The 72,089-nt window shown below is 41.2% G+C and overlaps 1 protein-coding gene across 3 annotated transcripts; it reads left to right on the plus strand.

The window, feature by feature from the left end:
* The first annotated feature begins 384 nt into the window (after positions 1-384).
* Positions 385-41,496, plus strand: LOC131243259 (LRR receptor kinase BAK1-like). Of its 3 annotated transcripts, XM_058242457.1 has the most exons (7): positions 385-543; positions 25,988-26,120; positions 26,564-26,635; positions 29,636-29,779; positions 39,824-39,895; positions 40,370-40,441; positions 41,202-41,496. In XM_058242457.1, exons 1-7 carry the CDS (start codon positions 411-413, stop codon positions 41,317-41,319), a joined length of 744 nt encoding a protein of 247 aa, XP_058098440.1. In that variant the 5' UTR covers positions 385-410; the 3' UTR covers positions 41,320-41,496. The 3 variants fall into 3 exon arrangements, with proteins under 3 accessions (XP_058098440.1, XP_058098441.1, XP_058098442.1); XM_058242458.1 differs by lacking the exon at positions 39,824-39,895; XM_058242459.1 differs by lacking the exon at positions 29,636-29,779.
* The last annotated feature ends 30,593 nt before the right edge of the window (positions 41,497-72,089 follow it).

Consider the following 72,089-nt stretch of genomic DNA (forward strand, 5'->3'; position numbering starts at 1 on the left):
CATGTTGTATATTTGAAATCCATTCTATCCATCGCGTGCATCTTCGGTTAAAAATCAGCCCAAATTAAGGTGGGGCCACCATGGCGTACATCTGCCATAAAAAATCATCCTCATCCAAAACAAACATGGGCCACAACGACAAGTGAATTTACATGTTTTATGCACAATTTTTCATCATTTCCATTGGTGTGGCCCATATGAGTCTTTTATTAGGCTGAAATTTTATGTAATAGGATTAAAATAAGGGTTATCGCCTGATGGACGTAGTCGATTTCACATATAAAAGCACGGTGGCCCCCAAAGAGCTGGGGTTTTTCAAGCGCTGCGTAGAACGGACTCGGGTCTGCTGCCACCACTATCACGGTCAGTGGGCAGCTGCGACCTTTGAACGCCGCCTCGCCTCACTTTAAATGAGATTTAATGAGGAGATTGATGAAGCAGGGGTGTTTCGAACCTGGTTAGAAATGGAGAGGGAAACCAAAGCTTCCGTTCTCGTCTTGTTGTTCATGGTCCTGTTTTCTCATATTCACGGGAACCTGGAGGGTATGCTTGCTTTTCATTCTTCTTCTTTCATTTTTTTTAGAGGATTCTTTAATTTAAATTGAGGTCGCTTGGTGGAAGAAATTATGTACGTGACTGATCATTCCATTTGGTGAAGTTAGGCTTGTTGTGGGGATATTTTTCAGAGCGCTAATGACTTGGGGTTTGTTAATTTGCTAACGCAACCGGAAGATAATTGTGATGGCCTGTAATTTAAAAATATAAGTTACTCCTAGGTGTAACACTTAAGTTTAACAATATGTCTAAAAATTAGTTCATCTCATTTCTTATTTTTATTAATAGTAATTATGTATTAGAGATATTCATCTCTAACCCATAATGATAAATCATGTATTAGAAACCAATTACATCATTATGTATTAGAGGTCAGTATGTATTAGTGTCTGCCAAACAGGGCCTAAAGGTGTTTCAGAATACTTCTTTATGATAATCATTTTTCCTTTGCGACCAAAAACTAACTTGAATTTCTTAGGGGTAGAGCGGGCATCAAGTTGAGTCAGACCGAGTTAGGGCTGACCAGACTCGATCCGGTTTTGAAATAGACCTAACTTGAACTCGACCCAACTCGATACCGAGTCCAACATGCGCAACCCGATCCAAGTCCGGGTCTAGCCTGGACTTATCTGGACGAAGTTCGACCCTTTCACAATTACCGAGTCAAGTCGAATTGGCACCAAGTGAGGTCAGGTGCAGCTGGTATCCACAGGCTAAAATCACAACTCAAAAGCACTTGCCAGAATCGCAGCCTTTCCATCAGCTACACAACATCTCAAATTTGAAATGCCAAATCTAAATTTATATGTGTGAGTGTATGAGTTGAGTCGACATCGAGTTTGATTTCGTGTTGAGTTGAGTCAAGTTACTGGGTAACCCGGACACAAGTCGGCTTGAGTTCAGATTGGATGAAGTCTACTTGGTTTGGACCGACTCACCCACTCAGTACGGATCGACTTGGGTATGAACGAGTAGGACAAGTCAAAGTCATCCTATGCCTAGCTCTAGTTGGGGGACCTATTTTTCTTGAGAGATAACTCTCTCTCTCTCTCTCTCTCTCTCTCCCCCATATATATATATATATATATATATATGGCCCACATCATGAATAGTCCAAATCTATATGGGCCATACCTTTGATCAATAACAATTTTGGGCTCACAAGATTGTTCAATTCATACAATACAAAAGATGAATTGTTCAATTAGACTTATATCGATGATTAACGGTCCCAATTCGTCTAAAACTAAAGAACAGTGGTCTTATTAGATTAATATTGAATATTAATGGTTCAATTGGGCTAATATTAAAAATCAATGGCTTGATTTTATTGATGGTACTAAAGATGAATAGTTTGATTGGTTATTAAAGATGAATGATCTGATTAGTTCAAAATTGAATATCAATTATCAAATTAGATTGATATTGAAGATGAATGGTCTAATTATGATGAAATTAGAGATGAATGGTTTGACTGGGTCAATGTTGAAAATCAGAGGTTAGATTTGGCTGATGTTTAGTTTGATTGGTATGATTTGACTGATACCAAATATAAATGATCCAATTGGACTAATATTAAAGATGAAATGTCTAATTAGCCCAAAATTGAAGACAATGGTTTGATTACACCAATATTATAGGTTACGGTCCATTAGTATTGAAATTAGAGACTAATAGTCCAATCGGGAGACAGATTGGACTAATGTTGAATCCAGATTATTTGCCTCAAACATGCGAAAGATAAGCAATCTAATCAAATTGATATTAGTCCAAAATTAAAGATCAATGGTCTGCTTGAATAAATGTTGAAGATGAACAATCTGATTGGGTGGATATTAAAAACCAATGATCTACTTCGATCAAAATATCAATGTAGAGCAATCTAATTGGGCGAAAATTAGAGACAAATGGTTTGATTGGTTTGCTATTGAAAATCAATGATCCAGTTATGTTTATAATGAAGATTAACAATTACATTGGATTGATATGAAAGACAAACAATTTGATTTGGATGAAGTTAGAGGTGAATGATCTGATTGGGTAGATGATTAAGGGTTTGATTGGCTAATATATATGACTAGCTGTCATGTATTGAAGATGAGTTGGATCTAATTGAACCATCCCTCAATATCAAACTATTTGATCATCAATATAATTGACCAAACCATACAGTTCATATCTAATATCTATCTAATATGACCAATCATCTTAAATATCAACCCAATTAGACTATTGATCACAATTATTGACCCAATTGGACTATAATTCATAATTAATATTGATCGAATTTGATCACTAATCTTTAGTATTGTTCTAATTAGACTTTTGTCATCAACATTAGTCCAATCAAGTCATTCATTTTTAATACTAGCCAATTTGAGCCAATTATCCCCAATTGCAGAACAATCAAACTATTCATCTTCTATACCGATCTTATCGTAACGTTTATCTTTAATTTTAGACTAATTGAACTATTCATCTTTGATGTAATTCTAATTCAACTATTCATCTTTAATATCCATTGAATTAAATCATGTGTTTTTAACATTAGTCCAATTAGGTCATTAGTTTTCAATATTAACACAATTAGACCATTATCTCCAATCTAAGCACAATTAGACCCTTCATCTTCAATATTGGTCCAATTGGACAATAGATCTTCAATTTTAGCTTCATTGGATAATTCATCTTCGATATTGATTTAATAAATGTTCATCTTTAATATTGTTCTAATCAGACCATTCAATTTCATATTGATTTAATCAACCTTTTGACTTTCTATATCAGCCCCAATATTAGACCAATTAATGAGAAAGACTAAAGCAACCATCTTATGGGACTACCTATGATTGTAGAGAAAATGTGCAACCTAAATGAAGTTGGACTATCCATCATATGGGCCCAACAATTATCTATTTGACAAACAAAGAGAATAATTGTTTGACTGACAAAGAGAGATACAAAGAGAGGTTGAGAGAAAGAGAAAGAAGCAAGCCTTAAAAACTATTCTTGAGTATTTACATACAAGCGTGATACTTTCTAAGTTATTATCTTTTATTAAAGGATGATTATAAGAGGATTGATTTATATATAATGCTTTCTGCCATGAAATGTTTACCAAATGTACCCTTACTTTCTGAATGATTTATATTGATGATGACTATTAGAGCTTGGAATAAGAATATATAGGAGTTAAGATTTTAAAGGGATGCACCGATTATGGTGCTCCTTATTCCTATAGACTTTAATATACCCTATATCATTAAAGACCTGTAATCTTGGCTATCAGTGTACTAAATTGATCAAATCTCTCCACCATTAATGGCATTCATCCTTGGCCAATAAATTTCATGTAGGCTTAAGAGATGAATGATGTTGGTAAATTTCAAAAGAAATGAAAAACTAAATGTTTTTGAAAATCCAAATTATAAAATTTTACAATCAAATTTCAAAACCATATGAACCAAAGTTGGAGATCTCACGTTGAATTCATGTCCTACTAGCCACGTGATGAAAGTTAATCTTGATTTCTAATGTAGGAGATCTATCATTGATCTATCCCAACAAATAGATAAGAAAAACAAGAGCAAACATACACTCTACTATAGGACTATGGCGGCATAATTGAGAGCCATCATAGGATGGACCCTACATGTCACATGTGTGATGAAAAGAGTATGGAGATAATGTCTTTTTCTTCTCTCAATTCTTCTCTTACTTTTTGTTTTCCCTTTTTTCTTTCTTCTCTCTGAACATTGTAAAGGCTTAGTTATCCAAGCTCTCTCTTTCTCCCATGATAAGATCTATTTATAAAGAGTCAAGATTCCATAACGATGCGCATGTTACGGTACTCCTCACTCTTATAAACTTCATATGCCCTATATCATTAAAAGTTTATAATCTTACCTAACCATATACTCAAATTAATAAAAATCCATCCCCTACTAATTATATATATCCATCTTTTGAAAGTTTACATGTGGTGTAATAGGATTACCATAGCTGCACTGCGGAAGCTATGTGGGGCTACGAAATGAAGGTTATGTCCTAGAGGGGGGGTGATTAGGACCAATTAAAATTTATGTCTTTTAAACCTAATTGCCTAGTTAAGCTAATATGAAAATTAAGCTAAGAAAGGTAATTAACTCTAAGGTTTCTAAGCCAATTGAGGGTCCAATCACATAGAATATAAATGATAGGTTAATTAACTAGTTTATAAACATGATAGTGTACATGTGTTTGTGGAATGTGCTACCTATAAACTCCTAGCATTCATCTAATCATGCATGCATATAATTAAACATTCATCAGATAAGTATAATTAAACAAGTGCTCAAATACAATCCTAAAAACAAACATATATATTGGTCTGGTTTCCCTACTTCACTCCCGGTGAAGACATTCAACTCATGAGTGTACGGATTTCACTAGAGGATGTTTTAAATCAGGTGCACCTCTAACCTTTACAATCCTATACAAGGACTGTCTCCCACAAGAGACTTTCTATGGTTTTTTATAGGCTCATCATGAACCTCGGTCCTCTGCAAGAACCTACTGACGTACACTCCCATCGGAGGCTTCTACAAGAGACTTTAGTTGGTTTTCTTTAGGCTAACCAACGACCTCGATCCTAATTTAAGGATCTAGTTTTACTCCCACCGAAAGCTCCCACAGAGACTAATACAAAAGTACCCGTGGCCGGTGACCTACACAAGGACTTTGATTTAGGCCCTACACAAGATCCGAGGTCCTACACAATAGCCAGCATTTATTCCCTATATAAGAGCTAACGTGTAACACACCAGTTCTCCACATGTGTGTGTGTGTATTCTTTTGTTTATCAGAGTTAAAAGTTTAACGGAATAGAAACAAATGAAGCATAAAAGGAAGCCCGAATATACATAACGTAATATCTGAGTGGCTACCTGAAGACTTATACAAACCAATGTCATAAGTCTTTACTATACATAAAAATAAAAATTCAACATAAATGAAATCTATACTCTATAGTCATAAGGTCATCTAAAACCTCATATTGCACATGAATACTAGCATGCGTATCATTTGTGTCTCCTACAAATTGAATATAGTTTGATAGCATCAACAGCTATCGCAGTGAGGTATAACCCTCAAGATTTATTGAAGCATTAAGAAATTAAGCATAGTTTATCAGGAACAGTATATAATGAATATTTCACAATAACCATCATAATTATTTCATAATAACCATCATAATAATGAGACAGAGTCCATTAGATACGCAAACATAAAATAAATTTCACAATGGTATTTTTGGTTAAATACATGGATGTATGCACATGCTCACAGACCTAAGGATGTCATCCAGATGGCAAAAGATCGCCCAAGGAGAACTAGTCACCCAAAAAGTACTCAAGGTATGTTTAAGGGGCACTAGTTATCTGAAAAAGAACATGCAAAGAGGACAACTAAGGTGACCTAGCTTTCTAGAAGAGTACTTTATGATACGCCTAAGGTAGTCGAATGCACGCGCTGAAAGCCTAGGATCACGAGGTAAAATACTCTACAATACAGCCTGTGGTGACCCAAGAAAACCCCCCGGCTTGTATCGATCACCCAATAAAGTCCACATGCAATAAGATGCATGATTAGCCCATATAGTCAATTTATAAAAACTTAAAGGCCACTATAAGGGCTTATTACCCAACATAGGCCAACAACTCGGCATAATATCCCATATCACCATTTTCAACTCAAGGGAATCTAACAAATATGATGTTTTAAAGGTGATCACTTTAACTTGTGGCCAATAGTTGTTCAATAATTAGAACTTACCATCGCATGGTTGTACGAATAAAATCCATCAAAGCCACATTGGGCGATTATTCCATAAAAGCCACAACGGCCAAATATTCAATTCAAGGATGCGATAGAAATAGATTTTTCCCTAAAAGCCACATAGGTACAAAGGTTCCACAAGATGGTAAGTCCACAACAAGAATTCTCATTTAATCAAATAGACAAAATGGCCACTAGTTCGAAGACCTCCAAAAACACCATCAAGCATCACATGTAATAAAACAAGCCATGTACATTCTCAATCGCACTTACACATAAAATCTTCATCTTAACCTAAAACAGAGGTATTTGAGATCCATAACATGCTCAGATATTTGAATTTAAGTCTAATTATCATTCATTTATAAAGAATTATTCAATTAGAGACTAACAATTATCATCATTTCCACATAATACTATATTAAGAAATTAATTAAGATAAATGAACAAAGATAAATGACAAGGCTAACTATTATGATGTGATAAAGCTTAAAGGGTGATCCTCACCTTGAAGTGTGGATTCTCTTCTTGCTAGACTAGAGGTTACCAAGGAGTTCAAGGCAATCAATCTAACCTAAAATATCACACGTGGATGGTTAGGATTGAATAGATTCAAATGTACCCAATCGATTACAGATCCAAATAAGAAAAATTGGGGGAAAAAACTAATTTCCTATACTCCTATCTACAAATCAACATTAATTGCCTCATGTTAAGTTCAAAAGAATGGATTAAGAGATCAATTTACCTCACTAGCTTGAATTAACTCAATTTAACTCTTAATTGGGTCCATACTTGGGCTGGCTCAACACACTGAACTTAGATAAGAGATGATTTCAGTTTCTACCATAAGACTAAAAATGATATAATAATAATTTGATAAAACCCAAACAAAGATTTTAAAACCAACTTACTTGAACATGTCACGATACTACTTGATTTAGACTTGATGGACTCCACTCGGCCCGATTTGACCTGATCAACAGGAGAATCAAGTGAGTCGACCCATGTGGCATCACTCTCACTTCTCTCTCTTCTCCTCTTGCTTATCTCTTCCTTTCTTTCCCATTTCTTTCCAGCTTTCACGACCGAACAAGGTTTGGAATTGACCGGATCCGCACCCAACTTGGACTGAACTCGGTCTAGACTCGATGGGATGATAGTCGAGCTAACTCGCTAATGCCTTCTTCTCTCTTCTTCTTCCTTCTTTCTCGCTACTCTTCATTTCTTCGTCTTTTCCTTCCTTCTTCCTACTGGTGAACATCCAAAAATTCATCCAACAAGGTCTGCATAGACCAGGCCCTAAATCAGCCCTGACTCGGTAGCGACCACTCTGCTCCTTCTTCTTTCTTCTTTCCTTCCTTCTATCCTATTCTTTGGCTCCCTCTCTCTCTCTATCTCTCAACCTTTGCAAGATTTGGACTCAGTCCATACTCGGACCGTGAGTCGAACCAAGTTAAGGCAGTCAGACTCGGCAACAGCCCAACCCAACTCAACCTCTCTCTCTCTCTCATTCTCTTTCTTTCTCCCTTTGTTGCAATGCATCTCCTATGACCATATGTTACTGTGAACTTGATTTGATCTCGCAGCAATGAACTGAGTTGACTCGACTCGAGGCGGCACTGAACGACATGCTTTCTCTATCTCTCTCTATTTTTCTCTTTTCTCCCTTTTTGAGTCGATTACCCTAAAAGGAAAGAGGGTTAATTATACCCTCTTACACATTTAGAAGGACCGACAACTAATCATGAATTAGTTTCTGAGGTTATGAGTTAATCCAAGATACTCGAAGATTTTTTTTTTCACAAAACTATTGGTCCTGGCCATCATCTTTTGTATGGTTGTAATTCAAACATGTGGGTGGTAATATATTATCAAGATCTACCTTTTGAACATCTCAGATAAGCTGAGTAAGGCTACGATAGATAGTGGGTTCTGCCCACCAAACGAAGAAGATGATGCATCCTCTCATGGAAAATCAAACTAGGCCCTTTATTTCCTGAGTAAGGCTACGATAGATAGTGGGCTAAGGAGACATAGTGAGAGCCACCATTCGAGCGGTTTCTTGGTGAGTTTCGAGTATCCAAGTTGTGGTGGTTCTTTTCATTGCAATGAAAGTCCTAAAGTTGGCTTGGATTGTTAGGTGGAGATCCACTGAGGTGGAGGGCTAAGATTTAAGGAGGATTCCACATGCAGATAGCCAGTTCATTAGCTGACGGTTTCTATTTTCAAAATTTCTCTTCCACGCACTCCTTTTCACCCGAGATTGTGCACGTGTACATGCTTAGCCACATGCGAGAATAATAAGGGTTTGGTCTAAATTTTAGCCTGATCATGATGGACGGTTTGGATCATCCAAACATGATTGGATGGCGGATCCTGATTCGACCCAAAACGGAACAGTCCCTTTAAATCCTTTTTACGCGGGAAACAGAGAAAAGAGAGGGAATTTTCTCCTTTTCCAGTAAAACATGGGTCAACGCTTGTTTGACAGGTGCTGAGGTCCTGTAGGCCGTAGGTGTACCCTTTTCAATGTACATGCATAATGAACGTGGGGCCCATGGTGGAGCTTCGTGAAATCCACTTTGTACATTGACCCCTAGTTCTACTAATAGGGCATCTGCCCAATTGTGAGGCATATTTATGGCTCAGGTGGGCCACATGAAGTGATTTCTTATTTAGTTTGCTAGTTCATATTGATCCAGCGGTCAAATTGATTCAAGCCTGAACTTCAATAGTTTTAGAGATTGTTCAGGTGATCAGGATGCTTCTTGGTCCACAACAGACGGTTAGATGGTCAATTTCATGGTAAATAGGTTTATCATCTAAACTAATACCTGATCTCAAGATTTAATGGATGATTTTAAAGTCCAACGACTGACTTGTTTTAAGTTGTCAATTAATGTCCTTAAATAGTTTCACAAAATGAATGATTTGATGATCTATCTTGAAACCAACGGATGGATCATTTTATTTAAGGATGGAGATCTCTTCCAATGGTCCTAAGGGTCCTAGAGTCTTCTTGGATGAAAAATCAATAGTTGGATTGGTAGTATGATGGTCTAGATGAATAGATTGAGGACCACTGGATGATGATGTGTAAGGCAAATCATGTGTGTTCCCATGCAGGTGTGAATTAATTTAGATCTTCATGGTAACACACGAGTACTAAAAGTACAGGTTGTTACATAAGGTCATACACAAGAACATATTCAAGTTTGACAATTTAAACTATACACTCAATCCTATGAAAGGAAGGAGTGTATCCGGATTCTTACAATTGGCAACTTGTCGAATTAAGCCCCTTTTGTAGCGACGTCTTGGGTTACTTGATTGATGTTCTCCCATTCTTCAATTAACTTCTCTTTGTTCCCCCGATCATGATGGAGATGCTTTGTCAATGCTTCGACAATGCTTCAACTCCAAGATCAATCACCTTATATGTGATGCTCCTTTGAGGTGACCAAGGTAATTGAAGGATGGTAGAATCTCCTACAACTAATGGAAAGTTGTAATTCCTAAGAAATTCACCTACATGTGTCATTTAGAGGATTTATACAAGAGTATACCTATAGAAGTTAAGTCTAATATCTAGAAAATAGTAGAGTTCAAGCTCATCCTCATGGTGGAGGTTAGAATCCTCATTAAAGTGTTAATATTAAGGAAGATGACTTAGAATTCGTTTATTTAGAGGCTTGGGATAAGGGATATGAATATGAACCAAAATGTGCCAGGGGTTGATCATCGAAGCCAGGGCAATAACGATAAAGGAATTTAAGCGCAATCACCTAAGCTTTTATTGCGCCAAAAACCCATACAAATGCCCAAGAACCGAATGCCTTTTATAAGAAGTTCGAGTTCCAATGGTAAAAAAAGGGTAAATCACAACTCTTTTAAGGGGATTGAGTAGGGTTTCGATGGTAACAAAGAAATTGAATTTCTAACAAAATTGTTTCTCGACCGTTTACACACTGTTATCTGATGTCATCAAGTGGTCTTCAATCGGTCATGGATTTCCTTTAATGTCATTGAAGGTTCCTTGATACCATCGAGAAACTCAAATAATTAGCTTGACATATCTGAGTTACCTACTCGAATCCATTAAAGACCCCTCGAGGTCTACTCGATGGGATCGAGCAACACTCGAAATCTACTATTTTAGGCGTATAATTTCATAGTAGCTTTGCACTTTTTTTAGCTTTACTTATCATGTTCCAATTAGGTTTTTAAGGCTAATTGATGGTCGACATGGTTTACCTATTAAGCCAAGATCATCTAGAGGTTCAATGGTTATTTTGGATCAAGGGTTAGGGTCACCAAGGCACCTCATTTGCATGTTCTTTACTCCTTGATGCTCTTGTTCTCTTGTGTTTTCGTTCTTCAGCTTCTAGAGAGTCAACCAACTATATGACATAAGGACTCGACTAATTGACAAACAAGATGCACAAATCAGTGCACTAACATCTTTTACGTTAAATCCCATGTGGGCTTAAAATATGGATATTAAGATCTTAACCATTGAATATCCATCAAATCCAATAAAACCATACTTAAGGGTGGATTTAAAAGATTAACGGTTAAATTTTTTTTAAATAAAATCTAAAAGTTTTAAGTATTGGGCCCAACTAGGAAATAACATGATTGACGATACAATTATCAAAATTTAACCCACTAAAGTGTTCCTGGGTGAGCTAGTGGAATATCCCATGTTGGAACATTTAGTACTCATGTACATACTAATGCATGAGCCGAACCATATCAACATGTGGACCTTTATTGTGGGAGTTGGGCTTCAATCTAGGTTTGTATTAAGGGTTGTTAATGGGCCAAGCCCTGCCCATGAAAATGGGAAATTTCAAATAAGCATGGCCTTAAATCATTGATTATTTCAATTTTCTTAATTCTTTATCCTTGTCTTTTGATAAATAAATAAATAAATTTTAAAAAAAAAAATCAATGATATTCGAAAAAAAAAAAAAAGGAGGTGGTTCATTGAGTTAGCATATACAAAATTGCCTTGTCGCCAATTCGTTAATACATCAATAGACTTAGCCCAACTGACAACTTTCCTCTTGGATTCAATAAATACCACATCTGTTAGGCTCAATTTATTATGAAATGTTCTATTCTTATACTCATACACATCAAGCAAAGTCTAGCAGGTAATGCTAGCCTCCACAATACCTTCCTTTTATAAGTCTTTGACCACTGCAACCTAATGCCATGCTTCGAAAGTAATACTAGATCACGACATCATCCATTCAACATTGAAATGGTTAGTGAACATCCAACGAACATATAATAAGAACTTGTATTGCATAAATAGGTGGCCCATTGACTTCACATCCCAAAGGCACAAGATGTGCATATGAAAAAGGTCCGGTGACTCAGGTAGGTGGGAAATACGTTTAAAAGTGTTATATCATACAAATATGCAATTTACAATGTAGGTTGGTACACTACGTATTGATCTCATAATAGTGTTAGGATTTGGAAAGTGATCAACAGGGTCTAAAAGTTCCTTAAGAAGGAAGATATACTTTTTATATAAGGGACAACTCTTGTATTCACTTTTTGGAGGATATGCAGTGTGGTGATAGACCACTTCTTTATACAGGGGGCTCTTAAGAGGGATGATATGATCTCTTAGTGATAACATTCCATGATTATTTATGCTTATGCATGTTTGTATAAGATACTATTGACGTTTTAAAAGAAACCTCTTTGATATGCTATTTTAGTGGACTTTCATTATTTTTTTGATTGATGAATATGAAGAGAAGTTGTTTGGAATTCCATTAATGAAAAAAAAAAGAAGCTCCCATTCACTTCATTGGGCGAACTGGTGGTACTTCTTGTTGGGTTTTAGATTGTGGAATTACACAGAGAAGGATCTAGGATAGCAATCCAAGAGCACCAAGTAAACACAAGAGAACATAAAGATTTAACGTGGAAAACCCTTTTGGGAAAAAAACCATGACACGAAGCAACATATCTTTAACTATGAAAGTAAAAATTACAAAGAGGAAGGACTTACCAGACTTTAGCAATCCTTAAATCTCTCCCTTGCTCCACCCATTTAAAATCCCTAGAACCCTTTTAGAAAGCCTTAGAATCCCTTAAAATACCTCCCAATCCCATTTACACCTATATCTATAGTTTTACAAAGAATCCCAAACAAAATCGGAAAGAATCATAAATGAAATCGGAAACAAATCCCGCACTTTCGTAGTTAGGTGAAAAATCTGCATAGAATTTGATTAGATTTAAGACATCAAATACAAAAATCTCCACCATATCTTCAATCTTCAAACATGTAGCTCTTTGTCCTCCTCTCTTATTTCTGCCCAATATCATAGCTTCATCAATGCTTCTTATGCATACTTCATCTTCCTTTTACGCCATTGTCGAGCCCAGAGAAGTTACACAAAACTTGAACTTCTCTGTAGGAACAACCTTGTGAGCATGTCCTGTCACGCCCCAAACTCGGAAACCGATCTTACAAAATTTTCGATCGCCGAATCTGGCACTGACAGCCTCCGTAGTACCCCATTCTCGGCTTCCGGCGCCCATACACCAGATTCTGATCTTCGGATCCTACAAGAAGGATTTTCAACGTGAATTTGTTCCATAATAAGCATAACCATAAGTGTACCCAAATCACAAAGGCAACATCATCATCACATATCCACTAATATCAAAATCTTGAATACAATACATGAAGGGGAAATATAAGATAAATGTTAAGAGCTTCGTAAGCTCTGCCGCACGGTCTTGTCTCAGCTTAACTGCATCCTATCGCCACCTGTACGCATTTATCTTGCATAAGCTTATAGAAAGCTTAGAAGGTGGTGTATGTGTGTGCGGAAGATAAGTGCTAAGCACACAAATATTAGCATAAGTGGAATACTGGCAAGGCTATAAGTCATTCAATATCAGAGTATGCGATGCAGATCGGCTATGCAATGTGGAGTCATAATGAGCCAAATATCAGATACCAAGGATGCAATACAATATGCAATTTTAAAGAGCCATTAATATTATCAGTCTCATCTAGGCCATATAAATGCAAAAACATAACAACCCAAATACCAAATGCCATTGATGTAATGCGATATGCAGTGTTTAAGAAATGACCAAACTGGAGTATGAAGTTAGGACGATAGCACGTAGTATCGCAAGCTGTGGGGTTCATCACAAGAGACTTCTATCCAAACCAGTCCTATACCTAAATTTAGATAGCTAGACTCAATATAGTAAACTCTTGATCTCAGGTTGGTCATGCACCCAACCAAAATCATGGTAATTGCGAAGGTACACATAACAAATTAGTTACGCACCACTAGCCCAAGTGAATAGTGAATGAATGAATGAATGAATAAGTAAAATGCTGAGTATGCAACTCCTGCTCAATAAGTTTACATATGAGTACCATACATCTATGGGATTATCACCGGGGTCTAGTACACTATGCCAGCTTACCATCCCTATCCAAGCGCCTAACTGGGTAAGTGGAAGAGACCTCACTATCTGCCTACCAATATCAGGCCCGGCTCATTGATAGCGGACCCATTTATGAGCTGGTCAAATTTAGCATAACATTGCCTACTCTCTCAGGTGGGTAAGGCCATACCCCCTCCCAACCAACCACGACACAGTAGGAGATGCAGCCTACTAGTATACAGCCCTCATGTGCTCATATATATCCACTTGGTCCAAACGTTGGGGTGTCCCCTGGCCTCGGGGGTTTAGGGATTTTCACAAAGGGACATCTATCACACCCGTATGCTAGAACCAAACATTTTTGGTGTCTCATCTAGCCATCCACGACATGCCTGTAGAGGTCACGGGCCTGATGTCGCTAGGGCGTATGGTAGTCATATCATAAAATGCGAGATACATGAGTCATACCATCCATTCATACATCAAACATGTGCGTATTGCGCGCTCATGCGGGCAACTCCGTCTCTCAGGGAGTCCCATAATAATCCGCCCAATGGCATATGCAATAGTCAACCACATCTTATATCAAATATGCAGATGATGCGTATGGGCATGTAACATGATGTTATGCATGACTATCTCACACAACAATGATCGATCTCACACAATCACAATGGGCCCCACACATCACAATGGGCCTCATCCAGTCACAATAGGCCTCATACAATCACAATGACCCTCAACAATGGGTCCCATACATCACAATAGGCCTCATACCATCACAATGTGCCTCATATAATCACGATGGACTTCATATAATTGCAATGGGCCTCATATAATCACAATGGACCTCACATGGTCACGATGGGCCTCATATAATCGCAATGGGCCTCATATAATCACAATGAGCCTCACATGGTCACGATGGGCCTCATATAATCGCAATAGGCTTCATATAATCACAATAGGCCTCACATGGTCACGATGGGCCTCATATAATCGTAATGGGCCTCAAATAATCACAATAGGCCTCACATATCGCAATAGGCCTCATACCATCACAATGTGCCTCATATAATCACGATGGACATCACATGGTCACAGTGGGCATCATATAATTACAATGGGCCTCTCATAGTTACAATGGGCCTCACATATCACAATGGGCCTCATACAATCACAACGTTACGCTATCTCATACTCAGTGTGTGTACTAAGTTAATCGTATTCAATAATCAGCCTATATATATGGCGGGGTCCATAGAAGGACAGCAGATCTAATACATAATATGAGGATCGGTCCTCGATGGTGAATATACCAAATCAGTTAGCACGAATTCCTCCATCTACAGTGATGTTATACTCTCCTCAAATCAAGGTTGGGCCTAGGTAGCCAACCTATATTCCTAAGGATCCGAAATGGGCTTCTTTCCCCATACTATCATATGTCCCGCTAGATGCCCTATGGGGCCCAAATAAGTCCAAGATGGATTCCAAGATAAAAATAATAATCCTACTAACAAACAATGGGGACCCAAAATATTGGGTTAGCCTAATGAGAATAGAAGGATCATACAAATGGCCCCAATGATTACGGTCAACCCACTTAGAGAATGATGAGAATGGGCCTAACAACAGCCTACGGGAAGGTCACAATGTGGACATTTAACCATCATTGCCCATCAATGTGGACATTTAACTAACATTGCTCCCTAGGAGTGGCCCACAAAGAGCTTAACTATAGTGGGCCCATGGCCTTACACAAGAGCCTCATACACAACATAATGGGCCTCACACAGAGGGCCCAATATACATCATGATGGGCCTCACTCGAGGGTCTCATGTACATCACAATGGGCCTCATCACATGGCCATCATAAAACAGCCCATGGCCCACACAATAGCTAAAAAGTAAATGGGCAACACTCATAGTATCTCATTCATCATGTTGGGCTTCAAGAAACGGCCCATGGTCCACATGCATCAAGGTGGGCTACTTGGGACAGCCCGTAGCCTAAAAATACAATGGCCAAGGAAACATACAATACATGCATCATGGTGGACCTCATGGGCATCCCATATACAACACATATATCATAATGGGCCTCATGGGACAACCCATATAATCTAACAAAATAGATGGGCAGCGTATGCAACACATACATCATAACAAGCCCTCATGGGGTAGCCTATGGCCCAGAAAATAGATAAGCAGGGTACATACTTCATAATGGGCCTTACAAATCAGCCCATGACCCAAAAAATGGGCAAATAGTATGTTTGTAACACATACATCATGGTGGGCCTTATAGGACTACCCCAATAGTGGACATATAATCCATAAATCAGGGTGGGCCCCTCGAGGCAATGGGTCCCACGACTTTAAAGAAATGGATGAACGGTGAGTATCTAACACATGCAACAAAGTGGGCCTCATAAGGCAACACATGGTGGTTACTCCACCACCACTATCCATAGTGTGGTCCACTTGGGATTGGACCTGTTTCTCAATGGGGCCCACGACCCTGAGAGAAGGAATGGACATCATGTATATAACACATACAACAAGGAGGGCCTCATCAGGCAGCCTCAAGGTGAGACGCCCCAGCCCAACACATATCATGGTGGGTGTCCACCTGAGATTCTGGATCTTCTACATAATGGGGGTGGGCCGCACATGGCAATGGGGCCCACAGCCCTGGAAAAATGGATGAACAGTGTGCATTTAATGCTTATATCATGGTGGGCCGCACAAGGCAATGGGGCCCACAAAGGGACGGCCTAGCCCAACATTACGGGTGTTCACCCACCTAGTATTGGATCTACTACATTCTAATATGGGCCCCTACTATAAAGTGGGCCTGGGAAAATCTGATAGAGGGTGTGGGAGCCCAACACATCACTAACGGGCCCCACAATGGATGGACAACATGAATATACAGCACATATAGAAAGGTCAACCGTCTAGTGGATAGTTAGCCCACCAGTGCTACTTGCCCATGATGGGGCATCCAAACCAATAAACAACCTGGATAAATACATATACATGGTGTAGGGGGGCCCACACAATCACTAATGGGCCTCACATAGATGGTCAGGGTGGATATAAAACATTCAACAAAGTGGGCCAACTGCTAGACGGTCAGTCCAGCAGCGCCCCTAGCACTGCTAAGTGCCAAACGGATGGATGGCTTGGATGGGACACATACATACATGTGGTGGGTCCCCATACATCACAAGTGGGCCCCAAAATGAGTGGTCCACATGAATAAAACACAAATCATGATGGGGCAGCTACTGGACAGTCAGCCCAGCAGCATTCCCTGCTCATACTAGGCATCCACATGGCTGGACGGTTGGATAAAATAGTATCACAGTGGGTCCCACTTAGGTGTGGGTCACCCAGGAAGTGTTGGGCCTCCCTCAAACATCACAGTGGGCCTGAGAAGGATCCCATAGTAGCACTAGTCCCAACCGTTTCTTACAATGAGGTCTGATTGGGCTTGGGATCTTTTCATTGATGATGGGCCCATGGCCTAAATGATAGGGAAATCTGGATGTATGGTGTGGACATAACACGCATCAAGGTGGGTCCCACTACCCTCAGGTGGAGTGGCAAATAGAATTTCAGTGGGCCTGAAAAGTGCAGAAGCACTATTATCGTTGTTGTTATTGATAAGGTGCGTCCCATATAAACATCTAGATCTGATTGACTTAAAATGGATGGTGTGGATTACAGTGCACATACATTAAGGTGGATTCCACAGCCGCTGGACTGCGTCGGACACAACACATACATCAGTGAGCCCCACCATCCCATGCTGGATGGTGGCAGAAAAACTTACATCAGGTAGGTCCCACCGTCCCATGCACTGGACAGTGGAGATACAATGCATAAATCAAGGTGGCTCCGCGCGTGTGGCCCACCAGCTGGGAATCCAGCTGCTATTTGTGTTTACCCTTTCGTTCAGGTCTGTCCACAACGGGCAGCCAAGACGGTACAGATACAACATATGTGTCAGGGTGGGATCCACAAGTGTGGCCCACCAGAATTTTTGAATCAAGCTGGTATTTGCATTTTATCAACGTCAAGGCCTGCTGGATGGTCAGGACAGTAGACGTCCAGCAGCTCCTGGCTCATCTAGGCACTAGATCTAGATGGTGTGGATGTGCCACATACACATGCATGCATAACAGGGTGGGGTCCACATCAGTGGGCCACCCCAAAATAAGCTGAGGTTTGCTTTCCCTACATCCAGGCCTACATGATCTACCGGTCATGCAGGCCCCAAGAATGGGCAGACAGGCTGGTCCACAATCCGGTCAGTTTGGATAAGGTACATACATCAAAGTTGGGTTCACCAGAGTGGGCCACCCAGCCCTAGATCAAACTGATTTTTATGTGTTCCCTACAACCAGCCCTGCATGACCGATTGGTCATGCAAGCCTGATTTAGGTAGCAAGCTAGGCCCTACTTGGTGGAAGGCTGGATGGTCCCCATTGGATGGATGACTTGGATATCATGCATCATTAGGTGGGCCACACATCACCATAAGAGAGAGAGAGAGAGAAGCACCCACAAATGATCTTCTCCTTCTTCTTCTACCCTTGGGTTCTCAAGCCTTCTAGAATCCCTCTAAATGGTGGAGATGGGCTTCTAAGGGTTGGATTAGGAGGGATCTAAAGGTAAGAGGGCTGGAAATGGAGTTTACATGGACGTCCATGGCTAGCAATAAAAGTGAAGAAGAAGAAGAAGAGAGAGAGAGAGAGAGAGAGAGAGAGAGAGAGAGGTTATAAGGGAGAGGGATGGGTGTGATGGGTAAGTGATGGGTGTACTTGACTTGAGAGGTATGGTTGTGTTGACTTTTAGGTGAGAGAGGGATGGGTGTTGTACTTGATTGATTGATTTGATATTTAGTAAAGATTCTCTTGGGTTTTGCAAATGCGCGGTGTTTTTCTCGAAACAAAGGCGGGCCCATGACTCCTGGCCTAGGTATCACATTGACGCATGAGACGCGGCACTGGAACCCCGGCTATGGCACGGTCGTGATGGTACAAGTCTCGGGTCGAGTCGGCTCAAATATATGGGATGCGACTCAGGGTCGCGTGCAAACGCTGGTTATAGGTCCGGTTTACCGAAATTCCACAGGAGGATCGCGGAAGTCTACGAAATGGTATGGTCTAGGATATGGGCCTGACATGTCTCCTAGATTCACACTGGTGTGAATCTTCTCTAGAGTCACACCTCCTTCTTCAAGCAGCTGTTGGATAAAGTGGTGACGAACATCAATGTGTTTAGTACGAGAGTTATAAACAGAATTTTTAGTTAAATTAATAACATTCTCGCTTAACTAATTAACCGGTATGGCCTTCTGCTGAAGCCCCAACTGATTTATTATGCCTCTTAACCAGACACTTTCCTTAAATGCTTCTGTCACTGCCATATATTCTACTTCAGTCGTAGAAAGAGCCACCACAGACTGAAGCTTTGACATCCAACTAATTGCTCTACCTACTAGTATAAACGAGTAACTTGAAGTCAACTTTGTGGAATCCACACTGCCTACGTAGTCTGAATCTGTATACCCTACTAACTTTGCTCCTGTCTTCTTAAAAGTTAAGACGTATTCTTTTGTACATCGAATGTATCAAAGTAACCATTTCACCACTTTTGCAATGTTGCTTGCTGGAGTTTGACATATATCTACTCACAACACCAACTGCCTGTGAAATATATGGTCTCATACAGACGATGACATACATTAAAATACCAACCGCATTCGAATAAGGCAGATGAGATATAACCTGTTTTTCCTCATTTGATTTAGAACATTATTCTAAGGAAAGCTTGAAGTGAGCCACGTGGGAAACGCTCACTGGCTTTGCTTAGCCCATCCCATACTAGATCAATACCTTTTCAAGGTATTCTATCTGTGATAACTAAAGCCTGCTCTTCTTCCTGTCTGTATAAATATCTATACCGAGAACCCTCTTTGCAGCCCCTTGATCTTTCATCTCGAATGTCCCTGATAACTGAGTCTTCAGTATGTCGATTTTCGAGATATATCATGACTGACGATCAACATATCATCAACATACAATACTAGGATGATGAATTTTTCATCACTTAGTGTCTTATAATAGACACAGTGATCGTATTCACTCCAAGTAAATTTCTGACTGAACACGAAAGAATCAAATTTTTTATACCACTACTTAGGCAACTATTCTGGCCATGCAATGACCTCATTAATTGACAAATCTTTTTTCTACCCCTTTAACTTCGTAGCCCTCTGGTTACTTCATATAGATCTACTCTTCCAACTCCCTATGCAGGAATGTAGTCTTGACATCCATCTGTTCCAGCTCGAGATCGTATTGGGCAACTAACGCCAACATGAATCTGATAGATAATTGCTTAACTAGCGACGCAAATATCTCTGTGAAGTCAATTCCTTCCCTCTAAGCATACCCCTTCGCTACCAGCCTCACTTTGTATCTGTTCTGTTTTCTTTTGAATAACTACTTGCATCTAATCACTTTTCATCCTAGGGGAAGCTCCACCAGCTCCCATGTTTTGTTTTTGTGCAACGAGTCCATCTCATCATCCATAGCTATCTTCCACTTTTTTGCATCAAGCTCATTAAGAGTTTCCTAAATAGTAGATGAGTCTCTATCATCTGTAATGAGGGTGTATGCAATATTAGAGTCGTTCATGTATCTTGCCAGTAATCTGCGATCACGCAGTGGGTTTTTTCTCATTGGTGGCTGCTCCACCTTCTCCTATACCTCTATCTGCGCATCTATATTTGTCTGAGTATCATTTGTGTCAATCTGGACGTCTATGATCAACCTTTCTGGTTCATTTTTCTCCTCTTGATTATTCTTGTGAAATAAGGAGCTTTCATCAAATCTGACGTCACGACTAGTGATAACCTTGCGTTGACCTTGTCAAATAATTTGTAACCTTTCACACCAACACTATAGCCAACAAAGATGTACTTTTTGGCTTTATGGTCTAGCTTCTCCCTTTCAACTGACGATACATGAGAGTAAGCCTCACAATCAAATATGCGCAAATCTGAGTAGTTCATCTTATGATCACTTCATACTTCCTCTGAAATTTTACATTCAATTGTCGTATAAGGAGACCGGTGCACTAAATAGTAAGTTGTGTTCATGGCCTTAGTCTACATGTCCTTACCCAATGCAGCATTACTTATGATGCATCGGCCCCTCTCCAAGAGAGTTCGATTCATTCGCTCATCCACACCGTTTTGTTCAAGCGTATGGCATACTGTGTTGTGCCTAATAATCTCTTCATCTTTGCAATATTTATTAAAATAAGTGGAAGTAAATTCTCCACCATTGTCAGTCCTTAAAACCTTTATTTTTCGCACTAACTATTTTTCCACCACTGCCTTCCATTGTTTAAATATGGTGAAAACTTCGGATTTACGTTTCATGAAGTAAATCCAAACTTTTCGAGAGTAGTCGTCAATGAATGAAACAAATCATGATGACCCCCCAATGAAAACTTCTGGCAATGGCCCCCATACGTTAAAGTGCACATAATCAAGCACTCTTTTACATACATATTTTTCAGATTTAAAAGATAATGTAGTTTGTTTACCATATATACAATGCTCGCATATATCTAGATCAGAATTCTTAAAAGCTGGAATCAAACAATGATCAAATAGTACCTTCATGCCCCGCTCCCTCATGTGGCCCAGACGAGCATCCCACATATGTACAGACGTATAATCTGCAATAGCTGCTGCCGCTCCACCTGCTGAAGTGTTCCCTATCAACCTATAAAGGTTTCTGTGCCTTTGCGCTCTCATAACCACGAATGCCCTTTTTGAAACTTTAAGGACACCATCAATACTAATGAACTTGCACCCTATAGCCTCGAGTGCACCAAGAGAGTCAAACTTTTCTTCATATCAGGAAGGTGCCTAACATCAGTCAAGGTATGCTCCATCCCATCAAACATCTGATGTTCACTATACCAATCGCCATAACATTACATGAAAGTGCCCTGGTTTGTCAATTAGCGTGAGTGTTGAGTGAGCAAGTCAAGTGAACCCCATAGGAAGATCATTCAAGCATTTGCCTCAACCGGATGTGTGTTCCGAACTCATTAAAGGTAAATTAAGCCTCACATCCCATGTCCCAAAACACCCAGGTATATAAAACCTTAAAATGAGTAGAACAATATAGGTGTTTATGTATGAAAACTTATCTTGCAAAACAGGTAAATTTCTAAGTTTTCAACCTTTCTCGATATATCGATATCACATCGATGTAATCGAACACCTGTTATCGATGTCTTCGGAAAGTACTCAATATCATCGAATTGAGGACATCTTGTGTCCAACAACCAACTTGATCCTTGGACAGCATTCTCGATACATCGATGGACTCTTCGATATCATCGACATACAAATACCGATAACATCGAGACAGCTCGATATAATCGATCTGGCTAGTTTGTGTCCAGCGTGCATCATATATTTATTGATATCTCGAAACAAGCGTCAATGTCATCGGAACTCAAATTCTAATGATATCGACGGAGCTTCGATGATATCGAAATTAGACCAAATTAGTCCAGCGAGCCTTTAGGAAAATCTTCTGGATATATTCAAGTAATCGAGACACTCTCGATAAAATCGATATTCAAAGTTCGATAATATCGAAAACAAGTCGATAAAATCGAAATTAGACAAAGGATTGTCCAGCGAGTTTACAGGAAAATTTTCTGAAAAAGATCGATGTCTCGAACTGGGTATCGATATCATTGACATTTGAAATCCGATGATATCGAGGGAGGCTCGATAATATCGAAGCCAATCAGTTTCAAGTCCAGCCTGCTCTCATGTATTCATTGTCGAGTTATCGAACCATGTGTCGATGAAATTGGTGTTCAAATGCTGATGCCATCGAAGCATGTTCGATATCATCGAGCATTGGTTAAAAAGATCTAGTTACATTTGACAGTTGAGTTCGTATCATCGAACGAACCTTTGTCATCATTGAAAGTATACGTTTGATGATATCGAAGCCTCTTCAATAACATCGAACTCTATCAAAAATCTGACTGTTTTATTACCGTTGGATCTTTTTGCCTATTTAAGGAGAGCTTATTTTTTATTGCTAGATTGAGAAAAAGAGAGAGAGAGCTTTGAGAGAGTAACTATGTATCATCTACCCTAAGCCCCTTTTCTCATGGGAGTTCATTCCTCAATCCACCCTCATCATTGACATTCAATAGAGCGGATTGGTGAATGAACTTCCGCATTCAAGGATCTTCCATCTACCACCTTAATGACAAATCATTAAGCTGGGATCCCTTAAATGCCTAAGATCTTGGAATTACTTCGTCTCTTCAATGATTATCATTTAATAGAGTAATTACCAACATAACCTTGACCCAACCCATCGCCATACATCGGAGCATCATCAGTGTTGCGGTTCAAGGGAGCTGAAGATTCTTCGTCATCAAAGGAGGAGATCTTCATCAACATGCTTAATGGGGCTCATCTACTTATCTGTAAGTTGTTAGAGTCCAGAGACCCTGTTGATCATTCTTTTGTGTAGGATTGGGTCACAGGTGGTTCTCACCCCTTTCAAGTCCTCATAGGAGGCTTCCGACGGGAGAGTACGTATGGGTGTTATGTGTTGACCCTTACTCTTGTAAAGCATAAACTTAGGTCCTTAGTGTAGGTCATTGACTTGTGTGGCCTAAAAGTTAGGTTCCTTGTGTAGATCCTTGGCCTGTGTGGCCTAAAAGTTAGGTTCCATGTGTGGATCTTTGGCCTGTGTGGCCTAAAAGGTTAGGTTCCTTATGTAGATCCTTTGCTCGTGTGTAGTGCATAAAACCTGAGTGTTATGTGTTGACTCTTGCCCCTGTGTGGGGCATAAACTTGTGTCTCGTGGAGACATGTCTAGGTTCCTTATATAGGTCCTAAAGTCAACCTTGTGTAGGTTGTGAAGGTTAGAGATGAACCTGATTAAAAACCTCCGTTAGTGAAATCCGGAACACTCAAGGGTTGAGTGCGTCCGCTGGGAGTGGAGTAGGCACGTAGCCGAACCACTATAAACAACTATGTTTGGGATTGTTATTTGCGCATTACTCTTTTAAGTTTTCTTTGAATGTTCTCATGAAGCATGCCAACATGATTACTTAGAACTGATAAGAACCACATCCCACACACAGTCACATAATTCATTCATCATAGACTAAGTTGTCATATTGTTGAAATATTGAATAGTCTTATGATTGGATCCTCTGTCTGGCTTGTAAGCCAGTAGAGTTGAATTGAAGATATCTTGATAAGTTTCATATTAAATCAAGATTAGGATAATAAGATTTTAAATTATTACAAACTTTTATAAAGTCCTATTCACTCCCCTCCAGGACACTTTGACCTATTCCTACTTCAACTAGAGCAGTCATTACTGCAATTTCATTACAGGCATTGTCATTGCCCAAAAAGACCTGTCTACCATCGCATTCCTTATAACTGGTGAACTAACTTCGATGAGGAGTCATGTAATATGATGCTCCTATGTCAAGGATCCATTCATCTTTATGATTGTCGTGCAAGTGACCAATTATGGACACATACAGAACATCACCACTACTTGTCTCTTTATCAGATGTGACAACATTGGCCTCCTTAGAAGAATCCTCTGATTTTCTTTCTTCACTTTAAGATTGTTACAATCCCTTTTCATGTGTTCAGTCATCCCACATTTCCAGCACTTTAGTTTTCCTTTGCCTTTACCCTTAGATTTGGATATAGGTCTTGAGAATCCTGTACCTTGATCAGTATTCATGCCCCTTGTAATCAGTGCATCAGAAGATGTCCCCATGCTGCCGTTCAGCTTTCTCATGGCATTCCCTTGAAGTGCTGAGATAACAGTGTCGACATTCAGGGTTTTATTTGCGGTACACATTATGTCCTTGAATGACTCATACGATGCTGAAAGAGAATTTAACAGCATACATGATTGTTCCTCATCTTTGATCACTTCCTCCATATCCAGCAGTTTGCAAACTAATTTATTAAAGTTGTTGATGTGGGCCTCTAGATCTCTACCATCTGCCATCTTGAAGGTATACCACTATAGCTTCAAGTCTAGGCGATTTTTAGAGGATTTTTTTTGCATAAATATCATCTAACTTCGCCCATAAACTAGCCGTAATTTATTCCCTCAAAACATTGTAAAGAACATCATCCGTGAGACATAAACGGATGGAAGCTAAAGTATTCATGTCAAGAGTATTCCAGTCTTCATCATTCATAGTCAATTTTCACTCCTCAAGAGCCTTAACGTCACCCTGCTTGGTTAATAGACTAATCATTTTGATCTTCCATAACTCAAAATAATTTTTTCCTGAGTACTTCTCAATATCAAACTGGGCATTTTCCATTAATGCTAATCCTGCAGATCCAGATCTGTACCCCAACGATTTCTCTAATGCCACTTGTTGGGTTTTGGATTGCGGAATTACACAGAGATGGATCTAGGATAGTAATCTAAGAGCACAAAGCAAATACAAGAGAACACAGATTTAACATAGAAAACCCTCTTGGAAAAAAAACCATGGCACAAAGCGACAAATCTTCACTATGAAAGCAGAAATTACAAAGAGGAAGGACTTACCAAACTTGAGCAATCCTCAAATCTTTCCCTTGCTCTACCCTTTTAAAATCCCTAGAACCCTTTTAGAAAGCCTTAGATTAATCCTTTAGAATACCTCTCAATCCCATTTATACCCATATATATAGTTTTAGAAAGAATCCCAAACAAAATCGAAAAGAATCATAAATGAAATCGGAAACAAATCCTGCACTTTCGCAGTTGGGCAAAAAATCTGCGAAGAATCTGATTAGATTTAAGACATCAAATACAATAATTATTTAATTGTAGACAAAGAAGGTTATCCTATTATATTGGAAATTACGAACTACTCATGTGTTGTAGTTAGATCATAATTATCATGGGAGCCTGATGAAGGAAAACAATAAGCTAAACTCTTTATTTCAATTGGTTATGTCAACATTATTTATCTTCACCACCAAGATTTATTATTACTTAAATCTACATGTTATTGAATTTTTCAGATCCTAATTATAGTTGTGTGTTTTTCCAATAGGTGATGCTTTGCATATGCAACGCTCCAGTTTAAATGATCCTCGTGGTGTGCTACAAAGTTGGGATCCAACCCTTTACAATCCATGCACATGGCTCCATATTACATGTAACGCTGACAATAGTGTTATAAGAGTGTAAGTGGATGCCTTGTTCTTAATTGTTGGGATCACTCTAGATTCTAGTCATGTGGCATTTAAGAAGTGATTGCTTTTATGGCCTCTTTGATCTATGGGAAAAGAAAAGAAAAGAAAAAGTAATACTTAGCTATTGATGATTTTCATTAGCACTACCAAAACATGGATTCCCATGAACTCCAATTTTTAGGAGTTTTATTTGAATAGCAAGTGACAATTTCTTATATGTGAAACAATGGTTATCTTGTATCTTGTATTAGAAAATTGGCAATTGAAAATGGTAACGGTTGCCATGTCAAATTCATTATTTTATTTGCCATTATGGAAAAAGTCCTTCAATTTTATTTCTTTTTCTTTGTTTTCCCTCTTATCAAATATCAAATAGGCTCTTAAATTATAAACAGACATGTTATCTGACTTCAGTTACTATTTATCTTTTCCAGTGACCTGGGAAGTGCAGATTTATCCGGTCAACTGGTCCCAGAGCTTGGTCTGCTTAAGAATTTGCAATTCCTGTAAGTTATATATGCAACTAGTCCCACAACTTGTTCTGTTTAATTTTTCAATGACATAAAAATTGGTAGAGAGAAATTAATTGGCATACACAAACATTGTCCTCACACACACCGGTAAAAATGGCATGCACAATTAATGCATGTGCAGGTAAAGAAAATGGTTTGTAAGTTGTGGAAGAGTGAGGAGGGAAAAGTGGTGATAGAAAGTAGGTTTCCTTTGATGGGACTGGGGAGAGGAGTCTTGGATTTGCTAACTATAAATTCTCTTAAAATACCTAAATGCTCTTTTAATTTCATAAAAAATAAATAAAATAAATAAAAACCCTTATTATCCTCTTATATTTCATGGTTTATATATACTTTGAATAACTAATTGCATTTACACTTTTCTCCCTCAAAAATCTCATATATATGGTAAAGATGTGAACAAATTACCCAAAAAACCATTCGAATGGTATAATTTATTTTTTTATGCTTTTAAGATTTTTGTTTGCAAATTTCCCTTAGGTTAACATACTAATTACCTCATAGATGTTGCTATCAAGACGGCAACTCGTTGGATTCTCTCTCTCTATCTAACTCACTCACTCACAAACACGCATACATCAATTAAAATGTCTCAAGTTCAACTGGTTGGACTATAATCTATGGTCCATCCGGTGATCAACATCCAACCTTTCACATGTGTGCAACATCCAACTTGTCCCATAAATTGGCCCCATCATAAGGATAAACCTGTACAAAATCTACCATATCTACTCATCGAGTGGACCGCGCTTATTTTTATTTATTTATCACTGGATCGACATTGTTTTCCTACCTAATGAGTAGATGGGGCTGATTTTTTCACTAGTTGATCCTCGTGGTAGAAACAACCTATTGGAAGGTTCGGATTTTACATGCAATTAATAGGTTAAAAGTTATCTGCCAGGTGGACCGTACCTTGAGGCCCAACCAATTAGACTTGAGATTTTCTCTCCCTACATGCACACTTATGCACACATATCCAGAGAGAGCTTTTTGCTAAGCACGCACATGCGTGTAATAAAGCACATGTACATTCGACAAATGTGACAACATAATATGATAGGCCCAAGATCCAATCCTTCCATCAAACCACACCACTATATTGATGCCCTAGCCTAAAAATCAGGTTGATCCACTTGTCAGCTGGGCCATAGTTTGTAGGGGAAAAAAAAAAACGGAACTCTTTTAATAAGATTCTCATGAAGGAACACATTCCTCATATCCTGATGATACAAGGGCTATACATATTTTTGGCAATAGAGATTGTAACCCACATAAAATGAAGCTTCGGAACAAAACGAAAGATCTCTGAATAGTCGAATCTGAAGATTGGAGTGTACCTTTCTATGACTAACCGACCTTTAAGATGTTCCAATGAGCCATCAAGATTTTACTTGAAATTAATAAAACATCCATCCCTTTTGTCGTCGGCCCTGCCCGAACAACTCTTTTTGTATAGCCTTGTGCTCCTCTACATATCAATGAAATGTTTAAGTTGCCAAAAAAATAAAAATAATAATACTGAAGTCAAGGTTTGATTGTAGTGAACAACAGTCATGTCTTCGTCAATAACAAGTTTTTATCCATCACGACCTAGAGTCACCTGAAAAAAATGAGGAACAAATGCAAAGGATATTGACAAAGTAAATATACTGAAGGAAGGTGATAAACCATCAAGAGATATAAAATGAGAAATATAATGTAAGTATGTTTACCCTTATGAAGAGCGATAGGTAAATTATCATCATTGACAGTTAATGGAAGACACTCAATTGGTCTTTGATCTTCGGAAGTGGTAGATGATTAGAGGAGGCTATAACTGAAGGAGCTTTGGTATATTGCTTGGATAATACAGAATAGAATTTTAATAGAGGAGCTGGTTTCGTACAATTACATCCCCCAATGTGATTTGAATTTTGGTGCTATTAGAAAAGTAGTGGTATCTCATCAAATTGCAATAACTTATCATCCTTTAAAACATAAGGAGTTCCCTCAAAGAATATGTCATCAACAAAGTCATAATGTTTACATAACGAACAATTATAAAATGTATATACTCTTCAGGCAAGAGAGTATCCAAGAAAGACACATTTAATAACGTTTAATTCAAATTTATCAAATGACCTATCTAACTGATATACAATGTATACGTAACCAAATACCTTATGGATGATAGGGAACAGAGAAATTCCATGACCAAAAAAAAAAAAAAAAAACGTGGTGATTTTCCAAATAGAACAAACAGTGGAATTTGATCTGACAAGTAACAAACAGTTACAACTACATTAGTCAAAAACAATAATTTTTGAAACACCCTTATTAAATAATATAAAGGTTCGGTAACTTCAATCAAATTTCTATTTTTATATTTGGCTACATGGCTCTATTGTGGTGTGTATGCATAGAATATTTGATGAATTAATCCATTAGTAGAAAGATAGAAATTAAATTCATGCGATAAATCTTCCCTATCATTGTGTGAGCGAAAAAGACAAATTAATCTTAGGATCAAATGGTTTTTTTTAATTTCCGTATGAAAACTTCATTATCATATTTAGTCATCCACAAATATAAGAAAATACTTAAAGTGAGACAAACTATGAAGACTTACAAGATTATAGACATCTAAATGAACTAAAAAGTAAAACATAAACACTACCTTTATCTGCTTGAGGTGGACATGTGACTCGTTAATACTTGCCCAACTCACGAACTTCACACGCTACCTTAGATACCAAAGACCATGGAAAAACAAGACTTTTGATACTATTCAATAAAGAGCGATCAAGCATGTAGTACCAGAGATTACACATATGGTAACATGCTGTAGCATTAACACATATGGTAAAAAGGGTGTGTGATCAGCTATAAAATCAACGAGAATTAATTTCTTCAGTCAGCTAGAATGTTTTATGTCATGAACTCATATCAAGTCACAGTTTATGAGCTTCATTTGTTTTTTTTCCTTCATAGGCAATTTCAAGATAACAATATAAGTGGGAAGATTCCTAGCGAGCTTGGGAATTTGACCAATCTGGTGAGCTTGGATCTCTATTTAAACCGTTTTTCTGGTTCCATACCTCGGACGTTGGGCAACCTAAAGAAGCTGCGCTTCCTGTATGAACACTCATCTTTTCTCTTGTTTGAATTTTTGTAGTTTTCTTTCGCATATTCATTCTCTTTTGAATTGGTTGTACCTGTAGTAGAAAGCATGCTCACTAGGTAGCAGGAAATGTTTACATGCAACTGGTTCAGCAATGATAAGTTGTCATCCACCTAGCGGATAACTTCCAACAAATCATGTGTGGATGGGATCCAACACGTCAAATAAGTTGGCCCCACCATGAAGATCACCTTGTGCAAAACTTGGCTCTCCATACTACTCATCAGGCAAACAACCCTTGTACTTTGTTATTTCTCAGTGTTGTACATTATTTCCTAATGATGTGGCCAACCTGATGAGTGGATGCGGCTGATATTTGCACACGGTAATTCTCATGGTGGGGCTAAACCATTGGATAGGGCAGATGTCACAAGCATATGATAGGTTATCTGCTAGGTGGATGGAAGCTTATCGTCCAACCTATCAGATGTGAGCATTTTCTCTTCATGCATTATGTTATGATTTAAACACTGGCTTTTAGAGTGAATTGAAGCATGCTCGACTTTAGAATATGTTGTTTTAATATCAACAATTAGAAGGTGGTAGTTGATGTTGAAACGTCCAAACCAAATGGACGGTTCAGATGCTACCGTTTTCATGGCATTTGAAACGGCCACACGTTATGGCTATTTCGACATTTTCCACGTGTTGTGGCTGGTGGGTTTCCAAACGTTTGAAACTGATAGAATTAATGTAGTTCATGAGGGCATTTGTGTCTTTTCACATTGGTGGGAAAAGTCTATATAAGAAGTGCTCGTAGTCCGTTTGGAATCAACCAAGTGAGCTTGTAAGCAATATAAAAAATATATAGCAAAAGTTTCTTTCTCTTCTCACGTGTCCAGTGAGTCTAAAATATAGGCTTTGTAAAGCAGAATAGTTCTGGCTAGTACAGCCAACAGTTGATCTCTTATCCGGCGAGTCGTTCACACCTCGGCAATGGAGACTGTGGGCTTCCAGGAACGAAAAGTTGAAGCAGAGAGGGTCGATTTCTTTTAGGCTTATCTAGAGGGAAGGCAACGGGCCGGCAGACGGATGGCCTGCAAGGGGAGTGAAAGCCAATCCTTCTCCTTTTTCAACCAAGTGAATGGCCTTCCAATTACGATAGGCGCCTCTCAGGTTTTTTGCTACTGGGGGTAGCCCGAATTTTGTCTAGCCAGTTGTATAGCAATTTTCTATCAATGGTAAAGTTGTTTCTTAAATTTTAAAATAAAAAAAAAATTGTTTAATTAATTTTTTTTTAAAAAAAAGAAAAAAAAAAAAAAACAATTAGATTCATGCAGTAATTTGGCAGCTTCTCCTCATAGTTAGTGGTCAAGAGAATTACATGTTCACAGCAAATTCATTGATGCTGCTTTTCCTTTCATAACTGCCATGATAGTTCTCAGAGAAAATATAATTGAATTTACCACACTTAACTTTTCATATATACACTAGGCATTTGATGTAGAGCGGGTCGCAGATAGTTTCATGGCCAAGATGGATTAGAAAAGGCCCGGTCGACGACAGAAGTGATCCGAACCGTCGGAACTTAATTAGATCGGGCGTATCTCGCAATTCGGAATGAGTTATTTGATGTAAAATATATGATTTTGGGGTAGAACGAGCTACTTTAGCCAACCAACCCTGCTACGTCGGGTTGCGTAGCCCGGAATTGCGAAAAACCCCTGGATCGATGGTCGTTTCCCTGTTTTAATTTCATTTTTACTATAAATAGTAAGTTTTAGTTTGATTATAACTCTTCATCCATCGGGCTTTAGGAGTTGCACCCAACATGAAAAGAGCTTAGAATAATTAGGAGAACGGTTTGGTGAAGCCAAATAGGACACTTACTATTTTTGGCCGAAAACCTTGTGCACTAGTAGACATCACAACCGTCTAGAAATAGTAAGTTTACTATTTATAATAAGTCGCGGATTCTAGGAGTTTGAGTTGTAGTTTGATTCTGATTTCTTTCCCATTGCTTGGTACCCCTATTTAAAGGGTTGTGAACTCGTTTTTATTCATCAATTAATCAATTTCGAATTTATTAGAATTTATTTCTATTTTATGCTTTCTTTCCTCGTGGATTCGAGAAGTCTCTGTGAGGAGTCCAAAGAAGCTCCGTAGATTCGGAGTAGTAATCCTCATCACGTTCATCCCTGCGTCAACATTATTTAATATAATCAAGTTATAAACGTAGACTTTCGTTAATAGCATTCTCTATGATTGAAAATTCTTTAGTGAGTGGTCTATTAGAGATATATAACTTGTTATTATACTGTGATGAAACTAGAGATGACCTACAAAATATCATACTTTATTATATCATTACAAGAAAAAGGAATCCTTCTTTAAAATGCACCGAATTTAACCACTGCCTAAAAATTCTCCCAAAAAGCTTTTGCCAACTTTTTTTTTTAATCATTTTTTTAAAAAAAGAAACTGTATATATTCCATCTTCAGGTGGGCAACACAAAATGGGAGCCGCACCCAAACTTTACAAATTTGGGATCCCCTGAAGAAAAAAAAAGAAAAAGAAAACAGGAGGAGCCTATCATAACGCCTAACTTATAAACAAGAAACAAACAAAAGAAAAACCCCGCAGCATGAGGGCCACCCTGAGCTAGAGATCTAAGCCTTAACCGAGCCTAATCCTAGCTTGTCAAGAAAAAGCTGACCCTGACCTCCCGAGGAAGGCCCGAGTTAGTGTTGAAAAAGAACTGAGGATAGAGAGGAGCTGCCCAGCCTAGCCAAAGCGTCCACAGGCCCGTTCCCTTCCTTGACGATATGCTGAAATTTAACCTCGCCCTTGGCCGACAGGCCCTTAATCCTACTACACCAATACTTCCATTTCCAACCGGGATTGGACTTCCCTATGAACATGATCACCACCAGGAGGGAGTTTGATTCTATGATAATGTTAGCAAAGCCACTGCTTAGACAATGAAACAACTCGTCATGAACTGCTCTGATTTCAGCCCTAGTGTTCGACGACACCCCATATCCCGTAGAGAACCCAAAAATAAAATCCCCCCCAGCTCCCCTCTGTAAATTCCTCCTCCCCCCACATTGCCTGGATTTCCCATAGAAGACCCAATTACATTCATCTTAACCCAGTTAGCAAGAGGCTTAAGCCACTTCACTACCTGGGCCCTTCTAGCTGGGAAGGCACGAGCTACGATCCCCAAATCAGTTAGGATATGTTTGCTCATAGGTTAGACTACGCAGGATTCCGGGACTTGATGATTGCTTGTGCCCACCCGTTGACATGCGAGATTTGCATCTGACATGAGGGATGCCTCTCCTCAAACTTCTCTTTATTCCTACCTTTCTAAATCTCCCATAGAATGATATAGGGGATCAACTTATTCAGGACCCCACCCAGCCCCCAAGAGCAGGCCTATTCCACCACTGAAGCATCCTGTCTTCAATTGAACTGGTTGTTAGATTGTTCCTGCCGAAAATAGCTCCAAAGTGTGACCAAATAGCTGCAACCCGATCACTAAGGAGGAAGAGATGAAGGGTTGTCTCACACGCTGGGACCTGACCCGCTACTCTGTCATAGCAGATGCACTGTGACGCTAAAGATATCCCTCGTGCCTGCACTGTGCACTCTACCGGGATCGCGCCTTTAATGGTTTTCCACGCCAGGAGTGAGATCTTGGGATGCAGTAGGGCATGCCACACTTTCCTCGCCCAACCGACGCGGGGCTTAGACATTCTGCTAGAGTCCTAGGTTGTTTTCACTGTGAACGCTCGCGGATTCTCTTCTACAAAGGGGAGGCTGCTGACGTCCCTTGCACAGGACCATCATCAACCAAGTCCTGGTTGTATTTAGTTGCCATGAAAGTGACACTACCGATAGCGGAAGGGGCCTGACTTGGCCCAGGAAGTCGCGGATCTCCAAGCCCCTCAGCGCCGTAGGAATAGGGGATGCCACTTTGCTCTCCAAAGAGCCCAGGCCTAATCAGTTGGTTCTCCAAAGATTAAGATCACCCTTCCAGATCTGCCATAGTACCTTAGCTGTTTTCACTGTGAACGCTCGCGGATTCTCTTCTACAAAGGGGAGGCTGCTGACGTCCCTTGCACAGGACCATCATCAACCAAGTCCTGGTTGTATTTAGTTGCCATGAAAGTCCCCCAAAGGTTGCGAGTTCCCTGGTATTTGACGGCCCACCATTTTAAGACCCAACGCTTTCATCACCTCTGCCAATTTTCTGATACCCAAACCCCCTTCCGATTTAGGGGGTCATAATATCTAACCAGCCTCTCTAGTGAAGCTTTTTCTCGCCTTCATTCCAAACCCAAAAGAAGTCCACAAACCTTCTTTCCAAAGCCTTTAACACTGCAGAAGGTACCAGAGCTACTGCTAATGTGTGCATCGATATACTACTCAGCACATTTTGCAAAAGTGTAGCCCTGCCCGCTTGTGAAAGGCATCTGGATTGCCACCCTCTAATCCTATTGTCCACCTTATCGATCAACTGCTGGAAATCTGTTGTTTTCCTTCTCTCTGCTGCAACCGAAACACCCAAGCATAGCATATTAGAAGAGGCTCTCGACATCCCAAGAGCCCGCTGAATAGAGGCCTTGGAGGCAGGGAGGCGGCCCGAACAGAGAGCTCACCTTATCTATATTCTAGGGGCTTTAAGAGAAGCACAATTGGGTTTGCCTGTTCCAACATGTTTAGGTTATCAAGAGTAAGATACCTAGGAGGTGTCTGCCTAGCCCAATAAACCAAAACAAGGTACACATTATCTAATATAGATGTTGGATTTTTTATAGATTACTCAAAATTTATATGTTTACCAATGTTCTAAAAGAGTAAGGCAAAGAAGTTACGTGAACTGAAGGTGTCAATGAAGTTAGAGATAAGTTTCATGTTTCTGAGTTATTTTTAGGCCCATAATGATAAGGTAAATCATTGAGTCACTCTTTTGGTCAATCGATTAACTTTTTATCTTTTTTTCCTTACAAAATAATTAATGATGGAGGTCAATGAGAGTTGAACAGGTTACCCATACCATCACTTTGGAATTGCTGACTAACTCCACCTTACTGAAGCCCAGGTTCTTACAACAAGATAGCCCTTCTCGAATAGCCTTTGCTTCTGCCTGACCGTTTAAGCCAAAACCATAGCTTGAGGAGAAGGAAAAAATGAAGGACCCTTCACAATTTCTACCTACCCCGTCACCACCAAAGCTGCCTAGATTACCCAAAGCAGAGCCGTCCACATTGACTTTGATCCACCCAGAGGGAGGATAGGTCCATTTGACCATACGGGCCTGTTTTGGGATTACAGGCATCCCGACGAGGCCCAAGCTCTCCAAGGCCAAAGCAGAAGAATGGCAAAGCACAGGCAAGAGGGGGAGAAAGGCTGCGATCCTCTGGAACCATCTGGACACCCTGGTGATAACCTGTTAAGGGGAGACCGCAGTCCCATCCATATAGGTAGCATTACTGGCTAGCCAGATTTTCCATAAAATGAGGGATGGGGCCATGCCAATAAGCGAGAGGAACCGATCAGACCTGGATGTTGTAGCCCACCAAGAGGTGGCTCTCCCCACAGCTGAGCATTGGAGGGAAGAGGAAAGGCTGAAGCATGAGCCGAAAAAATTCCAAACTTTGGTAGCGAGATCACCTGAGGCTAACTCTTGATCGATCGATTCGATGCTCGAAGGATGGGGGTGGGGGTAGCAGGAGCACTTGGAGGCCATAGGAATACATTTAGCTTGCAATTGAACATCCACCAGGATCGCCTTCTTGATGATTTTCCAGGAGAACAATGAGATTTTAGGAGGAAGTTGAGGATGCCAAACCCATTTGGACCAGGCTACGCACGTTGTGACCGGACGGGAGGAGCTTCAGGATGATCTAATCCTGAATTCACCATTGCTAAATAAGACCTAGATCTGCCTGTTGACCCTTGAGGAACTGCAAAGGCCATCTTCCGTGATGTGCTCTAACACCACCTGAGAGAGAAAGAACGGGGCAGACAAAGGGTCCAGCCACCCGCTCGATCCCAACCAATTCCGTGCCTGGAGCTGATGCAGGGGAGGGGGCGTAGGATCCATTCCTTAAGAGGGCCTAGCCCCGAGAAGTTGATCAAAGACTGAGACAAGGTCGATCGAGATCGAAGAATAGTGGAAGATCCAAACTTTGCCACTTCAGATGCATTGGATAGTGAAGAGCGAAACCTAAGTTTCAGACCAGTGCAGATATGTTTAGCATCCACAAGCATAGGTTCAAGGATCACAACAATTACAGGTTTGGACTATCGAATGAGGCGCTTCAACAAAGTAATGGTGGCAACGTTGCCCACCCCACGAGGATTTCGGATAAGCCAGCTATCCATGGGCTAGTCTGTCAGGCCCAAATCCTCAGTGTTTCAATTGTCTTATCCTTTCATTCCAACCACCATCTAGGTCTAAAATTCATGAAGCATGTTTACGTGGCCTCCTGCCATTATTCTTCTTGCAGTTGGATAGCAGGACCTCGATAGTGTCCATAACTGTGGGAGATAGAGCAGCTAGTGTGTCCTTCAAAGATGTGGTGGTAGTGCTGAGATGATCGATGGTGTTCCTGCAAGGAGGTAAATCCCCTTTCTGTGTATTCACACTTAGACATTGAGGTGAAGAGGCTGTAGCAAGTCTAAGAGGGTTGTAGGGGCAAGCATTCTGAGAGAGTTGGGGTTGGCTGCAGAATGGAAATTGAGCCGATTTATGAACTCTCTAGAAGAAGGTTGATAGATCGATGAAAAGATGGATGTCCCCAATGTCATCACTTCTGTGACCATCACCAAGGGGTAGCGAATTCTAGGCCTTCATATCAGCATCAACAGACGATTCCTCAAAAGTAGTGTCTTCTCTGAGGGGGCTATGACCCTCTGATAGGGCTCTCTAAATGGAGTTGAAGAGGCACATTCCCCCGTTTGGATGAGGAGTGCATAGATCACGATTGATGCAGTCATCAAGAGCGACGACAGGGTCTAAATCCGAGGGGGGAACAGTCTTGGCCTGTTCCACATGCCCATTTAGATAAGAGGCCAATAGGTGGTTAAGCAAAGGGATAGTAGGGAGGGTGAAAAAAGTATCTGGAAGGGTCAATGGCTCATGGGAATGTAATGATTTGTATTATTTGTATGATGAAGGACAGCGTGCATTCCACCGAGCAATCATTATAGTTTTTTATAGTTTAATTTCTTAGCCTAAGAAACTGGGCAAGTATTAGGAATATGATATTTACACCTACTAACTAAATAGGAACTTAACATTATCATTGGATAATATTTATTTATTCCTTTTCTTCGCAAAAAATTCTTGTATCCACACAAGTGGCCTAAAGGAACAACAAAAAATAAAATAAAATAAAATAAAATAATATATATATATATAGCATATCTTGCACTACGTAGGTACCATGGTTACTTTCTCTAACATGGGTAAATGACTCAAGTTGCATGAAGTCCATACCGTCCATTAGGTATGTCATCCTTTGTTTGGCCTTTCCTAAACATCAGGTTGATGGAACACTCATATTGGTCACCCAAAAAAAAAAAAAAAAATTAAAACCTTTAAATTCACTTGGTATGGGCACATGGCTCGCTTAATTTTTGTAATACTGTTATTTTATGGTTATTCTTTTATCATGATGAAGCACATCAAATGAATGGATTGGATGGCATATAAACACCAATGTGAGCCCTGTACAAAACTAATGGTGGCCATTCCATTTCAACTATTTCCTATAATGGGACCTACATGAGTTTTTCATTATCATGATTTTTTAGTTCAATGGTTAACATGAGGCAGTGTACCTAATGGACGGGGTGGATCTAATGATCATTCCACCAATGTTGCTCGCGGTTTACAAAAGTAACCCAGTAGGTAACACTGTGAGGTATGCTTAAATTTCGTAATGCTGTTATTCTGGGTTTATTCTTTCATCTTGATGAGGCACATCAAATGAATGGATTGGATGGCATATAAACACCAATGCGAGCCCTACATAAAACTAATGGTGGGCATTCCATTTCAACTATTTCCTATAACGTGGCCTACATGAGTTTTATTATTATGATGATTTTTAGATCAATGCTTAAAATGAGGCAGTACACCTGACGGACAGGGTGGATCTGATGATCGTTCCACCAATGTCGCCCTCAGTTTGCAAAAGTATCCCAGTAGGTACCACCGTGAGGTATGCTATCATGGTTCTTTCCTAAAATTGCCCAATTTCTGTTCCTAAATTCGAGCAGCTGTTCTGTTAAAGAACTACAAAGATACGGTTAGATCTAAATCATTGTAGGCTTTGTTACGAGTGAATTTTGAACCGTAAACAAAGCCAGATTTTATAGTTTCTAAAATACCTTGACTCCCTCAACACCCACCCCCCCCCCCCCCCCAAACCAATTGTGAGTGAAAAAGTGTCTAAAAGTCGCTCGCTGTATTATGTAACAGTACATTGGTTTTACTTTAAAATCATCATTTTGTAGTACATTTCTTCATACCTCTCTCTCTCCCTCCCTCTCTCTCTCTCTCTCTTCTAATGGTAGTTATATCAACTCTCTGTACACTTGTTCTTTGTTAGATGCATTTTCTATTTGATGATTTCCATCAGAGAGCTTCAAATCTCAATAAAAGACCTGTGTAAAGAGTACTAGATTGAGATTTGGAGGAAGTTTTTGGGCATAAAAATAATAATAATAAATCATGTTCATATTGATATTTGAGTTTATTGAAAGAGAAAATTGATTTTTGGGGTGTTTTCTTTGATGTTTTTGTTGGTGGGTCCTTGGATTTTATGCGGATTTCGGGGGTTTTGAGGATGGGTTTTTGGATGTCTTTTCTTCTTCTTCTTCCTCTTCTTCTTCTCTCCTTTTTTTTTTTCAATTATTATTATTTTAAGTATTATTATTATTATTTTTCAAAAATTTTAAGAGGAAAGATTTGGTTATTCTGGTTGACTTATGGTTGAGTTTTTAGATTTGTAAGATTTTGGTTTGATTTTAAGAAAGATTAGAATTTGTCGATAGGTTTCTGAAATTTATAGGATTTGTGTGTGGTTTTGTGGATGGGTTTTTGGGTATTTTTTTTTTTTTTTCTTTTGAGAAATTTGGAGTTTAGGAGAATTATGGGATTTGAACACAGGTTCATATCACTCGAATATAAAGCCACTCAAACCGTTTCCTAGTGAAACTGGGGAAAGGAAGGGAAGGAAATCCAATAAATTCAAGTAGTTGGGATGTCCAAACACACCCAAACCCAAGAAGTAAAAAAGGGCTAGATCTATCAGTTTCAAAGAATCCAATTCAAGAGTCGCCAGTTATACCAAAAACTTTAGTACAACCTGACCACAAATCTTGGTCATTAATATCCGAATTACAACCAACTCTGAACTAATCGAAACTAATCGTAACAACTATCCAACCAACATATGCATTGGAATACACATAATTTTTCATATATACGAAAATGCATGTTATCTTCTTCTTCGTTGTTTTTTATTTTTGTTTACATACTCACACCCCACACACCCACGCACCCACACCACACAGTGGTTTTTCACCACAATGGGTACTCAAACCTATATAACCTCATGTTGAAACTCCCGAGAGTACCACCGGGCCTGAGTAAGGACCCAAAAGGCACGCTATCAAACTTTCAGAAAAAAAAAAGAAAAAAAAGAGCGGGAGCTCTGTTTCATTTCATTCAAAAGGCACGCTATCAAACTGAAGACAAAGCAGTAATTTACAAAAACTAACAATTCAAGTAACATTGTCCGTACACTATGAGGTCATCCTCTCACAGCGGAGTTTAACCTGAGTGTTTTTTACAATTACAATAAATTAGGATTGGATTTTTATTTTATATTTTGTTGTTGCTGAATAGAAAAGGAGGTTGTCAAAACAAATAAATAAATCAAACACGCGCACAAATACACACAATCTTTATATGTTATCATGCCAACTATTTCTGGAGATTAATATTGTGTTCCTTGGCATGTCGGTGGAATTATAGCCGGCTTAACAACAATCGCTTGTCGGGTCATATTCCTATGTCTTTAACAGCTATCAGTACGCTAGAAGTTCTGTAAGTAGATCATTCTCGTTTCACACAAAATCTGTGTTTCCAGTTATTATTTTGAAGAGCTTTACTAAAATCATGCATGTGTGCAAGTTAACTCATACACATGCCACCACATACACTAGCAGGGCAGACAAATGAAATATCCCAGCAAATCATGAGGTTGAGCTCATGGTAAAGGCGTGACATGATATTAGAAATAAGTTGATGGGTTAAAAAAATTTGGCTGATTTATTTTCCTAAGTTTACATTTGTTTCAGTTAATCGTTCCCCACCTGACTAGTGGACCAACTTAGGGAATCTACACAGTAGTACCCCTCTTAACAAATGGGTTGGGTATTGCAGTTGTCTGCCACCTTGGCATATGCGGCCCTGTGTGCATTAGATGACTTGTACACACGTGTATAGGAACTCTATTTTGTATATACTCTAGCTTGATGAATGTGTCTCACTACTGACCATTTGTAATCCGAGATGCAGGGATCTATCCAGCAATAAGTTGAAGGGAGAAGTTCCATCAAATGGCTCCTTCGCAGTATTCACACCTGTCAGGTCTCTCAATGTTTTGTTTTACTAATTTTGGAAAATGCTTGTGTGATTATGCGTAGTCATGCAGGGTCACTGCCATGGATGGAGGGCTTCATTTGTATGAGATCCACTTCATCCATCAGGTGCACCACCCTATGTTTTGACTAGGTTGAATAATCAGGCATGTCGAAAACTCCGGGGGGGTTAAACATGGGAATAATTGAGATGGAAGTGCACCATTAAAATCATCCAAATTGCATGTGGGTCCACTATGCCGTGCAAATACCATCCAATCCAGTCGTTTGACATGCCATACAAGGATGAATGGATTCTCAGCTAATCGGAACATTCCAAGACGCCGTAAGCCATACTACGTGAATTTAGAGTTTTTGAGAATGTGTGGGGTCCACCGTGATGTGTATATGCCATCATTAGATGACACGTCACACCATGATGAATGGAAATCCTGAAAATCAGGACATTGGAAGACTCATGTGGATTTAGAGTTTTTAGGCATGGTTTTACACCATTCCTTATAGTGTGATCCACCTAAGTCTTGGATTGACTTATTTTTAGGATCACGGTGAAAATATAGCCGTGCACCTGATGGGCAAGGTAGATCTCATGCACATTCTCCCCACATGGTTCTTGGCTAGGCATAGGCATGCCCTTGCTGTGACCACTCATAGTTAGAACAGCACAATCCATGAATCATAGGAGTTGTGCTTGACTGATCTGATCAGGCGTGTTGCTGACTGATTTATTTATTTATTTATTTTGGCAGTTTTGCTAATAACAAACATCTATGCGGACGGGTTACTGGAAAACGTTGCCCTGGATCTCCTCCATTTTATACACCTCCTCCACCTCTATCTTCTGGAAAAGTTCCTTCTATTTATTAGATAGGAATCTCAGTTGAACTAAATTTCCGTGTTATGCTCCTAAATAAGATGATTACTATCATTTTCTTATAGTGATTTCTGTGTTATGTTCCATTTATAATTGGGCTTGTGATTTGAATGGTCTGGATTGTCACACAATAAAGTTACGCTTACCCTTATGTTAACCACAATTTTTAATTGGTGGCAAACTATCATAGGACTTTCTGCTCAAAGTTACATGGGGAAATTACCAAAATACTCTACTTTCAGTAAATAATTCAAAAGGAGCTTTAAAATACTAAACTTCCTAAAAATCCTACTTTCTGGAAAGATAAACCAGAAACTTACCATCCGCCCAGTGAAAATTACAGCAGTTGAAATTTAAGAGATGAAGTGCTCCAATAGCACTTTAAGTTCATAGTGTCCCAAGTTGCATCATGACATTTGGATAGTGTTAGAGTATAATATATTAGATCATATATTAAATTATTTTAGATTCTGTATATATTCTGTATATTTTCTAAGATTTGTCTAGATCCTTTATTATCTCCTAATATGTATTTAGATACCAACCCCCTACATATGTTTTGACGTGGAAAAAATCTTTTTCTAAGTAGAGGCCGACTTCAGGCCGACAGATGATAGATTCATTAGAAAACTCTTCAAAAATGCTCTCCGGAGGACGAAAACCATCTAACTCCAAAATTTGAAAAGTAAGATGTGTGACTCTCGAGACCGCATGCTCCGTAACAATCAAGTGCTAAAATGTTTACTCAGTAGAAAAGACCACTGGAGCTCCCATTTATAAAATGGTCCCGAAGGCGGGCGTGGAGCACACTCAGCCCCACACACTCACGCCTTAGTGGGATTTCGCCACCTATGGATACTCGAAACCTTGACCAGGTGTTGAAACTCCTATGAGTCTACCACCAGAGCAAGAGTAAGGATCTGCTTTCACTTCAGCTTAAACAGTATTGAGAGAATCTCGGTTTCATTTCGTGAGCATGTGGATCCGATTGAAGAATCGTAGGGTCCTGCAACTCTTCTCACTTTGTGATCACAATTAGTGAGCCAAAAGGAGTCCATGGCCTTGATTCAAGGATGATTGAAAAACTTATCTAATTATCTTTCCAATGATCTCAAGATCACCCCAATCGAACTAGTATCGACCAAATTATGGTAATTTTATATTAAGTCATGCATTACTAACTACAGGTATACCCGATTAAAGGAGGATTTGCTACCGTTGTCCAACCATGGGGTGGTGTTGGAGCCAGTGACTTGCAAAACTAATGTGAGCTCTAAACAATTAACTATGTTGATGTGATTAAGGCGATATCGGTACTATATAATGGTGACCATGAGTCCTTGGTGGACATCCTATTGATCCTCAATCTGTAGTGTTGTCTTGAATCTTTATTATGAGTTTATTGAGGAGTGATTCCTCTGGTAATCCCTAGAAACTTGAGATTAGACATGACGGGCATTGACCTGCGAGAGTCATGATTCATGGATCTCAACACCTTGCTAGACCATGACCGTCACAAGTATATAAGACACACCTGTGGACATCAGTTCATGAGATGCATGGTTATCTTGTGTGATGGAACTGACTCGGGTCAAGATAGATAGTCTCCACCATCGAGAGTCGACTTAATATTACTTTATACCTTGCCCCTACCCTACACAGGAGTGTGAGTGTAGCATAAACAAAGGTCTAGGTTTGGACCTTTGGTCACTCACAACGGTGGATCGAGATCAAATCAACAGCATGAGGGCCCATTAGCCTCAACTGTGATCTTGAGATCAAGAATCGATGATGCATAAAAGATGTTTAATCCTTGGACTTAATGATCTGAAAGGGTCATGATTTTATTAGTGGGCTTTGGTTATTCCTACGAGGGCCATGCAGGGGCCAATAAAATAGACGTAACTATTACTTTCATCAAGAATTGTTGATTCTTGCATGGTCTAATAAGGGATCTATTAGTTTTCCTAGGAACATGTTTATGGCTTTGATATATATAGATCAAGGACTCATCAAGTGGTTTTTTTACTGGGCCTAACACTCTGATTGTTTTAATCAAAATTTTAAAGGTTTTTAACCGTTGAGGTTTTGTTTTAATCATTAAAACTGCTTTAATTGCACTTTATGATAACTTGATGTCTAGATCTAATGTTCTACTTTTGATTACATGGGATTTAATCATTAGTAAATGGTCACATTAGTGGAGGGATTACACATGAGTATATACATAGATAAGATAGATTGACACACTTTTATCACAGTAGGTTACAAATTTATACGTAGGTGTAGATACCTCACCCCGGGCAGATAAGTTGATTGAGTTTGAACCAATGGATGATTCACTATAACCCTAATCCTAAGCCCTAACCCTAGAAGCCTAATACCTAGGAACCCTAATCGAACCCTAAACTCGACCCAAATCAACCCAGTCAACCTAGTCAACCTACTCCTAAACCCTAAGACCCTAAAACCCTAGATCTTGAGTTAACTCACCAAGTCAACTTGGTGAATCGACTCATCCAGTCAGCCTACCCAATCCAAATAGTCCAGTCTACTCACTTAGTTCAGCCCAAAACCAAGCCTGAATCAAAGCCCAAAATTAAGTCCAATTAGAGTATAATGTACAACCTCAATCAGCATCCTTTACAATAGAGCCGCCACACTAATGAGGGAGTTGGCTTGCCGAAGGACTAAACTCTCCATTTCAAAGGAGATGAGCAACAATCTCTTCACACAACACTGGGCACAAATAAACTTAGGCAACAACATCGGGCGAGGCCGTAGCCAATGCCTCTCTCGAAAGCATTCAACATGGGATAAAAACGTCACCATGCACCACTCATGCACCATCACAATGATGCCTAGCATCCCACTCGGGCCCAACCATTGCGCATTATCCCAAGTGGAACAAATGCACACAGCCGAGGTTCCTGCACACAACGCTAAATAGGCTCGCTATGCACGAAAAAGGAGGCAACAAAGTCTCGTCGAAGCAAAGGCCACGCGAAGGTGTGAGAAGGGCAACCGAGGGCATGCAAGCCCATGTGATGGCCTGAGAGGGGCACACGAGGGCATATGATAAATTAGGAGGGGAACACGAGGGATTGCAACGGTATGTGATGCCATACAAGGAAATGCGGTGGCGTGGGAGGGGCACACGGGGGGCATGCGAGGGCATGCAAGGCCATGCGGGGCCATGAAAGGGGCACATGGGGCACACGAAGACATGTAAGGTCGTATGATGGCCTAGGAAGGGCATATGAGGCAAGTGATGCATGACATCAGCACATAATGGCATGTGAGGCCTGCGAGGGCAAACAAGCATGCAAGTGGCAGACGCGTGGCCACACAAGGCCACACAATGCCATGCGAGGCCACACCAGTGTAGGGAAGCGCAGAAGGTGAGCCCTCAAGATCTGACAGTCTACACGATGTTTGGAACCTTTACAAAGCAGAAGAACGGTGCTCCAACGGCCCGCCTATCTACTACTGGAGCAAATGGAACTATTCACACCTCTGATCCTACGGTATATAGTGGTCCCGGATTGCGATCTATGGATCAGATCGTCCCAAGGACAAGCTAAGATGGACAGACTCTCGTGCACAATGTTTCTCTCTCCGTATACTCTCAGTATTTTGTATATCTTATTTTTATGCGAGAGAGAGCGCGTGCCTTTTATAGGAAAGGAGGGGAGATTGGATGAGACCATATCATCCGGTCTTATCCCTATCTCCTATCATAAATCAAATTCAATTTTGAATTTGAATATAACCGAAAAGGAGAAAGGCCGGAAGATGCCTAAACATGTGGGACCCACCCACTAGTGATTGCTCACCAGTGGGCCCCACCGGCCTACGTCCAACATCTCCCACTCAATCACATTGTGGGATAGGCACATAAATTTGTCCATCTAACTTGCCTAATAACAATCATAAAACCAAACATCGCGATTAAAAGAATCAGAGGCGTGGGACCAGCTGGATCACCATTATCTTCTCACAGGTGCTTAAGTACTAAGTGACCACCTGACTAGTACTCAATAACCCAAGCTTTGCAATGCCTGTCCTAGTCCGCATGACCACACCGGATGGAGTTAACTCCCGACCTGGAGTACTCGGCCAACATACGCACTTATCCAACTTATCGAGTTATTCTGAAAACTTGATTTTTCACAAACTTCGAATAAAACCAATTCAAAGCAATACTTATATATATATATATATATATATATATATATATATATATATATATATATGCTTTTTAAGAAAAATATTGTTTGCAAAAGTCTAATAAAAACAACTCGATACTGCCGGCGGATAAGTCTTCAAGTGCGTATTTATAGTTCTAGAAACTTGGTGTAGCTGTCACGGGATCTTCCCCACGCAGATGTGTAATTTGAAATTAATCAAGCCGCTTTCCTAGCGTAACTGAGTCTGGCCAATCAAGGACCTTTCGTCATCGTACACTAAAGTAGCAACACTCAATCTCATCCTCATATACACAAGAGGAGGGTAGCTAAGGACACAAAGAGTCACCTACGGGACTGACTACTCGCACGTTGCAATGATTAGATCGAATCAAAGCAATCTGTAGGTAATAGGTCCCAGCACGTGGCTACAATCCACGTCGTAAAGTAGACAATACTAGGTGAATGTCGGGTCTACAATACACAGGTCATTCTACATAAGGTACGACTCATCTCATAACCTCATAACCTGGCTTTAATTTCAGGCCATAACATTGATCGCATGTAACGGAATGGTGCGATTATGTTATTCGACTTTATCAGTCTCATCTTCAATCTTTATAAGATTGTAGGCGGATACGACTCACTCATATCCTCATCCTTTATTATTCATAACAAAGGGAAGTTCATACCTCAATGTATAAACATAGCCCCAAATGTACCTCTCTTGTACATTCAAGGTTGGTCAATCCCGTGCGAGTGGGTGACCGGCCTGCCGACAAAAATAGAAATCCTTCATGATTTCAAGGTAAATGCTGATGATCTTCATACCTAGTAATATTAGTGTTCAATACTGAATAAAAGGGATATAATATTCATTAATGAAAGATCAAAGGTACTACAAAACAAGTACATCAGTCCAGCTTTCTTCAATCCCATCTGCCTGACGTGAACCTGAAATAGATCTCTAGCTATAGGTTTCGTCATGGGATCAGCCATCATCTCCTTAGTAGGAATGTAGCTGAGGGTGACCTTCTTATCTCTCACTTGATCACGGACGTAATGATACTTGATCTCAATGTGCTTAGATTTCTGGTGGTGTTTTGGGTCCTTAGCCAAGTCAATGGCAGAAGTATTGTCTATCTTCAGCGATATAGGCTGACGAACACTCGGTACAATACCCAGACTCATTAGAAATCTGCGAACCCATACACACTCCTGAACTGCAGCACAACATGCAATGTACTCGGCCTCCATAGATGAAAGAGCTGTGGATGTCTGTTTCTTACTCGACCATGAGATAGCTCCTCCTCCGAGTAAGAATACATATCCTGAAGTAGACTTTCCCTCGTCGGCGTCATTACCCCAAGCAGCATCTGAATATCCTTTAAGCTCGAGGCTTGTTCCTTCATAACACAACAGTAGGTCTTTTGTTCCTCTGAGATAGCGGAATATACGTTTGACGGCTTGCCAATGAGACTGTCTCGGGTTACTCTGATAACGGCTGACTATGCCAACTGCATAGCTAATATCCGGTCTAGTGCAAAGCATAGCATACATTAAGCTCCCTACTGCACTTGCATAAGGTACTGAGGACATAGCCAATTTCTCGGCTTCAGTCTGGGGACACGATTTCCTGTCTAGCTTGGTAGCTTTATCCATAGGGGTTTCAACAGCTTTTGAATTTTCCATCCTGAACCGCTCTAAGATCTTTTGTATATAGGTTGCTTGAGACAAGCCTAAAAATTTCTTAGGGAGATCCCTGATGATTTTTACCCCAAGAATAAAGTTGGCTTCACCGAGGTCTTTCATCTCAAAGTTCGAGAATAGCCAATCTTTAGTCAATATTAACAATTGCATGTCATTACCAGCTAACAGGATATCGTCTACATATAGAGATAGTATCAGAAAAGATCTTCCAGACCGTTTTATATATACACAATGATCTTCTTCACTCATCGTGAATCCAAAAGTGGTGATGGCCAAGTGGAATCTCATGTACCACTGTCTTGAAGATTGCTTCAGCCCATAGATAGATTTTAGCAACTTGCAGACTTTCTTCGGATGCTTTTTGTCCACATAACCCATGGGTTGTTGCATGTATATCTCTTCTTCCAAGTCACCATTTAAGAATGCGGTCTTTACATCCATCTGATATAACTCTAAGTCTAAACTTGCGACAATGGACAAGATCATGCGGATTGAGGAGAACTTTGCAACAGGTGAAAAGGTCTTATCGTAATCAATGCCTTCTTGCTGTGTAAAACCTTTAGCAACTAATCGTGCTTTATACTTGTCCACTGTACCATCTGCCTTTCTTTTGATCTTAAGTACCCATTTGTTACCTATCGCTTTACGATTGGAAGGCAGATCAACAAGTTCCCAGACTTTATTCTTCTCCATAGAGGCGATCTCTTCGTCCATAGCATTTACCCAATCGGCCGAGTTAGAAGATAATAATGCATCCTGATATGAATCAGGTTCATCATCATCAACTGCAACGCAAGAGAATGTTTGCCACTCAATATCGAAGTATCTTCGGGGAATCAATCCTCTTTCGCTTCGACGTAACTCAGGAGCCTGCTGAGATGACCTCCCACTATCCTGGTGAACTATAGGAGCATCTTCATCTTGAGGAGCAGAACTCCCACTTTCCTGAGATACATCGGGTATTTCAAAAAATTCTATTGGAACCTTTTGCTTCCTTCGGCTTGGGTATCTATCTTCAACGAAGGTCACGTCTCGGGATTCTATCTCAATCCATCGTCCATGGTCCTCATAAACTAGAACGTATCCCTTTGAATGCATAGGGTACCTAATGAACACGCATTCAATGATTTTACTATCAAGTTTACCTCTATGATGAGTAGGTAGCAAAACATATGCCAATGATCCCCAAGGGCGTAGGTGGGCTAAAGAAGGAGGCCTCCTAGACCACATCTCATATGGAGTCTTAGGAATGGATTTGGATGGGACTCTATTAAGGACGTAGACGGCTGTTAACAGTGCGTCTCCCCAGAATATGGTAGAGAGATTGACTTGTGCCATCATCGATCTAACCATGTCCAATAGTGTCCTATTCATTCTCTCTGCAACACCGTTCTGTTGTGGAGTGTAAGCCATTATGTACTGCCGAACAATTCCAACGTTTTCACAATATGATTTAAACGTTTCAGATGTATACTCGCCACCTCTATCAGATCGAAGGATTTTAATCTTTTTCTCAAGCTGATTTTTCACTTCAGCTTTATATTTAAGAAAACAATCAAAAGCCTCAGATTTGTGTGAGATGAGATACACATATCCATAGCGCGAGTAATCGTCAATGAAAGTGACAAAGTATTGACATCTGTTTCTGGCATGTACATTAAAGGGTCCACAGATATCTGAATGGATTATCTCTAGTGTGCCCTTAGACCTAGCCGCTTTGGGAAATGGTTTCTTCGATATCTTCCCGGACACACAATGTTCACAAAATGGCAAATCAACTTTGGATAAGGAGTCTAACAGACCAGAACGTACTAGTCTTGTCATACGATCCTTTCCGATGTGACCTAACCTCGCGTGCCATTTTTGAGATTCAGATACTACATTTTTATTCGACATAGCAGATAAAGCAAGATGAGCATTATCACAATCTACGTCTAGAGTAAATAAATCTGAAATTAAATTTCCCCATGCAAAGATGAGGTTATTTTGTCTCAAAGAAACTCTAGTCCCAGAAAATCGAATATCGAAACCATCAAATAATAACCTAGAAACAGAAATTAAATTCCGACGCATCCCCGGTGCAAAAAGAGTATCACGAAGGATTATTATTTGCCCTATGCGCGTACGGAGATGGAGAACGCCAATCCCTAGTACGTCTTCAACAGCGTTATTGCCCATGTACAGCTTGTAACTCCCTTTGGCTACAAGCTGGAATTCCTCGAGTCCTCGACGACTCTGTGTCACGTGCTTTGTTGCGCCACTCGTTAGATATAGTATCAACGGAAAGGATTTCAGAACAAATGCCTACATACAAAGTATCTTGTGACTGAGAAATTACCGTCTTTTTGTGGGCACACTGCCGAGCATAATGGCCGAAATTTCCACAGACAAAGCAGATTACATTTGTCTTTTTCTGCTTCTTCTTTCCATTCCCCTTCTTGAGATTTGGAGTAGGTGTTGTGGTCTTCTGTTCTTGATTATTCTTCTTCGCCTTCTTGCGAGCTTTGAACCGTTTATTATTAGCTTTTCGCTTATGGGTCTCTGCTACAAAGGCCTTGGCCGAACTTGGCTGAATTGCATTCATATCAACCTCACGTACCAAGTGGCCACAAAAGTCTCTGAACGTAGTGATTGAATCAGTATGGTTCAGAATTCTTTTGATTTAGGCCCAAGATTCAGGCAAGGAACGGTGCATGGCTATAATCTTCTGATTTTCAGTCAATTTGCACCCAACATTCCTAAGGGCACCTATCATTTGCTCCATCTTACGAATATGATCTTTGATGGGACAGCCGACAGGCATCCTGTACTCCTGGAATTCCAATTCCATTGCCCTAACTCTCGCATCTGACTTCTGCGCATAGGCATCTGTCAGTGCTTCCCAGATTCCCTTAGCGGTTTCATGCACTTCATACGTAGGTATGAGTTCTTTGTGCATAGTGCTAAGAAGGACATTACGGGCTGAACGATTTTGTTTTCGCCACTTATTATAGCGAGTCATCGCAACCCTATGTTCTTGTAAATTTCCGTTTTCAGCTAGGATGGGTTCCTCTTGAACTACATCGAGTGTGTGAGATATGTCGTCCTCGTCCAGAAGGCATCGCACTGCGCGGGACCAGTCTTCGTAGTTGTTGCCGTCGAAATGTTGTCCTTTTAGCTGTTCAGCGATTAACGCTTTGGTGGCCATCTCTACATTGCATGAGTATCACTACTTAGCTATGATCTAAGGTATTGACACTAATCATCAGCATTTCTACTTGTTATATAAAATTTCAAAGTATAAAAGTAGTTAACACATCTTAATGAGATCTGAAAGTCCACATACCCGAATGGGCGGTGTAGAACAATCAAGTTCTCTAATTAAGATGAGATTAAATGCTTTTATAAGAATAAATTTATATAACATGCAACCTTCCATTACATGGTTGCATGCATCATTTGGTGTAGGAGAATAAACTCCCACTCAGGTTATGCACAACCTTTATTTGTGTATAGGGAGTATCTAAGCACTAAGTTTTACAATTACCAATGAAAACAAAATAAATAAATATGAGGCTTAGATCTAAAACACATCAAGCCAAATATTTTCTCATATATTAAACATCATCATCAGAAAGAAAAATGAAGTGCTTAGGTATTGAAGAGAGTACAATCTTCACCTGTGATCATGACTATTAGTGATGGATCCGATCATTACCGATAATGATCATTGTTGATGATGGATCCTTTCATCAACATTGATCATCATGGTTGATGATCGTTTCGTTCACTAATGAGCAATAGATCAACAGTGAAGATGATATAATAAAGGAAACTATATTTTTTGATATGAGTTCATCATCCTTCAACAGATCTACACATGTGAAATTAGTAAAACTAAAAACATAGTTGCTGCACCTTTACATCAGCGCACATCCGCCAACACGTATACACATGTGTATAGCAGAAGCTATGACACATGTATGCCCACATTAGCTTGTGTATAGTACGTGTACAGTAGCTAACACATGTACTGTAGCTAACACATGTATGCCCACATTAGCTAACACATGTACAGTAGCTAAGCCAACACGTGTATAGTCTGTACAAAACAACACATACATAGAATAACATGTGTATCTTATGACCGTTTTGATACAACTTATACCATTTTATCCATTGGTTATGATGTACGGTTTGGATACAGTTTATGTCATTGTACATCACTGCAATACAAATGGATACTGCCTACACATGTATACAGCAGTGGTGTAGTTCAATACAAATGGATAAGCACTACAGCAGTGGTGTAGTTCTTGTACATCAGCCATATATAACACGTGTATAGGCATATGTGTGTGCTTGTACAATTCGTGTGCATGTACAGCTGCCAACACCAACACATGTATACAGCTGCCAACTCATGTGCATATATCCAGCAGCCAATTCATGTGCATGTACAACTGCCAACATATGTATACATCATCCAACATTATCCAATTCGTGTAATCATGGGACTGATGTGTGAACACGTGTACACATGGGTCTGATGTGTACACGTGCACATCACTCAAGTACTTATGTTTACACGTATTTAAGTGGAGATGTGTCACAAGCAATTCATGTATGTATATCTCAGCTATATCTCATGTATATCTCATATACATCTCAGCTTTATCTCAACATGTGAACAAATCACGTATTGAGTGCATGTAGGCAACACGTCGGCTATATTTCAGCAATGTGTCATGTTTGGTAACATAGCTTGTTTTAGTGTTATAGTGCATGTAGGCAACGTGTTATAAGGCAACACGTCAGTAATGGATACTAGGCCATCACACGTTAAAATATTGTTGTTTTCATATCACACGTGATGTACATTACACGTGTACATCATACGTTTTCACATGGTGTACATCACATAACTCATATATACATCATACGGATCAAATCCACGTGATCAGATCTACGGATACGAATCAGGTTCATATCCATAACGTGTGGATACATGGCCACTACCCGTTAACATATTGCTGTTTTCATATCATATTATGTCAACGTGAAACACTTCACCAGTAGAACATTTAGGGTGAAATACGTCACCCGCAGATCATGCATGCACATCATACATGGATCTGATGGTATACATAAGTGCAATAACATGTGGTATACATACACATCATATTACATGTACAACAATATGAAAACGTGTTGAACCATATCACATGCACAGCTTGTAGGCAACATGTTGTACCATATCACATGTACATCTTATCATTCGTTATACTTTAAACACATGTGATACATGTAACGTTGCCTACATGCAATACATGCCTTATATTAGATATACTTGTAATGTTGCCTATCCACTGTGAGGCCGATCACATGATGATTTAAACAGTGGGCCATAATTCTAATCTTAAAGGAAAAGATGGGCCACTTACCTTTTTAAATGATTATAATCGGAGATCCGCCGTTAAATAAGCTCTGATACCACTGTAGGGAAGCGCAGAAGGTGAGCCCTCAAGATCTGACGGTCTACACGATGTTTGGAACCTTTACAAAGCAGAAGAACGGTGCTCCAACGGCCCGCCTATCTACTACTGGAGCAGATGGAACTATTCACACCTCTGATCCTACGGTATATAGTGGTCCCGGATTGCGATCTATGGATCAGATCGTCCCAAGGACAAGCTAAGATGAACAGACTCTCGTGCACAATGTTTCTCTCTCCGTATACTCTCAGTATTTTGTATATCTTATTTTTATGCGAGAGAGAGCGCATGCCTTTTATAGGAAAGGAGGGGAGATTGGATGAGACCATATCATCTGGTCTTATCCCTATCTCCTATCATAAATCAAATTCAATTTTGAATTTGAATATAACCGAAAAGGAGAAAGGCCGGAAGATGCCTAAACATGTGGGACCCACCCACTAGTGATTGCTCACCAGTGGGCCCCACCGGCCTACGTCCAACAACCAGGTCATGCAAGGGGCACACATGGGGCATGTAATGCCATGCCAAGCCAAGAAGCATCAAGCGAGGCCATCACAACTCATCTGTGCACGTCGTGCACACGTGGCATAGGCAGAGCATGGTAGTGGCGTGACGGCAGCGTGACAGCAGTAAGGTAGCTACCCTCCTCCTAAGGTAGTAAGGGCTAAAATCCCCACTCAACAGTAAGGAGAGCCCAAAGTGTCTCTACAGCTATACTGTCTAGTACTCAGGTTGTACGTGGGCGCAGCGCGGGTGTAGTGTTGTAGTGTCGCTAGCCTCCTTGTGCACAATAGTAGCATAGGTAGCACACTCATAAGTGTGCGCAGCAGCATCAGGCCGTCATGCCTGCACCGCCAGGCAGCAGCGCTCCGTGAGCACGGTACCAGCAACACAACGTCACGCCCATGAGTGCACGCAGCAGTATGAAAGCAAGAACACAATGTCACGATCATGCATGCACGCAACAGCACAATGATAGCGTCTCGTGCATGTACGTCAGCACTCTAGTAGTAGCACGACGTCACGGTCATGCGTGCGTGGTAACGCGCCAACAGAAACACTCTAGCATGCCAGCAGCAGCACGTCGTGCGCTCAGCAGCACGCTAGCATGGGCAACATGGCATGGCAGGGGTGTTCGGGCACCTGGTGATGGCATCGGTAGCGTGCATGGCCAGTGTGCGGTGTAGCGCGTTTGAGTGCAATACATGGGCGATGGGCAGGGGCTCACATGATGGGGTGGCGGGTAAGGACGTCGTGATTGGGTGAAGGGCAGGGACGTCGTGCTAAGGGAGCAAAGCTTGGGCAGCGGGCGTGGACACTATGCTACGACGGTGAGCGTGGGCACCGATATCTAAGGGCATCTTGCACTCGAGGCGACAGGTGCATGCATCATGCTTGTGCATTGGACATGGACATTGTGCTACGGCCATGAGCAGGGCACCATGCTAAGTAGGCGGAGCTAGGGCACCAATGCACATGGGTGGTGGGCGGAGCCGTGCTTGGGCCACGGGTAAGGCATCATTGAGGAAAGTCTCCTCCAATACTTACTACGTAAGTGTGTGAGTGTGCAAAGTGCGCAAAGGGCACCAAGTGCACAAGGCACCAATGTCTACACCGGCCGCCCGCACACCAATTCACACGTGCACACATGTGTTTCTGTGGGCGTTGAGCACGTCGAAGTTGCCAAATGGAAATAATATAGGTTCTATTACATCGGTGGTCACAAGATTTGAGTCAGTGGTGGGGGTGCATAGAAGGCTCATACGCGCCCACCTCGGGTATGTGATGAAATACCAAGCATGACCATATTAGGGTTGCTGGAGGGGCACACGAGGCTCATTCATGCACACTGGGTTGTGTGGCGTGGGCATCCTCGTGTACCAACCAAGCTTCAACTAACTTAGAAATGGGCAAAATCTCCACTCAGTCATACCATACGAGGGCATGCCATGCCATGCTAGGCCAAGCAGGGGCCATGCATGGCTCATCCGTGCATGTGGGGCATAGATGAGGCGTGGCAGTGGTGCTTCTCCTTAAGGTAAACAGGGCCAAAATCCCCACTTAGTGGTAAGGAGCTCCCAAAGTGTCTTTGTAGTTATATTGTTTCGTACACACGCGCAACACTGCAGCAATGTTCATAGGCAAGGTTGTCGTGTGCATGAGACAACAAGCATGAGCACTGAGCCTGGGCAGCAGAAAGGGACACCGTACTACGGTGATGGGTGAGGGTGTCATGCTGAGTAGGCAACCAAGGGCATTAACACACGTGGGCGACGATTTTGCCCGTGCACATGGGGCGCCTTGCTTGGGCAGGGAAGAAGGTCATCGAGTATCTACCAAGTCGGAAAGGGGCAAGAAATCCCAAGGGGCACACATCGTGATAGGCAGGGTAGTTGTGTTATTCCTAAGGTGAACGAGGCAGAAATCCCCACTCAGCTGTAAGGAGCGCCTAAAGCGTCTTCGCAGTTATACCGTTTTGTACCCCAGCAGTACATCGGCGTAGCTTTGTGGCTGCATGCACGGGCAACGGGGCTATGGGTACTTGGGAAATCAAGAGTTGGACTAATTTTGCTCATGCTTTCCCTCAAACAAGCGGGTGCGTTAAGATACATCATGGCTCGGCAGCTATCATGGTCGAGTTGTCAGATTGCTCGGGTCCAGAACAAGCTCTCCTCTCATCTCACCAACTCTTTCCAACTCTTTTTAAGGCCAACTGGAGTCTAAGGACAAGAAGTAAAGGCCTTTGGAGGTACCATGTGTGGACTGGTGGCAACTTGGTTGCCGTCAGCCATGTGACACTCCCCCTCTCCAGGCTGACATGCCTTAAGGATATGGAATTTTGTTCACTACCCAAGTATAGGGTTGCGATGTAGTAAGAATCTAGGTAAGACCGAGGTTGAATCCACAAGGACTGTACCTTGTACAAATCTGAAAGTAACTGGAACTAGAACTAGATGAATATGTATCTAAACCCTTGTTTAAATTATGTTCTTGAACCAAGCATAGTTCACAAGGATCTTTACAAGTGGATCCTTGGAAACCCTTGTTTCCCACCTTTGAAAATTCTAAATTTTAGTTAATTAAATTCACAATTATTCCCTTAATCTTCCTTGGTTTAGATACATAGATCTATGCTTGGTTCAAAAACACAACTAGACTTAGAGTCCCATCTTCATCCGATCGGAGGATATAACCATAAAAATCAAATCTAAACTTCCTTTGATCCAGTTTTCACGAGATGAGAGGTATGAGAATTAGACTTGATTCCATTACAAAACCATGCCCAAGAGACGAAGTAAACAATAGAATTTAACCAATCCACATCCAATCTGAGAGAGTTATGAACATAGGGGAGGATTCCATCCTCCAACCATGCCCGTGAGATGATGGTGAACAACAGGGTTCCGACGGCCATAACCTCTCTAAATGCATAAAAAATACTCAAAGATATCGTAGATCTATTATAATTTAAGCCACAACAAACCATTAAAAACTATGAATATTCCATATAATCAAACTAGAATCAAAATCAGTTCAGCTTAAACCTGAATCGAAGGCATAAAGAAAAGTCTCCCATCACACTACATGTTTCAACTCTTAGTCCTATCTAAGAGGTTTAGCTTAACATAGTCATGATCAAGCTAAATCTTAAATAAACATCAAGGAAAATAAAGAAGAAAAGAAGGAGAAAAGAAGAAAATTGCCCAGCCATTGACCCTCTCTCTCTCTCTTTCTTTCTTCCCACACTCCACAGCCCAAAGATGTTAATACCCACGTTCTCCCTTCCTTTTATAGGCAAGGTGGGGCGGTGGAGAAAGTGTTAGAACGTCCGTACGCAGCACCTTGCATACTTACGAAACCGAAACGCGCAAGGCTTGTTGAGTTTGGGTGAGATCTTTGGCCAAACGATGTCCAAGAAACATGTTTTGACTCCATAGTTGGGGTAAAGACCCCCTCGTAAAGCTTTTGAACGGTCTGGATCTTGCATCCGACCGTTGTTGTGATCACAGAACGGCCCATGGAGGAAACAGCATCCGGACGTGTGTATTTGGAGAAATTCCTTACGCTGACATGTTCGGTGGGCCCCACAGTGATGTTTTTGAGAAAATCCACCCTATTAATTAGATTCCTGGTGAAAATCACTCAGAAAGGAGTGGTTTTGGTCGAGTTTTGGTGCGGTTCACTATATCAAATCAACTTACCGATCATCCTGCATTTTCTGGTGATCCACGTGTGCATGTGTGCATAAGCCCAAAAGGCCACAATGGCCAGGGTCATCCCCACCCCCTGGACGCAATGAACGGTCCATATCATCCGTTTGGATGATGGGTGGGACCCATTATCCAAAATCGGCAGACGCTCGTCCGTCCGCTGTTGCTGGTGCAGGGGAAGGGTTGGGTCAACCTCCTGTTGACCGGACTCTTGGTTTGGTGCGGAGCTGGTGCCGTGTACGTTGTGTACACGCACTATACATGTGGGGTCCTTTGTGATGCTATGCAAAATCCACTCCGTCCATTCGTTGTGCCACCCCATTTAAGGGGTTGAGACCAAAATTGCAGCATATCCAGATATCCGGTAGGCCCTAGTTTAATGATTTATAGGCTAATCTATCCATTGGGCCAGTTTCACAAGGATCTAATGGCTAAAATTTGACGTGTAGGGTTAATTTATGGTCCTTAGGCCAGATATAAAGTTTCGAGCCGAACGGATAGTGGGAACCCTATGATCTTGCATTCTGGACAATTTTCTGGCCTCTTTAGCGTGAATTGCTTGATTTTCTCGGATCTCTGGCATGTAAATTCTTTGATCTTGGTCCCCTGGTGTAAGACCCGTATCCTAGTTTGTACCGTTCCATATACTCCTACGGTCCTCCCGGTCGAATTCCTATAACCCGCGACCTGTAATCGACGTTTGCGCGTGAGCCTAAGCTGAGTCCTGCATATCTGTGTCAACTCGACCTAAGACTTATATCATTACGACCATGCTGTTGCCGTGTATTATGTGACGAGGTGATACCCGGGCCAGGAGATGTGGGCCCGCATTCAGTTCAAGGAAAACGCCGCACATTGCAAATATCGATAGAATCTCTACGAAATGTCACATCAATCCATCAAACAAGTACAAGCAACCCAACCCATCCATCTCTTACACAACCTTACCTAAAGTCAACTCTCTCCCTTACACAAGTACACTCATCCATCACTTCCCATCACTTCATCACTCACTCTCACCCATCTCTGTCTCTTACAACCTCTCTCTCTCATCTCTCTCCCTCATTCTCCAAGCAACCCAACGTACAAGCTATCTCCATGAGAGAAGTCATGTGTGGCCCACCTTCCTACCACCTAATCCCACTTTCCAAGCCTCATCTCACCCATTAGATCACATTCTTTGGAGCTATAGAAGGTGTTGATGGAAGAAAGAAGAAGAGATCTTGAGGTGGGTGATCACATTTCCACTTGATGTATGTGTTGCAACACTTGGAGAGGAGCTCATAGTGGCGGAGCTCCTCCCTCACACATATCTCTCTCTCTCTCTCTCTCTCTCTCTCTCTCTCTCTCTCTCTCTCTCTCTCTCTCTCTCCCCTTAAGTGTGGCCCACCTGATATATATGGCTTCCAAACCGTCTATGCATCTTGCTGTCTAAGATGATGAAGCCCCTAGTGATGTATGTGTTGTATATACCCACTGTCTAGAGGCAAGGACGGTGGGCCTGCCATGGCACTTGTGTATTGTCCACACCGTCCAGCATGGGACGGTGCTGGACGCACCATTTTGTGTGTGTTTTAATCAACCGTCTAGCCCATTAGACATGGACCCCACTTTGATTTATGTATCTGATCCACACCGTCCACCCAATTTCTCAGCTCATTTTAGGGGTTGAGCCAAAAAATGAAGCTAATCTGAATCTCTAACAGGCCACCTCACAGAAGACAGTGATATATAGTGTTAAAACTATTAAGGCCCACTGTGATGATTATGTACGTCAAAACATATCAAATATTGGGCTTATTAAACCCGTCATGAGCCCATGAATCCAACCGACGGAGTACATCCTCCTGATGTGGGCCCCACCTATGGAAATCCTTAGAAAAAAATAAAATAAAATAAAAAGAGTATAAGACGCTACTGCTGCCAGCGCCCCTGGACCTTACAGCAAGCATCATCCTTGTTGCTTTTAACAAGTACGACCGTGGTCCCACTACAGGTCCAACCGTGATGTCTATCGATCATCTACATCGTGTATTTGGTGAGTTCCCCTTAATTAATGGGATAACCCAAAAATCAACTGTACATGGGGCTCAAGTGGTCCACACCACCAATAGTAGCAGGGGATTGAACGTCTACCATTGAAATCCCTTTTTGGGTAACAGAAGTTGTGGATAAATATGAAATTTGTATTTCCTCTTTATTTAGGTCTATGTAACCTTATCAACAGATGGGATGGAAAATAAACGTTATGGTAGGCCCCATGTAGGACCCACCTCTATGGAAACGGGTTGGCTGGTTACCTCATACAATTATACAGCTAGTGTATCGATGCCACCAAGCTCTGTGGGTCCCACTGTTGTGACGCCAGCAGTGTCTATGGGACCCAGCTGGTGTATGTGTTTTTGTCATCCATCCTACACGTGTGGACCCCACGTGATATATTTGTTTTATCCACCTAGACGATGAAGCCCACTTGATGTATCTGTATGTCCACACCGTCCAGCTTTCTGGATGGTGGAACACATCTTGACGCATTGTGTCTATCCATGCTGTCTGGATGTGGACCCCACCATATATATGTTGTATATGCAGGCCGTCCATCCATGGGACGTTGAGACCCATTAGACGTGTCTCACTATGACCGTCCAGATTAAGTAGGACCTGCAATGATATATATGTTGTTACCACACCGTTTAGCCATGGCTAGTGAGCGTACCTTTCGTGCAAATGCAGGGCCCACTTACTGTTGACCTGGGCCCACCTGAACTGTTAAGGCTCATCATGATGTGTATATTGTCTCCAAGCCGTCTAGCTAAGGCCCATTGTGCAGGGCCACCCTGATGAATATATGTGCTGCCCATCCATTTTGGTTGGACCACGGGTTGCCCCATCAGGCCCATTGTTGTTTGTGAGGCCCACCTGTTGTGTATGAGGCCCATTATGATGTATGAGAGGCCCATTTGGCGAGGCCCCATGTGATGTATTTAAGGTACATTTGGTAAGGCCTGATGCAGTGTGATGAGGCCCATATGATGAGGCCTGACTTAATGTATACGACGCCCATTGTGATGTGTATTGGGCCCATATCGTGCGACCCATTGTGATATGTATTAGGCCCATTGGTGTTGCCCATTTGATGCATATGAGACCCATGCATAGGGTCCACATGTTATGTATTTGAGGCCCATGTGTAGGGCCCACCTGTTATGTATATGAGGTCTAATAATGCGATCCACTTGATGTGTATAAGGCCCATTAGTGCTGCCCATTGATGCAGCCCGCTTGATGTGTATGAAGCCCATGTGCAGGGCCCACATGTGATGTATATTAGGCCCATGTGTAGAGCCCACCCGTTGTGTATTAAGGGCTACGGGTTATGGCCCATTGTGATGTATTTCCAACATAGATGGCAAGGCTTGATGTTATGTATGAGAGGCCCATGGTTACGACCCACTGTGATGTATTCGAGGCCCATGGGTAAGGCCTGATGTGATGTATTTATGGCCCATGTGCTGAGGCCCATTGTGATGTATATGCGGCCCATGAGCAAGGCCCATAGTGATGTGTATTAGGTCATTATGTGAGGCCATGGGCTTACTATATGTTTGGCTCTATGTGGGCCACCCCTTAGGAGCAATGACGGTTTAAAGTCCACATTATTGAGCAATGATGGTTAAATGTCCACATTGTGACCTTCCTTTAGGCCCTTTGTTAAGCCGATTATCGAGGACGATTCTGATTGTCGAGCTCGATTCCGATTGTCGAGGCTAATTCCGATTGTCGAGGGCGATTGTCGAATTCGATTGTCGAGGCCGTTTGTTAAGGCCGATTCTCATTGTCGAGGCTGATTGTTGAGGCTGATTCAGATTGTCGAGGCCAAGTATCGAGGCTGATTCCGATTGTCGAGGTCGATTCCAATTATCGAGGCTGATTCCAATTGTATAGGCCAATTCCAATTGTCGAGGTCGATTCTAATTGTCAAGGTTGATTCCAATTGTCGAGGCCGATTCTGATTGTCGAGATCGATTGTGGAATCCGATTGTCGAGGCCGATTGTATAGGCCGATTCCGATTGTCGAGGCCGATTTCGATTGTCCAGGTCGATTTCGATTGTCTAGGCCGATTGTCGATGCCGATTCCGATTGTCAAGGCCAATTGTTAAGGCCGATTCCGATTGTCCAGGCCGATTGTTGAGGCCGATTCCGATTACCAAGGCTGAGTATCGAGGCCGATTCTGATTGTCGAGGCAGAGTATCCAGGCCAATTCCGATTGACTATTCCGATTGTTGAGGTCAATTTCAATTGTCGAGGCCGATTCCAATTGTCGAGGCCGATTGTCAAATTCGATTGTCGAGGCCGATTTCGATTGTTGAGGCCGATTCTGATTGTCGAGGCTGATTATTGAGGCCAATTCTGATTGTCGAGGCTGATTGTATAGGCTGATTCTGATTGTTAAGGCCGAGTATCGAGGCCGATTCTGAGTGATCATCAAGGTCGATTCCGATTTCGAGGCCGATTCCGATTGTCGAGGCCGATTATCGAATCTGATTACTAAGGCCGATTATGGAGGCTAATTTCAATTATCGAGGCCGATTGTTGAAGTTCATTCCGATTGTCGAGACCAAGTATCGAGGCCAATTCCAATTGTCGAGGTTATTTATCGATCTGATTGTCGAGGCTGATTGTTGAGGCCGATTCCGATTGTCGAGGCTGAGTATCGAGGCTGATTCCAATTGTCGAGGCTGATTGTATAAGCCGATTCCAAGTGACGATTCCGATTGTTGAGGCTAATTTCGATTGTCAAGGTCGATCCCATTGTGATGTGTATTTAGCTTATGTTTAAGGCCTAATGTGATGAATATGAGGTCTATGTGATGAGGCCCATTGTAAAGCACTTGAGGGCCAAGCGATGGAGCTCGTTGTGATGTATATTAGGCCCATGTGAGAGGCTCATCATGATGTGTATTAAGCTCTTAATTGAGACCCATTGTGTTGTATATTAGGCCCTTGTGTGAGGTCATGGGTCCACTATATGTTGGGCTCTATATGGGCCATCCCTTGGGGGCAATGTTGGTTAATTGTCCATATTGTCGAGGCCGATTGTTGATGCTGATTATTGATATCGATTATGAGTATGTGATAGCATAACATCATGATACATGCCCATACACATCATCTGCATGTTTATTGTGAGATGTGATTGACCCTTGTATATGCCATAGTACAGATGGTTTATGAGACTCTCTAATAGGTGGAGTTACCACACATAAGCGCATGGTATACGCAGGATTGATATATAATTGGACTACATGACTCATGCATCTTGTATTGTGTGATTGTGATTACTGTACACCCTAGCAACATCAGGGTTGTGACATCCATAGGCATGTCATGGATGGCCAGATGGGATACCGAAAATAGGCTGAGTTTGACCAGCTCCTAAATGGGTCCGCTAACGACGAGGCAGGTAGACATTGGTATACTATTGGCAGGAGGGGAGTGAGGTCTTTTCCACTCACTGGGCTACGCGACCGGCTAGGACGATAGCCAGCTTAGAGTGTACTAGACCCCGGTGATGATCCCAGAGATGTACGGTGCTGATATGTGGACTTGTTGAGAAGTAGTTGCATACTCATTCATTCATTCACTATTCACTTAGGCTAGTGGTGCACAACTATTTGTTACGTGTACCTTCACAATGGCCAGGATTTCGGTTGGGGCGTGCGACTAACCTGCGATCAGGAGTTTACCACATTGAGTTTGACTTTCCAAATTTAAGTATGGGACTGGTTTGGATAGAAGTCCCTTGTGATGGACTCCATAGCCTGCGATACTACGTACTATCATCCGAAATTCACTCCACCTTGTTCATTTCATTCTCACCGCATATGGCATTGCATCCGTAACATTTAGCATTTTGGTTGCTATGTTTCTGCATTGATAAGGCTGTTAGCATTCATGCCTTGCATCGCATAGCCTTAGTATGGCTGATGGCACTCATTGACTTTTCAGTATATTTTCACTTACTCTGATATCGTATGATTCATGATCTTGTTAGTGTTTTTGCCTATTTTGATATTGTATGATTTATGGCATTGTATTGTATACTCGGCACTTATCTTCTGCGCACACACTTTCACCACCCACTAAGCTTTCTATAAGCTTGTGCATGATAGATGCGTGCAGGTGGCGTTAGGTTGCAGCAGCGTCGAGCATGGAGCGTGCAACAGTCTTCTGGAGCTTTGACTTCGATATTTGTATTTTACTTTCAGCATTATATTCAAATGTTTATATTAGTGGATATGTGATGATTATGTTGCCTTTGTGATTTGGGTATACTTGTGGTTATGCTTAATACGAGTTAAATGTACATTGAAAAATTCTCCTTGTAGGATCCCAGGATTGGAATCTAACATATGGACGCTGGGTGCCGAAAATGGGATACTACGGAGGTTGTCGGTACTAGATTCGGCGATCGGGAATTTTATGAGCCAGGTTTCCGAGTTTGAGCGACCACAGAAGTTGGTATCAAAGCATAACTTGGGAATACTTGAGGATAATATCATATATCTGTTAATAGCTACCCTTCACTCTATGGTTGTTGAGGACTTAGAATGATTAGACCCCCCGAGTTCGAATAACTTAGAGATTTTCTGATATAGCTCCCTACCGTTGAGATTGTGAGGCTGCATAGTAGTCTAGTCTCGATCATTTCTGACCGGGATTCGAGGATCAGTGAGGTCATCTTAGTATTGATGAGGCATCTTAAAAGCGCGAGGCTGTGATTCACGAGCGTTATCCCTATCTCTTCGATGCCTGGTTGTATATGGTGGTTCTGATTATATCTATAGAGATAAGATTCCCCTCCCTTAGTGAGCTCTATATTGGTTGTATTATGGTTTAAATTTCAAGGATGAAATTTTTATTAGGTGGGGAGAGTTGTAAGACCCGTATCTAAAAAGGCCAAGCTATATGTCCTAGAGGGGGGGGGGGGGGGGGTGAATAGGACTATGCCAAAGTAAAATGATAACAACAAAATTTAATTAAATAAAGGAAAGACAGCACTTTAAACAATCCACAATACTGAAATGTAAAGCAACCTTAAAATTCTACATGTTCTAAGGACAACCTTACACTATAAAAACCAAGGGTTTATGGCAAGGACAATCTTACTAGAACAATCTAAGAATCAATAACACAAACTGAAGAGAAATAAAATAGCAATAATTAAAATCTACACTATTACAACATTCCCCACAATGCTTGAAATGAAAATATTACAACATTCACATACACAAATACATCCTACAACTTTGAATGATAAAAGATATAGAAAATAAATCACACATCCACAAAACATAAAGAATTATAGTGGTTCTCCTGTGTGTACCCAACTGTTCAACAACAGCCACACAACTACTCCACTCCTAATATCCTCACATAGTGGATATTAGCGTTCACTATGAAAATAGGTTTTTCTCAGGTTCACGTAAAACCCTCATAATTGTGTCTTTCAAGTGGGCTTACACAATTCAAAAATCACACTCAATGAGTTTTCTGGCTCTCCTCAGATAACCAAAAAGAATGAGAATTTTCTGGTTTAATCTCAAAAGAAACTAACACAATAGAAATTATAATAATGTAAAATACCTGGATTTCTTCTTTTGTTGCAGCCGGGAAGAAACAAGATGGAGTAGAAATTCAAATATAGAAGTTCAATGTCCACACTCACTTTGAAATGGTTCTAGGTTCTAATTGATTTTAAATTAAATCAAGTTGGGGCTAGCTCTATTTGATTTTGATTCCAAGAAGTGGAATATCACAATTCCTCTTTCAAATTAGATTGGAATGCAGAAATAAAATCAAATATAAAAAGCTAATAAAAAGAGAATATTAAATATGCACAATCTAGCTTAAGAAGATTACAAACTTATCTCTCAGAGTGATGCCTTGATTTTACTTGAATTGGATATCAAACTTTGAAAATCATGCTCTATTTATAGTTGTAGAAATCATGTCTACGACTGGTCCTGTGGACACTATGACTGGTCGTAGAACAAACTGATTTTTGAAATTTTGAGCGCGATCGGATAAAACCGTTCCACGACTGGTCGTAGGGACTTCACGACCGATCGTGATACTTCCACGATTGGTCGCGACCTATCCACGACTGGTCGTGAGGATCCAGGAATAGTTGCTGGAGTTTGAGTCGTAGCTGTTGGACTGGTCGTGAACGAGTCATGCACTGTTCACACGACCGGTCGACCAGACTTCAGGACTAGTTGTGACTTAACAAAAAATTCTAAAAATTTTAAACAAACTTAGGACTGGTCTTGGAATTTCTTGGACTGGTCGAGTCAGTGCTAGAACTAGTCGAACAGAGTCCAGGACTAGTCTAAGAACAGACCAAAACACTTATAAAATAAGCAATTGACAATCTTTGAAGTTCATGAAGGTCAATCTTCTTGAACATGACGTATGAACATTGAACCTTCTTTTCTTTAGATGATAGACAATCTTTGAAGTTCATGAAGCTTGAGATCTCGACACATAATGAAGCTTGAACTTGAGATCTTTTGAAGCTTGACTTTGTAGTACTTGAGTTGTACTTCACCTTGAGTCTTGAGTATGAACTGTTGACTTGTCTTTCGATGTTGCTTTAAAACATTGAGCTTTGAAGCTTACAGAAGAGAACAATGTACTTGATCTTGCAATTCTTGAAGTAGATCTTTGTTCTTAACTTGAAGCATTGTCCTTGTACATGTGATGCATTGCCTTGAACAAATATACCAATGTGCTACACAAGACACGGATTGAGGTTTTGGAACTAGAAAATTTGACAATCAAAGGAGCATGAAACCATGGTACTTACAGTATCCTACTTCGTACCATTCTGTATGCTCCTACAGTCCTCCCGGTCAAATTTCGACAACACACGACCTGTATTTGACGTTTGCGGGTGAGCCTAAGCCGAGTCCTACATATCTGAGTCGACTCGACCTGAGACTTGTATCATTGCGACTGCGCCGTCACCGCGGTTCTGACGCCACATATTATGTGACGAGGCGATACTCGGGCCAGGAGATGTGAGCCCGCATTCAGTTTGAGGAAAATGCCGGACGTTGCAAACACCAACGGAATCTCTATGAAACGTCACATCAATCCATCAATCAAGTACAAGCAACCCAACCCATCCCTCTCTTACACAACCTTACCTAAAGTCAACTCTCTCCCTTACATAAGTACACCTATCCATCACTTCCCATCACTCCATCACTCACTCTCACCCATGTCTCTCTCTCTCTCTCTTACATCCTCTCTCTCTCATCTCTCTCCCTTATTCTCTAAGCAACCCAACGTCCAAGCTATCTCCATGAGAGAAGCCATGTGTGGCCCACCTTCCTACCACCTAATCCCACTCTCCAAGTCTCATCTCAACCGTTGGATCACATTCTTTGAAGCTATAGAACGCGTTGATAGAAGAAGAAGAGATCCTAAGGCGGGTGATCCTAGAATTTCCGCCGTTGATTTTATTTGAGGGCCCATTTGTGGTGGGACCCACTTGATGTATGTGTTGCAACACTTAGGATCTCATATTGGCGGAGCTCCTCCCTCTCTCTCTCTCTCTCTCTCTCTCTCTCTCTCTCCCCTTAAGTGTGGCCCACCTGATATATATGGCTTCCAAACCATCCGTGCATTTTGCTGTCCAAGATGATGAAGCCCCTAGTGATGTATGTGTTGTATATACCCACTGTCTAGAGGCAAGGACGGTGGGCATACCGTGGCACTTGTGTGTTATCCACACCGTCCAGCGTAGGACAGTGCTGGACACACCATTTTGTGTGTTTTAATCAACCGTCCAGCCCACTAGACATGGACCCCACTTTGATGTATATATCTGATACACACCATCCACCCTATTTCTCAGCTCATTTTAGGCATTGAGTCGAAAAATGAAGCTAATCTGAATCTCTAACAGGCCACATCATAGAAAACAGTGATATGTAGTGTTAAAATTATTAGGGCCTGCTATGATGTTTCTGTACATCGAAACATATCAAATATTGGGTTTATTAAACCCGTCACGAGCCCAAGAATCCAACCGGCGGAGTAGATCCTCTTGAGTGGGCCCCACCTATGCAAATCCTTAGAAAAAATAAATAAAAAGAGTATGAGACGCTACTACTGCCAGAGCCCCTAGACCCCGCAGCAAGCAGCGTCCTTGCTACTTCTAACAAGTAGGACCGTGAGTCCCACTACATGTCCAATCGTGATGTCTATCGATCATCTACATCGTGTATTTGGTGAGTTCCCCTTAATTAATTGGATAACTCAAAAATCAACTGTACATGGGGCTCAGGTGGTCCACACCACCAATAGTAGCAGGGGATTGAACCTCTACCATTGAAGCCCCTTTTTGGGTAACAAAAGTTGTGGATAAATATGAAATTTATTTTTCCCCTTTATTTCGGTCTGTGTGACCTTATCAACAAATGGAATGGAAAATAAATGTTATGGTGGGCCCCACGTGGGACCCACCTCTATGGAAACAGGTTGGCTAGTTACCTCATAACAGTTATATAGCTAGCGTATCGATGCCACCAAACTCTATGGGTCCCACTGCTGTAACACCAGCTGGGTCTGTGGGACCCAGCTAATGTATGTGTTTTTACCGTCCATCCTACACGTGTGGACCCCACGTGATATATTTGTTTTATCCACCTAGACGGTGAAGCCCACTTGATGTATTTGTATGTCCACACCGTCTAGCATTCTGGATGGTGGAACACATCTTAATGCATTGTGTCTATCCACGCTGTCTGGACGTGGACCCCACCATATATATGTTGTATGTACAGGTCATCCATCCATGCGATGGTGAGACCCATTAGACGTGCCTCACTATGACCATCCAGATTAAGTAAGACCTGCAATGATATATACATTGTTACCACACCGTTTAGGCATGGCTGGTGAGCTTACCTGTCATGCAAATGTAAGGCCCACTTACTGTTGACCTGGGCCCACCTGAACTGTTAAGGCTCACCATGATGTGTATATTGTCTCCAAGTCGTCCAGCTAAGGCCCATTGTGCAGGGCCACCCTGATGAATATATGTGCTTCCCATCCATTTTGGTTGGACCATGGGTTGCCTCATCAAGCCCATTGTTGTTTGTGAGGCCCACCTGTTGTGTATGAGGCCCATTATGATGTATGAGAGGCCCATTTGGCGAGGCCCCATGTGATGTATTTAAGGTCCATTTGGTAAGGCCCGATGTAGTGTGATAAGGCCCGACTTGATGTATACGAGGCCTATTGTGATTTGTATTAGGCCCATATCATGTGGCCCATTGTGATATGTATTAGGCTCGTTGGCATGGCCCATTTGATGCATATGAGACCCATGCGTAGGGTCCACATGTTATGTATTTGAGGCCCATGTGCTGGGCCCACTTCTTGTGTATATGAGGTCCATTAATGTGGTCCACTTGATGTGTATGAGGCCCATTAGTGTGGCTCATTGATGCAGCCTACTTTATGTGTTTGAGGCCTATGTGCAAGGCCTACATGTGATGTATATTAGGTCCATGTGTAGGGCCCACCCATTTTGTATTAAGGCTCATAGGTTGTGGCCCATTGTGATGTATTTTCAGCACAGATGGCAAGGCCTGATGTTATGTAAGAGAGGCCCATGGTTGCGACCCATTGTGCTGTATTCGAGGCCCATGGGAAGGCTTGATGTGATGTATTTATAGCCCATGTGCTGAGGCCCATTGTGATGTATATGCGGCCCATGAGTGAGGACTATAGTGATGTGTATTAGGTCCTTGTGTGAGGCCATGGGGCCACTATATGTTTGGCTCTATGTGGGCCACCCCTTGGGAGCAATGATGGTTAAAAGTCCACTTTATTGGTCAATGATGGTTAAATGTCCACATTGTGACCTTCCCTTAGGCCCTTTGTTAAGCTGATTATCGAGGTTGATTCTGATTATCGAGGTCGATTCCGATTGTCGAGACCGATTCCGATTGTCGAGGGCGATTGTCGAAGCCGATTGTCGAGGTTGATTGTTGAGGTCGATTTCGATTGTAAAGGCTGATTGTTGAGGCCGATTCTGATTGTCGAGGCTGAGTATAGAGGCCGATTCTGATTGTCAAGGTCGATTGTATAGGCTAATTTCGATTGTCGAGGTCGATTCCGATTATCGAGGTCGATTCCAATTGTTGAGGCCGATTGTCGAGGCCAATTATTGAGGTCGATTCCGATTGTCGAGGCCGAGTATCGAGGCCGATTTTGATTGTTAAGACCGCTTATGTAGGCCGATTCTGATTGTCGAGGCTAAGTATCGAGGCCAATATCGAGTGTCGATTTTGATTGTCGAGGTTGATTCTAATTGTCGAGGCCGATTGTCGAATCCGATTGTCGAGGCCAATTTTGAGGTCGATTACGATTGTCGAGGCCGACTGTTGAGGCCGATTCTGATTGTTGAGGCCGAGTATCGAGGCTGATTCTGATTGTCGAGGTCGATTGTTGAGGCCGATTTCAATTGTCGAGGCCGAGTATCGCGGTCGATTCCAATTGTCGAGGCCGATTGTATAGGCCAATTCAGATTGTCGGGGCCAATTTTGAGTGATGATTCTAATTGATGAGGCTGAGTATCGAGGTCGATTTCGATTGTCGAGGTCGATTATTAAGGCTGATTCTAATTGTCGAGGCCAATTTCGATTGTCGAGGCCGATTGTTGAGGCCGATTCCTATTGTTGAGGCCGATTTCGATTGTCGAGGCCGATCATTGAGGCCGATTCTAATTGTCGAAGCCGATTACGATTGTCGAGATCAAGTATTGAGGCCGATTCTGAGTGTCGATTCCAATTGTATAAGCCGATTTCGATTGTCGAGGCCGACTATTGAGGCTGATTCTGATTGTCGAGGCCAATTGTATAGGCCGATTTCGATTATCGAGGCCAAGTATCGAGGCCGATTCCGAGTGATGATTCTAATTGTTGAGGCCGATTTCGATTATCGAGGCCAATTTCGATTACCGAGGTCAATTATCAAGGCCTATATGATATATATGCGACCCGTAGTTAGGGCCCATTGTGATGTGTATTCGGCCTATGTGATGTATATGCGGCCCGTGTTTGAGGCCCAATGTGATGTATATGCGGCCTGTATTTGAGGCCCATTGTGATGTGTATTCTGCCTGTGTTTAAGCTCTAATGTGATGAATATGAGGTCTATGTGATGAGGCCCATTGTGAAGCATTTGAGGGCCAGGCGATGGAGCCCATTGTGATGTATATTAGGCCCATGTGAGAGGACCATCGTGATGTGTATTAAGCTCTTAAGTAAGACCCATGGTGTTGTATATTAGACCCTTATATGAGGACATGGGTCCACTATATGTTAGGCTTTATGTGGGTCATTCCTTAGGGACAATGTTGGTTAAATGTCCACATTATCGAGGCCAATTGTTGATGCCAGTTATTGATACCGATTATGAGTATGTGACAGCATAGCATCATGATACATGCCCATACGCATCATCTGCATGTTTATTGTGAGATGTGATTGACCCTTGCAAATGCCATAGTATAGATGGTTTATGAGAATCCCTGGTAGGTGGAGTTATCCCACATAAGCGCATGGTATGCGCAGGATTGATACATGATTGGACTACATGACTCATACATCTCGTATTGTGTGATTGTGATTACTGTACGCCCTAACAACATTAGGGTTGTGACCTCCACACGCATGTCGTGGATGGCCAGATAGGACACCGAAAATGTTTGGTTCGAGCATCTGGGCACTTTGGATGTTCGTGGGTGAAAGTCTCTAAACCTTCGAGGCCAGGATATGCCTCAACGTCTAAATTGAGTGGATACATGAGCGCCCGAGTACCGAATACTAGTAGGCCGCGTCTCCCACTGTGTCGTGGTCGGTTAGGAGGAGGTGTGGCCTTATCCGCCCAAGTGAGAGGGCTATAAGCTAGGCTGAGTGAGGGGGCCCCTATCGACGAGCCGGGTAGGCATTGGTATATTATTAGCGGGCAGGTAGTGAGGTCTTTTCCACTTGCTGGGCTACGCGGCCGGCTGGGGCGGTAGCCAGCTTGGAGTGTACTAGACCTCGGTGATGATCTCAGAGATGTACAGTGCTGATATGTGGACTTATTGAGCAGGAGTTGCATACTCATTCATTCATTCACTATTCACTCGGGCTGGTGGTGTGCAACTATTTGTTACGTGTACCTTCGCAATGACCAGGATTTCGATTGGGGGGCGTAACTAACCTAAGATCAAGAGTTTAGCACATTGAGTCTGACTATCCAAATTTAGATATGGCACTAGTTTGGATAGAAGTCCCTTGTGATGGACCCCATAGCCTGCGTTACTACGTACTATCATCCCAAATTCACTCTACCTTGTTTATTTCATTCGCACCGCATACTGCATTGCATCCATAACATTTAGCATTTTGGGTTGCCATATTTCTGCATTGATATGGCCGTTAGCATTCATGCCTTGCATCGCATAGCCTTAGTATGGCTGATGACACTCATGGACTTATCAGTATATTTTCACTTACTCTGATATTGTATGATTCATGATCTTGTCAGTATTTCTGCCTATTTTGATATTGTAAAATTTATGGCATTGTATTGTATACTTGGCACTTATATTGTGCACACACTGTCACCACCCACTAAGCTTTCTATAAGCTTATGCACGATAGATGCCGCAGCGTCGAGCATGTAGCGTGCAGCGGTCTTCTGGAGCTTTGACTTCAATATTTGTATTTCCCTTTAAGCATTGTATTCAAATGTTTATATTAGTGGATATGTGATTATGATGTTGCTTTTGTGATTTGAGTATACTTGTGGTTATGCTTAATACGAGTTAAATGTGCATTGGAAAATTCTCCTTGTAAGATCCTAGGATCGGAATCTGGCGTATGGACACTAGGTGCCAAGAATGGGGTACTACGAAGGCTATTGGCACTGGATTCGGCGATCGAAAATTTTGTGAGCCCAGTTTCTGAGTTTGGGGCGTGACACCTGGGGTCTGTCCCTTGACTTGGTGACTTCTGAGCGTTAAATCCATGCTTTTAATACCCTTTTTCAGTCCAGGCTCCTAAATTCGCATTGCAGCACAAACATGATTAAAAAGGGCGTTAAAT

This window comes from Magnolia sinica, chromosome 4 (assembly GCF_029962835.1).
Source record: "Magnolia sinica isolate HGM2019 chromosome 4, MsV1, whole genome shotgun sequence".
Classification (NCBI taxonomy): Eukaryota; Viridiplantae; Streptophyta; class Magnoliopsida; order Magnoliales; family Magnoliaceae; genus Magnolia; species Magnolia sinica.

Excerpts from the sequence above, each read along its gene's own strand:
- LOC131243259 (XM_058242457.1), top strand. The coding sequence starts at position 411 with ATGAGATTTAATGAGGAGATTGATGAAGCAGGGGTGTTTCGAACCTGG. Across the intron at positions 39,896-40,369 it reads ATCAGTACGCTAGAAGTTCT|GGATCTATCCAGCAATAAGT; the intron begins GTAAGTAGATCA and ends TCCGAGATGCAG. Across the intron at positions 40,442-41,201 it reads GCAGTATTCACACCTGTCAG|TTTTGCTAATAACAAACATC; the intron begins GTCTCTCAATGT and ends TTATTTTGGCAG.